General features: G+C 38.0%; 1 protein-coding gene and 4 long non-coding RNA genes across 5 annotated transcripts; 3 read left to right on the top strand and 2 right to left on the bottom strand.

Annotated features, from left to right (window-relative positions):
* Positions 1-8,263: 8,263 nt before the first annotated feature.
* Positions 8,264-11,446, bottom strand: LOC131012046 (uncharacterized). The gene is made up of 2 exons (XR_009097173.1): positions 10,923-11,446; positions 8,264-8,575 (listed from the first exon to the last, which is right to left on the bottom strand). It is a non-coding gene; the product is annotated as an uncharacterized LOC131012046 (long non-coding RNA).
* On the top strand, positions 8,586-11,620 carry LOC131012047 (uncharacterized). The gene is made up of 2 exons (XR_009097174.1): positions 8,586-10,259; positions 10,434-11,620. It is a non-coding gene; the product is annotated as an uncharacterized LOC131012047 (long non-coding RNA).
* A 37,276-nt stretch (positions 11,621-48,896) lies between these two features.
* On the bottom strand, positions 48,897-49,751 carry LOC131012045 (uncharacterized). The gene is made up of 2 exons (XR_009097172.1): positions 49,514-49,751; positions 48,897-49,188 (listed from the first exon to the last, which is right to left on the bottom strand). It is a non-coding gene; the product is annotated as an uncharacterized LOC131012045 (long non-coding RNA).
* Positions 49,752-53,991: 4,240 nt separating this feature from the next.
* LOC131012044 (uncharacterized) lies at positions 53,992-56,929 on the top strand. The gene is made up of 3 exons (XR_009097171.1): positions 53,992-54,138; positions 55,992-56,058; positions 56,662-56,929. It is a non-coding gene; the product is annotated as an uncharacterized LOC131012044 (long non-coding RNA).
* A 2,307-nt stretch (positions 56,930-59,236) lies between these two features.
* On the top strand, positions 59,237-60,055 carry LOC131008320 (uncharacterized). The gene has a single exon (XM_057935206.1). The coding sequence runs from the start codon at positions 59,237-59,239 to the stop codon at positions 60,053-60,055; it is 819 nt and encodes a 272-aa protein (XP_057791189.1).
* Positions 60,056-72,089: the final 12,034 nt, after the last annotated feature.

Below are 72,089 nucleotides of genomic sequence, written 5' to 3'. Positions count from 1 at the left end.
TTAGTTCGGATAGATTGTGTAATCTGTGTGATTCGAACAACACAAGTGTAGGTAGTCTTATTTAGATTATTCCTAGAATGATCTTATGTTTGATTTGAAAATTCCTTAGGCAAATTTACGTCTGTAAAGTTTGTTCTCATTTCTGTATGTTGTTATACTAGTCTAAACTTAGATTAGTTGTTATTGTATATTCTCTGAGACTAGGTTATAGGATCTAGAAGGTAGAATATGTTTGTTTGAGAATTCCTTAGGCAGATTTACGTCTGTAAAGTTTGTTCTCTTTGTTGTTTGTTAAGTTCAACTACTCTAGGCTTAGATTAAGTGATATTTTATATTCTTCGAGACTAGGTTGTAGAATCTAGGAGGTAGAATATGTTTGTTCTACTATGTTGTAATTTGTATTGATTCATCATAGTAATTTACAGTCATTATGATAATCGCAGATTTATCAATGTTGATAAATCTGCACTAAGTAATTCTGGTGTCATTTTATTTTCCATTGTTTGTTATTTATCGTGTTAGTAACACTCGTGGTGACACATGAACTTTCAACTTATATTTATAAGTTTATTTTTACGAAATTCATATGTTTTGTACAAAACATGGTTTTTGTAGTAAATTTAGGCACCAAATTTATTTCAAAAATCATCAGAAAATATTGTGAAGTGTGTGTATCCGAATGTCCCGCATGTGTTGTGTTATTACCATTTGTAAAAAAATCTTGCGCATTATGGATTGCATGTAGCTGCAATTTTCAAACCAGCGGCATATTCATATCGAATCAGAGGATATTCATAAGAGTTTTTCAGCGCTTGAAGTCCTCAAAGTCAATGCGCACAGACATTTGGATACTATTGGGGTCGAGCGATGGGCTAGGTCGAAGTTCCATGTACGGCGTACAAGCTACATGACTTCGAATGCCGCTGAGATGATGAACACTAGATTGTTATGGGCACGACGCCTCCCTATTTTCTCACTATCGAGTCTTATCGAGCTATTTAGGAGAAGTGGTTCGATGAACAACGAGCAAATGATGCATTAAGATCACATGAGTTGACGAAGGAGATCGCGTCAAAGTTGCAAGTGACTGTTGAAGCGGGTAGCCAATTGATTATCTGTGGGACGACGACGCATATGTTTATAGTTGAAGAGAAACATGCATCCTACGCTGTCGATCTTGAAAATTAGATATGTGAGTGTTGTCAGTTCAATCTGAACGAGATTCCACGCCGTCATGTTTATGTAGTTATTCGTTAATTATGAATATTTGAATTTTTTATGTTTATCTCATACTATAAGTGGTCTTATAAGGTATGTTTTTATTTATTTTATTAGGTGTGAAGGTTTACAAGTCACTGATTTTGTTGGGCTATATTTCAACAATTTGATGTTAGCCACTTACATGCCTCGGATTGTGCCCGTGCCACATCCGATGTATTAGAATGTGCCAGAGTCGATAGCATCATATGTTGTGAAACCCTCCATTATCACACGTCAGGTAGGTCGCCCGAGGACAAGCAAAACTCGCTCGTTTGTTGAGAGTTCATCTAGGTCACGTCGCCAAGTATGCTCATGTTGTAAAGGACAAGGCCACAACAGACGGGGTTGCACATCGTTGCTACCGTAAGACTTTAATGTGCCAGTGGCTGAGAACGAGGATGTCAAACAACCACATGTTGGACGAAGGAGATATAAGAAAATATGTGGTATTTGTAGGAGTGAAGGACACACTAGGAATGCATATCCTATGCGGGCGAATGAATGAATAGAACTATTGTTGTTTGATGAGGATTTTGGTAGTTGTTGTTGTTTGAGACTTATTTATGTTGATAATGTTGTTTGATGTTGTTTCGTTTGATTGTTTGTTGTTGATATATGTTGACTTTGGTATGAATTTCGAAATACAGGTGTTATTGGGTGAAAAAATGGCAAACAGTGGGCTATACATGGTTAGTACTCAAAATCGTGCACGAAAGAACTAGCAACCATGCACGGAAGAATCGAAAATCGTGCACGGTTCTCAATTTCGTGCACGATGCACAGACGCGTGGTTTGAAGAAACTCCTCCTACATCCACGACCCTAATCCTCAGGGTAATCCCTTGACTTAGCAATTTTCACGATTGCAATCCCATTTCTTAACAATTTACATGATTGCAGTCCCATTGGTAATTTACGCGGTTGCAATCCCGTACTTGGCAAGTTTCGCGATTGCGATCCCGTTCTTTGCCTACTTTCAGACTTCTCACTAAAAACTTACTCGTCGACTTCTCCTTACTTTTTCACTTCGTCTTTACAATTTGGTGAGAGGTTACAGAGGGTGGGTGATCAAACTAAGTGAACACACTGCTACAATAAAGAATAGTTTCTAAAGATCGGTGTGTTTCAATGCTAGGCTTAGGATGTTTACATTGAAAACGCGTAGTCTAGGAACTACAAATGTATTCACAAGTTATCAACTTGGAGTACAATGAAGATCTAGTTCCTATTATGATAGATTGTTGGTTACTAAGGATGTATCTAATAATACACAACAACTTCATGTTTTCCACCACCAACCACGCGTTTGGTTCTTCCGATTTTTATATAGACCGAATAATGAATCTAGTCATTGGACAGAGCCTTCTTCAAATTTCAATCTATTGTTCTGTTTGAGTTCTTCCCGTAGCAGCAAGGAATGGCTGAGTTGAGAGATCTGCACATTCGTACTTGATGTTGACGTCCAACTGTCATCTTTGTACTTCCTTCTGAAAAGTGGGATTCATATTTAATGCATATTCAGAAGCATTTTATGCTTAGAAGAGTATACGCTTTTAAGGGTTGCCTTTGCTTTAAACTTATTGACCAAATGACTGACATGACATAAGTGAATCTGAGTACGAGTCAACATATTGTCCTTTAGTCAGTCTGGAAGGTTAAATTGATGCTTCTATCAGCTTAGCATTGAGCACAACAAAGTCTTCGTGCTAGAATTTTCCCATTAGCCTCAGACTCCAGCTAGATCTTCAGTTGGATCAAGGAGCCTTTGACTTCTTTAGTAAACTTCATCAGCTTAGAATACTTGTGATATTCATAAGTTATGCTTTGGTTATCAGCAAGGTTTCATCGTTGAGTTTTGGCATTCCATCAAAACAGAGAATTTTTCCAACAATACAATACTTATTAAATTTAATATTATACTCATTAAGTTAATAATATTGTTATTATACACTATTTTAAATCAAATACTAATATTTAAATTAACTTATATTTTTGTTACCAATTAATCTAACTAATGAATAATGACATTTTGATATTTTTATATAACTTAAAATTTTAAAAATAATAAAATATATCGTGGATTGTGCATCACACGGGTGTGCTTACTAGTTATTCAAAAGATATGTATATATTAGCAATAGATCTTTAGAGTGAGATTACAATAAAAATAAAATTATAAATTATTTGTGTATAATCGGATTCGATGGTCAGATCAAAACCAGATTTGGATCTCAAAACTCTTACATCAAATCCGAAATCCAAAAAATTTAGGAGTAGCCCAAATTCGATCCAGATTCATTGGGTTCGATTTTTGTAAAGTCCAAAAATAAATTTGGATCCGTGCATTTGGACCGAATCTAAAAGTCACTGTCATCCCTAATGATCTCTCTATGAGAGTCGACTGATGGATATTTTCCAGTCACCTGGTAAACTATTGAAGTCAAGCAAGGGTGGTTTTTAGACAACAAATGTGCAACTCAGTTGGTAAAACTCTTTTCCTCCAACCATGAGGTCGGAGTTCGAGTCACAACAGGGAAAAAATGGAGAGCCATTATTGATCCTCTTTTAAAAGAAAAAGAAAAAAGAAAAAAAAAAAAGGCCAAGGTTGTCTGTATTTTGGATGATTGCTAACTTGTTTATATAGATAAATATAGGTATGTCAATCCAACCCAACACTTGTCGGTTGGCCTAAATAGACCGACAACTTGAGATAGTTAAGTCAGTCTGAATAACCCGTAATCGGATAGCTCGACAACCCAACATGATTGACCCGAAAATAGTCCGAACTCTATAGGGTCGACCCAAAAACAATGTGTTTTGTTGATTATATGAAACTTTTCTCGTTATTTAGTTTTTCAACTTAATTAGGTTTCTTTTGAAAATTAGTATATTAAGATTTTGTTTCCAAAGATTTGAATAAAGTATTTTCATTCAAGGTTTGAAAGTTATAAACATCATTTCACTACTTTGTGTTTTTTTTTTCTAATACTTAACATAAAATGTTTAGATGTAAAAATAAAAAAATGATAATCATTTAAGAAAAATGTGTGTATTTGTTTGTTACAAGTAAATAATTGCAAATATATACTCCCTCCGTCCCACGAATCTTGAGTCATTTCCTTATATGGCAAATTTTTTTCCCTTTATTCACCTTTTCATCTACCACACTTAACACACTAAATACTATTCTCTTAATTCTCGTGCCGAAAAGAATTGACTCAAGATTCGCGAGACGGAGGGATTACATATATATATTATTTAATTTTTTTCCAGTTCCACTAGCCAGATAGGTTAGTCCAACCCGAAGCTTAGAGTTAATGTAAAGAATTTATATTTCAAACAAATTTGAACCTGAATAACCCACAATCCGATAGAACTTGATTGAAGTCCCTAGGTAAATATATATGACGAGTTCAATTATTACACCCGTTGATTAAGAAGAGGATGGTTCACCTGTAGTGTGCGATGAATCGAGAGAATAACAAAAATAATGGAAACAAAAGAGAAGGTTGTAGTATTGTTGATTGCGTGTGTTTACAATGGTGAACATATCTCCTATTTATAGAGGTTTACAATGAGGGAAAATAGGTAAATTCCCAGCTAATAACGACCCCTAAGTTAGTTAGGAAGATTCTTTGATAAGAGGTGTCAGTGGTTCACACGCCTTCAGCCCATTTTCCAGCGCAGCCGTCAGCTCTGGACTTTTCTTCGTGGATATGTCAACCTTGTTCAATGGAGTGAATTATCTCTGCCCTGTTCTCATACAGGTCTATCTGTCTTTCCGTGTTTCTCCTTTGGTCGTATCAGCGCTGACTCTCTATGTGGTAGAATTCCTTTATAGTGGCTCCGGGGCTTCTGACTTACGTGCTTTTCACGAGGGATATTATTCAGACTTTTCTTCGCTCCGTCCTTGCTAGGGCTGGAACCATCGCTGCTGCTAAGTTCGCCCTATACATATTTTACTCTTCATCAATATAATACTCCATTTATCCCCAAAAAAATAGTCCTAAAAGGAGACGACACACGTTCTAATAAAAATGGTTATTGTATTGTGAATGGAGAAAGAATTCCACTTAAAAAATAGTATTAATAATTATAATAAATTGTATTGTTAGTGGATAAATGAGTTCACAATATGATAAAAAAAATTCAAAAATGAAAAAGAACTAATTTTTGTGGACGTTCTAAAAAAACAAAAAATGACTGTAACGCCCTCATTTTCCCAAGCCAAAAAGAAATTGAAAAATAATGGAAAAACTTAATTGAGCTGAATAAACATGGCATTTTTTACTCTTTTAAATTGGTTATTCATAATCTGAAGAGATAAATTGAAAGGAATTTAGTGATTTCAAGCAATTAACAATATTCAAACTCTCAGGATCACATAAGTTTAGTTTCGTAACTCTGATCAAGCTTCATTAAGGTAAATATGATTCAAAAGTTTAAGCTCAATACGATACCATTGCATCATATAGTAGGAGTCTTGAGTGTTGGGTCCCTTGAGGTTTGAAAGGACTGGTGTATGGGGAGGGGAATACACCTGTAGGTTATTTTTGAAAATAAGATTACTTAAAACCAACACCTTTGTTCTCAAAGACAGTTTGACTGATTTGAAAATGCACGCTTCAGATGACAAGGGGTGGCGTTTGATACTGAAACGAAGGTTCCGTGGGTGACTTCAATTAATTGATATGGTCAATTAACTTCAGTCCAAGAAAGGCTTTAGTCGTAAGTAAAATAGAGTAGAATTACTTGTTTAACTGACTATCAAAAGATTAATCAGTTAAACCTATAACTCTAGCAACAGAATATTAAACTTAGTGAAATAGGCTTGAAATATTTTCTTCATAGAGAATACCTTAGGTACTCTTTTCAGTTAATCAGTATTAGAGAAACACAGTTCTGCGCAAGTACTGAATATAAAGCAAGTAAGAACATAAGGGATTTTTACGTGGTTCGGAAAACAACGTTCCTACATCCACGACCAGATGATTAGTCTGACAATTACTCGCTAGTGCTTACGAGTGCACAACAAACCTGACCGCAATGCTTACGGGTGCAAAGCAAACCTGAACAACTGAAACAACTGTTCCAGTACCAACACACCGAGTTGGATTCCTCTTTCTCCTCTTAGTGCGATAACACACATTAAGAACTTTGAGTCAGAACACTGGTATGAACTCGCTCTAACTTCAAACGCTTAACTCTAAACAAAGAGTGGTTTGAACTTGTTTTCCAACTAGGATTACTTGAGAACAGACTCTCGCGTAATCAAAATCTAGGCTTAGGATGTATATGAGATATATGCCTAGAAATCTAATAGAGCTTTGATGATCAGATATTCTGATGGCTTAAGCTTTGATGACTCTCTTTTTCGATTCAATCTGTCGTAGATGGTTGAGCTTGGGTAGTAATTTCTGCAGATCTTCGGCTATGTAATTGAATCGGTAAAGATTTGCGGTTGATCCTCAACACTATTTATAGATCGAGTTCCGAATAGTTCCGTTGGAGAGAAGGTCTTCTAAATTCCTGCCGTTGTGAGATGTAGTCACTTCATGGGCTGAGGTGGCAATCTTTGCAAGCTCATTCACACTTGAATTTGAATCGGTGTTGTCTTGGAGCTTGTTACTTCTGCAGCTTTACACGAAAAGAGGAAGTTTGGTCCTTGCAAGGAAGGTCGTCAAATCCTCTGCATTTAATGCTTCGTACATGGCATTTAATGTTACGTGTCTGATACTCCTTGGTTCAGTCGAGAGTAGAAAGGTTGTTGGCTCTTCTCACTTTGTTTCAGTTCTACGATGACATGAATCATTTGAGTAGCTTCTGATTGGAACTTGCATTCAATCTTCAGTCAGGAAATATCTCATGATGCTTCAGTTGAAATGACTTCAGTTGCGCTGTCCTTATTCATCAGTCAGCAAGCTAGAGTCCTATTCTAAGCACTTTGAACTCTAACACTTGAGTTCAACCAAAAAGAATAATGCTGTAGAAAGAACCTAAGAGATTTTGGTATCATCAAAACAAGGGCAAGGATATTTCATTCATTTTCCTGCATTGAGTTTTAGAGGATTGAAAGACATGATAGCAGGCTAGTCATTAGCGGAAGCAAAAGAGAGCGGGGAACCCTGACCTCAGCTCAACCTCGTCTGCACCAACAGATCAACTTGAAAACATTTAAAAATATTTTGGGCTAAGTACTAATATACTCAGTGAGCATTTTATGAAATAATCGAGACATTTTATCCTATATCACAATCATAACTCACAAGATTTTAAAACATAAATCAACTTCTAAGCTTGACAAAACTTTTCTCATTAAGTGGTGTGCCATGTAACGTTCGATTGTTGCTTACTACTTATGATCTCGGACTTCTAGCCACCATCAGATCGCTTTCTTTTTCCCATTTATTGATCTCAGGATGCATACGGTCAGATCAATAATCTTAACTATGCTTCGGAACACATCCAGACAAGCACCCTTATAATGCATGCTTGTTAGTGCATGATGGCGATCAACCCATCGAGTCACTAACCTTGTGTACACAATTCTCATTTAACGTGTTAGTTCAAATGATAATCTCGATCGATTCTTATGCGAGCATTAAACAATACAAATCGCACATAAAAAAAATATTTATATTGGATAAACAAATAATTTTCATGAAATGTATGAGCTTATATAACTCAAGATATATTTTTGTAAAATAAAGTCCACCTTGATAGGACAAAGCCTGAAGTTCAAACGTAACTGGACAAGCAATGTTAATCCTCTTGGTCAACTGAGCCTACAAGATAACTTAATCTTAATAGGTTTCGTGATACTAGTCTTAGTTAATTGCAAGGCAAGGCTACTAAGTTCTGATTCACTATGCTCGGGTTTTAAAACTCACTTTATAATCTGAAAAATCAATTTTCAGCTAAGGGCACCAACAATACTCTTTGCTTGGCTTTTCATAAAACTCTTAAGCCAAAAATAAATTGCAATGCTTAAATAATTTCTCTTTCAAAAGCATAATATAACTTATTATCATTATACTCTAATCACATAGCATATAATTCACATAATTATATGCACACAAAAATTTAAGATGCAACAGATTAGATCTATTGATAAATCAAGTAAATATTTTCTGAAATAAAATGTGGGAGAGCGGCAGATAAAGCCCTAGGCGGTTGGCGGCGAGAGGGAACGGTAGCGATTCGTTGGCCGGCTAGAGGTGCGAACGATCTCGACATGTGTAGGAGGCGCGAACAACAGTTTCATGGCGTCAAACGGCGACGAACGGCGGCAAAGAGTTGCAAATCAGAGGAGTGAACTGTAGCAGATTAGGGTTTCAAAAACTGATTTAGGCGTGAGCTATAGCATATTAGGTTTCAATAATTGAATTTTGGAGAGATAAATAATCTATTGTGTTTTTAAAATTAAATTAAAATGAAATAAGCCACATAGGATATATATTTTAAAGCTAGAAGCTCTAGAGTTGCAGGGATTTAAAATAAAGATATGTCATGATACCACGTATGACCTATGATTAAGGAGAGGCCATGAATCCCAAACTGTATTATATAACGATTTTATACGATTATATTTGAAGTTATTTGTGCAAAATTCGCCGTTAGTAGAAATAGGATTATAAAGCTAGAAATTGAAGAAAATGAGTAGAGGACTGAATATGGCGTTGATATCTTGTTAATGAAATTGAAGTTGTATTTTTGTATATTCATTATTTGCTTCTTCATCGTCTCCAATCTTTTTTTTCGTTAATTAGGGGCTATTCTAATGGTGAAGGGATATATTTTTAGGGTTTATTTTAGAGTAGATTTTGAAAATAGCCACTTTGGAATAGTAAATTTAAAAAACTACCCACTGAGATAATTTTTTTTAAAAAATACCCACAATTATCATTTTACCCTTGCATATAAATTTTTTAAAAATACCCACGAATTCACAACCAGTCGAATTCACAACCAGGATTTATTTTGTTTGTGAATTCAAGCTTTAAAACTCGAATTCACAACTGAATAACAAGTATTAGTTGTGAATTCAAGTTTTAAAGTTTGAATTGACAACTACAAATAGTGTTAGTTGTGAATTCACAACTATAAATAGTGTTAGTTATGAATTTGCATGAATTCACAACCAATAAAACTTGAATTCACGACCAACACTATTTTTAGTTGTGAATTTACAATCAATAAAACTTGAATTCACAACCAACACTATTTCTAATTGTGAATTCACAACCAACGCTGGTAATTCAATTGTGAATTCATAAAATTCAGTTGTGAATTTATCGAGTTAGTTGTGAATTCAAGAACATTAACCAGACAAATTAATTCAATTTTCATATCCCCTATTGCTAAATAAATCAGCATGTATATCTCCCAAAATGATATTAGTATATTTTTATGGGTTAAGTATCAAATAAGCCCCTAACATAGAAGTCCTTATCACGTATAAATCCCTATAGTCGAAGTTGGTCCAATCGAAGTCCTTAATTTCGAGCAATTAGCCCCTCCGCCCTAACGGCTGTTTAACGCAGTTAACTATTTTCATTTTTTTAATATTTCTTTGGCGGTGGAAACACGCCGGAAAGTGCAGAGCAGCAACTTCGACCCCATCTGTAATCTCCTTAGCAGATACCCTCCATTCCCATCTGCAATCTCAATCTTCTAGCCCTAATTTTTTTTCTTTTCTTGTTTCTCATGAAAATTGAAATCTTCGCCATCAATTTCATATATATATATAAGGTGAAAGTTGACTGATTTTCACTGGGTGATGAATTTCGCGACTATTTCTTTAATTTCTAGATTTGTTTGTTGCTAAACCAACCCGGAGTTGAGAAGTGAAGCTCATTCCCGCCATATGTCGTTGACGTATTTCAATGACCATGATATTTTCTCTCCTCCAAATTCTCGCAAGTAGGATTGTTTTCTCACGAACTAATTAATGGAGTCCGCCGCCTCGCGCCCTGGTGTGGTAATCGACAGTGGCACTGGGTAAGTTGATGGATTTCAGTTGCTCTTTCTTTCCCCTTCTTGAAATTGCAGTGCACTTGTTTGATGAAATGCGTCATCATGTCCAATTGTGCTGATTTGAGTTTTTGATCTAGTTTTTGCTAAAGCTTGAATCTTTTCTCTCACTCGCCTCTGCTGGGTTTTGATTGATTGCAGGTATACTAAAATGGGATTTTCCGGAAATGTGGAGTTGTGCTTCATAGTTCCGACTGTAGTTGCATTAAGCAACTCGTTCTTGAACCAGTCGCGGCCGAGTTCGAGCAAGAGCAACAATTAGCTAGGGAAGCACAATGCAGGGGTGATGGCGGATCTCGATTTCTATATAGGAGAATAGGCGTTGTCTAGATCTAAGGAGATTGCAGATGGGGTCGAAGCTGTTTCTCCTTCTTTGCACTTTCCGACGTGTTACCGACATGCTTCCATCGCAAAAGAAATTAAAAATAAAAATAGTTAACGGTGTTAAACGGCCGTTAAGACGAAGGGGCTAATTACTCGAAATTAAGGACTTCGAGGGTTTAGTTGGACCAACTTCGACTATAGGAATCTATAGTCGATATGGACCTCTATGTTAGGGACTTATTTGATACTTAACCCAATTTTTATATATTCACAACATGAAAGTCACAAAAGGGGAGATCAACGCACATCTTCAAGCTTATTGCAGAATGTCACCATTTCACACCTGCTCACCTTCTCATCCCTCAATTTGTGGGTTTATACCCACGCTTTCCCTCAAAAGCGAAATTGCAGCCACCACTATTTTCACAGAGTTCTGGCAGGGCTAAAATCAGATCATGAATCCTAAATCGTCAAATCAGATCGTGAATCCTGCTAGTAGCAATTAACACAGACCTTGTTGTTGGATTTCGATTGGAGCTCTCAGAGCCGTCGTGACGCCGCCATACAAGGTCGGATCGGTCCTGGATTGGCTACATCGTCGTCATCTCCGACGCTCTCTATCGCCGCGAGATTTACATCGTCTGGTGCGGCACCTCCTGCCACCGCCGCGGTCCAGTCCGCCGCGCAGCTATAGCCGGATGAGAGAAAGAAAAATGGGAGGGAGAGAGAGTGGAAAGAGAGAGAAAGAGAGCGCTAGAGAGAAAGAGAGAGAGAGGTAGAGTGAGAAAGAGTGAGAGATGGTTAAGAGTGAGTAATTTTTTAATTTAATTTTAGGGGTAATTTAGTCATTTAACACAAAAAATGGGTATTTTTTAAAGCTTTTATTTGAATAGGTAAATTTTAAAATTACTAAAAAAATGTGGCTACTTTCATATATTGACTCTTTATTTTATTGTATTAGAAAAAGTTATTAGTGAATTATTGATTATAATTTTAAATTTCAATTACAAGGCCAAAATAGTATACTTAGTATAATTATTAATATCTATATATTATATAAAAGAGCAGTTTAACGGTTATTTTTTCCCGCCATATTTTAAAATTATAGTTACTTTTTAAATTTCAGTTATTAAAATATATATCCACTTACTTTAACTACATAGTCGGCAGTTTTTTAGTTTCCAATTCAAACTTTTGTTATTCTTTTCTTTTCTTTTATCTTATACATTTTCCTTTCTTTTTTTTTTGAAAATTATTAATATGAGTAATAATAAAATATTTAATATGCATATCAAATTAAAGACCATAAAATTAGCTTTAATTTGATATATAATAACTGTAAAATAGATTTAATAACAATAATAATTATGATAATATTAATAATAATAAATAATAATAATAATTTTATCAAATAATTTTCAATTGTTTAATAACTATAATTATCATTACACTTTATATAAAGTTGAAAATTTAATGTTTTCAAATTTGAGTTATTAGATTAATTGATGTTGATTATTTTATTTTATTTTTGAAACATATTTGGTATTTGTTTATATTTTTTTTATATTTATATTTATTTATTTAAACATATCGTTTAATTTCGATGTTCGGGGCATACTAGTTCTTTTTAAATAAGGGGTAATAGTGAGTAAAATGAGGATTATGAATAAAATTATCCTAAAAAAATCAGAGGGACATACTTTTAAGAAAATTGCAGCCCAATATTTAAATAGGCAGCCCATACTTCAAAATAATTAAAGCCTAAAACCTTGAATAAATCAAGGTCAGGTCAATAAAAGGGCCCAACATAAGCCCTAAGCCCAAATCCTCTGTTCTTCTTCTTCAAAACACACACACAGTACATGCACGCATCAGATTCAGCGTACACACGCACACGCCTCGCCGCATTCTCCTTCTTAAGCGGCGAGGGCGCTGCCCTCAACCGCGCCGCCTCCGATGTTTCACCTCTCTCCCTTTGGCGCTCACCCTCCCTCTCTATCTCTCTCCTTCACGCCTGACACTATGAAATTTATTTTTCCCTCCATGTTATATGCATGCATGTATGATGCACATGCATGTAACACGTAGCTGTCACCATCTGAGTTTGTTAGCATCGTTTATCTTTTTCATTTCTTTTGCTGCAAGTTTGTTAGGTGCTCGTGTGAGTTTGTGGCCACTCGCTTTTGTCACGTACTAGAGTAATATAAAGAGATGCAACCTTGTTGTTTTCTTCATCAAGTGAAATAAAATATCTCCCGTTTTCCTTTCGTTTCCAGTTTATCTTCTTTTCCAATATGTTATCCAGAGCATAATTTGCTTCCGCTGATCTTTCATGGCTCCTCCCAAACCACAAAATCCACCTCTCCCTCCTCATGAGGATCCTTCCAATCTGTTAGTAATAATCCCGGAGTGCAGCTTGTTACGCAGCAACTCACCGGATCTAACTATTCTAGATGGTATCGCTCCATGACCATGGCGCTTATGGCGAAAAATAAGCTAGCATTCGTCGATGGATCTATTAAGCGGCCTCATTCAAATGAAAGTATTTACACGCAGTGGATGCGTTGTAACAGTATGGTGGTTTCATGCATTCGCAACTCGGTGATTCCAGAAATAAGTTCCAACATCATGTACATCGATGATGCTCATCTTATTTGAAATGATCGGTTTTCTCAAGGGAATTTAGCTCGGATCTATCAGCTGAAACAACAATTACTCAATTTGAAGCAAGGATCAGATGATGTGGGATCCTACTTCACCAAACTACGGATCTTATGGGATGAGTATAGAGATTTTCAACCAACGCGATGGGGCACTTGTGATACCTGCGGTTGTCACAGCTCTAAGAAGTGAAGTGAGTTCCAAATGCAGGAGTGCTCTATGCAGTTTTTAATTGGTTTGAATCCTTCCTTTTCTCAGATAATATCTATGACTCATTTTCCCTCTTTATCAAGAATTTTTTCTCTAGTTCTACAAGAGGAAAGACAAAGAGCCATTGAATCTATCCATCAGGTGCCACAGTATAGCTCTGAATCAGATTAATGCCACTGGTTACACTAAAGGCAGAGGCAACAAAGGAAAATTCCTCTGCACCGAGTGTGGAAAAACAAATCATACTATTGATAAATGTTTTGAGATTATTGGCTACCCCCCAGGTTATGGAAGAGGCAGGGGAAAATTTCAGAACAATGCACAGGAGAATGGTAGATCTGTGAATCAATTCAGTGCAGCTGAGTCTACTGATGTTTCTAAGAGTAACAATGTCATGACATCAGCAGAGATGACACAGATGTTGTCACTTTAGCAGATCAAATGCAAGCTCTTAAGAATACTAACTCAGTTTCATGTTTCCGAACAGGTTACTGGAGAGTCTTCCTCAACTGCTCCTGCTACTACTCCATTCAATAGTACTATTTCATTTGTTCAACTACTGCCTCTTCTCTGTGGTTACTTGATACAGGAGCCACTCATCACGTGTGTACTACTCTTTTAATTGTCAAAATCATGACTCATGACACACATGCCAATCTACCAAATGGAAGTAGTGCTATAGTTTCCTACATAGGCACTATCATTCTCACACCTTCCCTCCACCTAAAATCTGTTCTGTGTGTTCCATCTTTCTCATACAATTTGATCTCTGTGAGTGCCCTTACTGCCATGAACAAGTGATTTGTGTTATTTACACATGATTCTTTTATAATTCAGGGAGCTTTACAGGGGACACTGATTGGGAAGGGTAGCAAGCTTGGAAACCTTTATGTCTTAGAAACTACATCAACTCCTCATCTCAACACTCAAGTACCTAGAGTTCTAGCAGTAGTTTCAGCCGATTTGTGGCACAATAGATTAGGGCATCCTTCATCCAATAAATTGCAACTTCTAGCTCAAACTCTGTCACTTGATTCTTGTAAACAATCATTGTGTGAAATCTGTCCTTTAGCAAAACAGAAGAGATTGTCTTTTCCTGAGTCACAACATGTATCCAATGAGATTTTTGAGCTAATTCATTGTGATATATGGGGTCCTTACCAAACACCCACTGTTGAAGGCTATTCTTATTTTTTGACCATTGTTGATGATTATTCAAGATTTATGTGGACCTTCTTAATGAAACACAAGTCTGATGCCAGGAGCATACTTACTCAGTTCTTTAACACTGTTAAAACACAATTTGGGAAATATATAAAGACTATTAGATGTGATAATGGGCCAGAGTTTAACTTGGGAGAGTTATACACTTCAATATGGAACTGTCATACACCATTCCTGTGTCTCTACACCTCAACAAAACGCAAGGGTAGAACGCAAACACCAACACCTATTAAATGTTGCTAGAAGCTCCTTTTCCAGTCCCATTTACCTATATGATATTGGGGAAATTGTGTTCATACAACCTCTTATTTGATTAACAGAACTCCATCCTCAGTCTTGCCTCATAACTCCACACTTTTTGAAATGTTGTTTGGCAAATCACCTTCATACTCTCACTTAAAAGTTTTTGGGTGTCTGTGTTTTGTTTCTACTTTAGATAGAAACCGGTCCAAGTTTTCACCTAGAGCCATGAAGTGTGTTTTCTTGGGATATCCTTCAGGCTTTAAAGGTACAAAGTTTTGAATATAGACACCAATCAAGTCCACATCAGTAGAGGTGTTATTTTTCATGAAACTGTTTTCCCTTTTTCACACATCACTCTTTCCTCTTTTCCAGAACCTATGTCCACCTTTCCTACTGAGATTCATACCTCTACTGATACAACTTCTAGCTCATCCTCCACTGCAGATAATACTTCATCTGCTCTTCCAGCACAAGTCACTAAGTTTGGAAGAACAGTTAAACCTCATTCTCTCCTTTTAGATTACATTTGCAACTCTATCACTGGTCCTTCTTTTCCTCTTCACAAATATATCTCATATTCCAAAATTTATTCTGCCTATTTTAGGCTTATCTGCTCCATATCATCTATTCCTGAACCTGCCTCCTACCATCAAGCCTCACAGTATGCTGAATGGAGGAAAGCAATGCAGGCAGAATTGGAAGCTCTCATCAAGAATGGCACTTGGTTCATTACTTTGCTAACTCCCAATAAATTTGCTATTGGTTGTAAATGGATTTTCGAGTTAAGTTTTTTGCAGATGGCTCATTGGATAGGTATAAAGCACGGTTGGTTGCTAAAGGCAACACTCAACAAGTTGGGGTTGACTTTCTTGACACTTTTTCCCCAGTCACTAAGCTTGTTACAGTCAAAATTATGCTCTCTCTTGCAGCAGTAAAGGGTTGGTCTTTGTGTCACCTTGATATCAATAATGCTTTCTTGCATGGAGAATTGAGTGAGGATATTTATATGGAGCTTCCTCCAGGTTTCTTGGATGAAAATGGAAATCCTTATCCCCCTGGATCAGTTTGCAAATTAAAGAGATCTCTGTATGGTCTTAAGCAGGCTTCTAGACAGTGGTTTCTTAAATTCTTAGTGGTTTTGAGCAAGTATGGACTAGTTTAGTCTGCTTGTGACCATTCCTTCTTCTATAAACAAGAGAATGGAAAATTTCTTGGTCTTGTGGTGTATGTGGATGATATACTTCTCACCAGCAATGATGATGATATGGTTCATTCCTTCAAGGTTTTCTTGGGACAGAATTTCAAATATAAGGATTTGGGCAGACCATCTTATTTTCTTGGTCTAGAAATCGCTCAGAGTGCTACTAGCATTTATCTTTGCCAAAGAAAGTATGTCTAATTAGATTTGCTCAAAGACACTGCTCTGCTCAATTGCAGACCAGCCTCTACACCAATGGAGTCTGGAATTCACCTTAAGTTGCAGGAAGGACCTCATTTAGCTGATTCTTCCCAGTACAGACGGCTCATTGGGCGATTGTTATACTTGTGCTTAACAAGACCTGACATCACTTTTGCTGTACACAATCTTAGTCAGTTTTATCTCAGCCATGTGAAGGGCATATGGCCTCTGCTGAGCGCGTGTTACGCTATTTGAAAGGCACCATTGGCCACGGTCTCTTCTTTGAATCTCTCTGCCTTTTGTGATGCAGATGTCCTACTACCCATCAATCAGTTACAGGCTCTGCCGTTTTTCTCGGATCTTGTTTAGTTTCTTGGCGGTCTAAGAAGCAAAACACTGTATCCGGATCATTAGCAGAAGCTGAGTATCGTGCCATGGCATAAGTTAGCTGCGAGCTCACTTGGATTCGCAACTTGCTTTCTGATTTTGGGATTACAAATTTACCAGCTTCCCTATATATTGTGACAATCAAGCGGCTGTTGCAATCCGGTCTTCCATGAGCGTACCAAGCACATTGAAATCGACTACCATACGGTACGCGATAAGTTCCTTCAAGGTGTTGTTAAACCTATCCACATCGCTCACTAAGTATTCTGGTCAAGATGGGTTTTACCACCATTTATGCTCCATCTTGAGAGGGCCTATGAAATTTATTTTTCCTCCATGTTATATGCATGCATGTAACACGTAGCTGTCACCATCTGAGTTCTGAGTTGTTAGCATCTTTTATCTTTTTCATTTTCTTTGCCGCAAGTTTGTTAGGTGCTCGAGTGAGTAGTATAAAGAGATGCAGCCTTGTTTTCTTCATCAAGTGAAATAAAACATCTCCCAGTTTTCCTTTCGTTTCCAGTTTATCTTCTTTTTCTACCTTGACTCTCCACGCCTCCTCTTTCTCCCTCTTTTCTCACTCACGCCGCCTGCCGCCACCGTCGGCCGTCTTCTCTCCTATCTCTTTCTCCACATTGCCAACTCCCACTTCCCTTTCTCCGGCCAACAGCCTCAAGAGGAGTCGCCAAGCCCGCTGTCAGCGCCGCCCGTCAACAACCTCCTTCTCTCACTCCCACTGACAGACGGCCAACGGCGAGAAAGTAGTCGCAGCAATTCTCACCGTGGGCCCCATTTCCCTCACCAGCACTTCACTGGACTCAGGCCACACACACCAACACTCACAACAAAAAGTTTGAAGATTTAACAAGATTAAAAGGTTTCGTAATTCCTTCACAAGATTAGATTCCAGTTCAAAGCGTAAAGTTTCAAACTTTATCAATTCTGAAAATGTATTCTGAATCGAAGAGTATATGTATACATATATGAGCTATGAAATCCTTGTTTTGGTGTGTGATTTCTGTTCAAAAGTCAAGTCACGAGTTGGATGGATTTGTTATGTCTTAGTAGATGAGTGTGTGTGAATGTTTCACATTTTGGGTTTCTGCATAGAAATAGTTGTCAACTTTCTAGCCTGAATCTGAGTTGAATTGCTTGTAGTAATAAATATGGTAGATGATTTTGAGTTGTTAGAGGAAATGGAAGAAATAGAAGCAAACCTTTTTGTACTTGCTGTGTGATTGTGATTATGATTAGGAGTTAACGTGAAAAGAAAATGAATTGAGAAGAAGGCAAGGGGATTTTTACCGATTGAAATCTTTTAATCTTTTGTAAAAATCTGGGAATTATTGATGTAAAGCTGCTATTTTTATCAAACGTTGTTATTGGGCTCCTGGAAAAGAATACAGATGGGCTAAAATTTCGGCCCAGTAACTAAAACTCCAAATCTCTTATTCTTAGTGGGCTTAAAACAATAAAGAAATAGAGAAAAGACCCATTAAAAATAGATGGGCTTTATTCAAAATAAAAATAAAAATAAAAATAAAAAAATGCTTTTGATTTTTAGCAAATCAAAAATTCTAAAATAAATAAAAGTTCCGCGTCAATATTTTCTCAATAACACAACCACTTATTATTAATACTCAAAGCAGGGGCGGAGCCAGGCCCCTAAAGATTAGGGGGCAAAAACTCTCCCTTTTTTTTCAAAATTTTGGTGGGGCAAGAATTTTTTTTATATATAATTATACAGATATATATGAATATATTAGCTATATTAAAAAAAAAAATTGAGGGGGGCAATTGCCCCACTTGCTTAAGCTGTAGCTCCGCCACTGACTCAAAGCATATAATCTCATGAAAATTCAACTTATAAACTTTTTGAAATATTTTGTTGGATTTTTTTTCTTCTTCGGGCATAGTTACTTAATAATTTAAGTTCAAAATCTCTTTCTCTCTCTTTCTAAATTCAAGATTTCTATTAAAGTATTCTATTAAAAAACATTAGGATATTGTAATGACTATTTTTTATGAACGAATAAAATATGAGCTAATTCAACACATGTTTTAATGGATTGAAAGAACATAATTCGGAAAGTGTCAATTAATACTCCCTCCGTCCCCAAAATAAGTTTCTCTTTGGGGACGGCACGAGTTTTAAGGAAAATTGGTAAAGTATATTGATAGTGGAGAAAAATATGTTATAATTAGTATTGAGAGTGGTAAAAAGGTGAAAAGTGTTATACTCCCTCCGTCCACGAATCATCTTCCTATTTGGTGTTCGGCACGGGTTTTAAGAAAGCTGAAAAAGGTGGTGTAAAGGTGGTGTAAAAGACTAAAAGGGTAGTGTTAATGTATTGTGGTTACTTTTACTAATCTTGCATTAACTATTTGACATTATTTTATTAGGTGAATTAAATGAAAGCATTTAAATGAATAAATTAGAAATAAATTTTTAAAAAAATAAATAAACTTGAAATTCAGAAAATAAATAAATAAATAAACTGAAAATTCAGAAAATACATAAATAAACTGGAAAATAAATAAATTAGAAATATAATTTTCAAAAAATAAATAAACTGAAAATTCGAAAATAAATAAATAAATAAACTGAAAATTGAGAAAATAAATAAATAAACTGGAAATAAATAAATAAATAAGTAAACAAACTGGAAATAAATAAACTGGAAAATAAATAAACTGAAAATTCAAAAATAAATAAATAAATAAACTTGAAATTCGGAAAATAAATAAATAAACTGGAAATAAATAAATAAATAAACTGGAAATAAATAAATAAATAAATAAATTGGAAATAAATAAACTGAAAATTCAAAAATAAATAAATAAATAAACTTGAAATTCAGAAAATAAATAAATAAATAAACTGGAAATAAATTTTTCAGAAAATAAATAAACTGAAAATTCGAAAATAAATAAATAAATAAACTGAAAATTAAGAAAATAAATAAATTAACTGGAAATAATTAAATAAATAAATAAACTGGAAATAAATAAACTGAAAATTCAAAAATAAATAAATAAACTGGAAATCAGGAAATTCGAAAATAAATAAATAAATAAATAAACTGAAAATTCAGAAAATAAATAAATTAACTGGAAATAAATAAACTGAAAATTCAAAAATAAATAAATAAATAAATAAACTGGAAATCAGGAAAATAAATAAATAAACTGGAAATAAATAAATAAATAAACTGAAAATACAAAAATAAATAAATAAATAAACTTGAAATTCAGAAAATAAATAAATAAATAAACTGAAAATTCAAAAAATAAATAAATAATTAAACTGGAAATAAATTTTCAGAAAATAAATAAATTGAAAATTCGAAAATAAATAAATAAATAAACTGAAAATTCAGAAAATAAATAAATTAACTGGAAATAATTAAATAAATAAATAAATATACTGGAAATAAATAAACTGAAAATTCAAAAATAAATAAATAAATAAACTGGAAATCAGGAAAATAAATAAATAAACTGGAAATAAATAAATAAATAAACAAACTGGAAATAAATAAACTGAAAATTCAAAAATAAATAAATAAATAGACTTGAAAATTCAGAAAATAAATAAATAAATAAACTGAAAATTCAGAAAATAAAAAAATAAACTGGAAATAAATAATCTGGAAAATAATTAAACTAAAAATTCGAAAATAAATAAATAAATAAATAAACTGGAAATAAATAAATAAATAAACTGGAAATAAATAAACTAAAAATTCAAAAATAAATAAATAAATAGACTTGAAAATTCAGAAAATAAATAAATAAACTGGAAATAAAATTTTCAGAAAATAAATAAATTGAAAATTCAGAAAATAAATAAATAAACTGGAAAATTCGAAATATCCTACTCCATTTAATTAACTTTAAAATTGGATTAATTAGACAAGTAATGGTAAAGTGTGGTGGGTTCAATTGGTTAAGTGTAGTAATTTAAAAAGTAAGGGAGGGTATATATGTCCAAAAAGCAGAGTAGGAAGTTAATTGGTGGACAAAATTTTAGAGGCAAACAGGAAGATGATTCGTGGACGGAGGGAGTAATTAATATTGAGAGTGGTGAAAAAGTGAAAAGTAAGAATAAATAAAGTATTATTAGTAGTGGAGTAGTTGTCCAAAAATAGAAAGAAAGAAAGAGAAACTTATTTCAGGGACGGAGGGAGTAATAATTTCTAAGTAATATCTAATTAACTAATAACTAATGATTAATTAATACTTATAAGGTACTCAAACACTCTCTGTGAGATGTCTTGGATTCAATCTAGCTTGCGTGTGTGTAGTTTTTTCACCTTTGTGTGAGTAGTTTTTCATTTTTGTGTGAGTAGTGGTTTCGCCTGCGTGGATAGTTTTTCTACCTTTACGTGGGTAATTTTTCCACTTTTGTATGCATAGTCTTTCCACCTTTGTGTGGATAGTGCTTCTGTCCGTATACAATTATTTTTTCATTTTTGTGTGGGGTGTAGAAGGTTACGCCTTCATACAGATTATTTATTTAATTATATAATAGATACTTCTTATAATTTTAAAAGAAAAATGATTAATTAAAACTTATGGTCGCGGTTGTAATTCTAAGAAGAGAATGATTAATTAAAACTGATGGTGGCGGTTTTGACTGCATGCATATGATATTATATACAAGGACGTATGTCAAATATCAAATGGATTTTAATGTGAAGCTAACTCCTAATCTAATATGTTCGAATCCAATTGGATAGCAGCATAATATCTAGTGGATCAAGAATAATTTGGAAAATTCATCAATTAGTGGGAACACAAATGCACAATTCACAGGATCTGGAAACAGCCAATCATGATTGGACACAGTCATTTTAAACTGTCAGCATCGAATATTTTCAATTTATTTATCAAATCTTGAAGGATTGAGTTTGACGTTAAATTAAAGGTTTTTTTTTTTTTTTTTTTTTTTTTTTTTTTTTGAGAGGTAAATTCAGGTTGTTTGGGTAAGCACTGACCTCATCTACTTTTTTGGCTTCCATGGAGATATTTTCCTTTAAATTTTCTAGAGATATTTTTAATTTTAAGGGACACCAAACAGTGCGAACTTCAGTCTACGAACAATGAGATTTAGAGTTCAAATCTTATCACTCTCCCTCTCCCAAATCAAAAAATATACTCCATCCGTCCCACTTCAATTGACACTTTTACTTTGGGCACGGAGATTAAGAATAAAGGGTTGAGTGTGTAAAGTGGGTGGGGACCATTTGTTTAATGTGTGTAGAGAAGGTAGGGACCACATGCTATTTTTGGAAAGTGTCAATTGAAGTGGGACAAACAAAAAAGGCAAGTGTGCCAATTGAAGTGGGACGGAGGGAGTATATTTTTATGATTAGGGATGTAAGTCAAGTCATCAATTGACTTCGGGTTTAAAAAATTGGCCTCCATATTTTCTCGACTCGTTTATATATAGTTGGATTGATTTTTTCCCTGTAAGAGTTTCATTCTAACTTTAACCTTCCATTGTTTGAGCTAGTTCGTCGGGTTAAAATTATTTAATATGTATAAAATTCCTTGTCAACTATATTATTTTTAATAAAACTTAAAATAAATCAAGATACTTGACATTGTATTAGATTAAAAATTATGTCATTGTAAAACCAACTTATGTAATAACCAATAAATAATTCAGTAAAAGATAAAGATTATAAACATCTTTTTTCCAAAATAAAATACTCTTTTCGTTCACGATATCGTCTTTACTTTGTGGACTACATAGATTTTAAGAAAATATTGATAGATAATAGTTGATAATAGTAATATTATTGTGAATGGAATTTTGATCTCATTATTATTGTAAGTGGAAATTTGTGGATTCTATTACTATAAATAAAAGTGAAAATAATATAACGAAGGAACAAAAAATAATAAAAATAAAAATAATATTGTGGACAACGGAAGTATCCTTTTTTTTTCTTTTTCTTGTTTTCTGCCGCACACTTCTCCATTAAGAGCCTGTTTTGGTTGACATGAAGTAATGTTATCAGAAAAAAATGATTCATGGGAATATGTTTCCTAGCGTATTACTTATCACGTGTTCGAAAGGTACAAGAAAATTGTTAGAATTGTGAATTTCGTGTTTGGCTAATTTATCAATTCAAAAAATAATAATTTAATTATTACTAATACATATATTCCCTCCATTCATGATCAATGGTCTCATATCTGTTTTCTAATATAAATAATGTTTACTATTGTTAAGCTACATACATTATAATTCATAATATTAAAATTTACTTCTAGTTTTAGCATAAATTAGTAATAGCATAAGTAGTTAATAGTATAAGTAAAAAATAATTTTTTTTTATAAATTTACAATATTATATAGAGAATTTAAAAGGTCGCGCCACAGGGGAGTCGAACCCAAGACCTTTGCCCTTTGACATTAACCATTTACAGCTTGACCAACACAAGGACACAATAAAGAATAATTTTTAAGCAGTTAATAAGTAAGCAATTCATGTTAAGAGTCGGTGGCAGTTGTTTGCAACTCTCAACGACGGGCTAAAATTCATGAACGTTGACACAAGGTAAGGATTGGATACGAGCATATCTTCCAACACGTCGAATTTGTAGCCCCTTCTCCAACATGAGGAACGATGTCGCTTGGATGGATTAGACGTTGAAATTAAATTCACACGAGTTGACATAATAATAATAATAATAATAATAATAATAATAATAATAATAATAATAATAATAATAATAATAATAATAATAATACTCCATCCGTTCACAATATATTTGCCACATTTTAGATGGCACAGATTTTAATAAAATGTAAGGAAAGTTGTTAATAGAGTAAGGGTCCCACTTTAAATGTGAGTAGAGGTGTGTGGACCCTACTACTATAAATGGAAGTGGAAAATTTTTTGTGGACGGACCAAAAAAGAATTGTGGCAAATTTATTTTGGACGGAGCGAGTAATAATAATAATAATAATAATAATAATAATAATAATAATAATAATAATAATAATAATAATAATAATAATAATAATAATAATAATAATAATAATATAAAACACAAAGTGTGATTAATAGATCTAAAAATTGAAATAAGATTTTCTTAAAATAAATTAATAATAATACTCTCTCCATCCACGAAATTTATATCACATTGCTTTTGGTACGAGTTTTAATATAATGTGAGTGAAGTTAATAGTGTAGTAAAGGTCTAACTTTAAATATGAGTGTAGTGGTGTGGACCCTCTTACTAAAAATAAATGTGGCATATTTTTTTTGCGGACGGACGAAAAAGAAAATTGTAGCATAAATTTCGTGGACGGAGAGATTAATAAATATATAAGATACAATACAAAGCATTATTGATTAAAAATTATCACTGTATTTCAAATAAAATAATATAAATAATTATTATTACGCAAATAGTTAAGAATCTAAGAGTAAGAAAAAAAAGAAAAAAAAAGGAAACCTTAAAAAAGTTGAGGAATAAGAATCTGGAAAAATACGAAGATTCTTATTACTTTAATTGCTTGATACAAGAATCGCCAAAGAGGTCTAACTGAAGTGGTAAAGTTGAGACACTCAAATACTCTTCTCTGTGAGAGGTCTTTGGTTCAATTCCGCCTACGTGCGAGTAGTTTTCTCATTTTTGTGTGGGTAGTCGCTCCGCCCGTGTGCGTAGTTTTTTCACTTTTGTGTGAGTAGTGGTTTCGCTTGTGTGCGTAGTTTTCTCATTTTTGTGTGGATAATGATTCCCGCCTCCGTGCGATAATTCTTATGTGGTGTAGAGCTTTCACCTACGTGCGAATTGTTTATTTAAATATATAATAGATACCTCTTAAAATTCTTTTTTAAAAAAATATCTGATACAAAAATTAACCAAACGCAAGAATATAAAATTATAAAATCATAATACATTTTCGAGATAAAACCCATACCATACAAACAGAACCTAAGAATTTACGTAAAAATACAGACAAATAAAATGATATGTAAACCTTTTTAGATTGAAATCTAAACTCTTTCCAAAATCATATGAAGCAACCCCTTAGAGCATCTCCAGCCCTTGGCGCTTAGGTGGCGCTAATTGGTGGTCTTCACCTTAGCGTCATCCATGTCCAATGCATTGGTGCTTACAATGACGCAAAAATATTTATTTCCAATTAATCTCATTTTTTACTCTTCTATTTAAAAATTTAACATTTCATTAAAAATAAAAATTCAACATTACAATAATTAAATTAAAATAAAATACTTAACTAAAATACAATAATAAAAATAAACCACTTTAAAACGCTGGCGCAAACACAGTGAGTCGAGCTGTCCCCATGCCTCGACCTAGCATCACTCCAACCCATAAGATTCGTGCAAAAGATACTCAAACCTTCAAGAAGAAAAGAAATGCATGCCCAATGTATGATAAAATGGCGCCCAAGATAAACCCAGCTATGTCTCCTATCAAGAAGCAAACGCTCGCCCACAAGAAGCAAATACCAAACCATAAGTCAAAAAAACCCAGCAACATATCAACCTCTAATTCTAATGTGGCTGTGAACAGTAGAGATGTCAATCAAGCCAATTCATCGGATTTTGAGCTAGTTATATTGGGTTACGGGTTATTCGGGTGCGGGTTATTTGGGTTGAAAACAAATTCAGGTTAGAAACTTCCAACCCTAACCCTAAATATTCGGGTTTCGGGCTAGCCCATCGGGGTTAGTCGCGCTCAAAATTTTATTTTTTTTAAAAATTAATTAATATATTTCTCTTATCAATATTATATTTGTAATAAATAAATACACACATAAATAAGTAAAATTTCAATATTGACTTACATAATAAAAACACAATGATGATGCAATATTTTGGGCAACATCATGTATGAGATACTAGTTTATTTGATTTATTTACTGGTTGGGGTCTACCTAACCCCTCACCCCTGGTGTTTTGTTTTTTTAATATATATATATATATATATATGTGTGTGTGTGTGTGTGTGTGTGTGTGTGTATAAGAAGTATCATTTTTTAATTTTTATATCTAAATATTTTATGTTAAGTATTGTATTAAAAATACAAAGAAGTGAAATAATGAGACTTTATGATATTTTATCATTTTTTAAATTTTTATATCTAAATATTTTATGTTAAGTATCCGGGTTTCGGGCTTGCCCATCAGGTTAATCGGGTCGACCCTATCGGGTGCCCGGCTATTCGGTTACGGGCTAATCGGGTTGTAATTTTTATCGGGTTGAAAATTTTCAACCCTAACCCTCTCGGATTGACGGGTTAATCGGGCCAGCCCACGGGTTTGGGGCTGGATATTGACATCCCTAGTGAACAACCATGTCTACTCTCACCGCCTCAATTTCAAAAATAGCCTATAGGTGTATTTCCCCCCCCCCATACACCTATTCGAGACCCTCCGGACCCAACACCTGTTATTTCTATTATACCAATCAAAAGTTAATGTTTAATTGACGAAAGTAATTGAGACAATATCATTTGAAATGTACTACCAATTTAATTTTGTCAAATTAAATTAATTAATTTATATAATAACTATTCTATGCTCCCTCCGTCCACAATATCGTTTCCACTTTTGCCATTTTGGTTCGTCCACGATATCGTTTCCACTTCCATTTATAGTAGTAAGGTCCACAAATTTTCACTTACAACAATAGAGGGACTCAAACTTCACTCACAACAATATCACTGTTATAAACTATTATCCACCACTTTCTTAAAATCAATGTCGTCCACAAAGTGAAAACAATATCGTGGACATGGAAAGTATGTTATAACTTCATAAATAATAAAGCGATCATAAATCACAGCGTAAAGTGATACTTATCGAATTTTGATGAATTACACGCTAATCTGACAATCAAACAATGATGAAAATTTGACCAATCAAGCCAAGTCACTATGTTTTTAGGCCATTCCTAGGACTACGTTTTTAGGCAAATTTTATCATGCTCTAGTTATTTTTTTGATATAAATTAACAGTATTAAATAAAAAATTAAAAGGCGGCGTCATAGGGGACTCGAATTCAAGAACTTTATCATGCTCTAGCTATTTTGAATTTAGGGCAATTGGTTGGATTGAATTTTTTATAAGTATAATTATTTTATTATAAATCTTCTTTATTTCTTTTTATCTATATTTATTCGGATGAAATAGGGGAGAGTTCGGATTTTGAATTGGATTTTGCCTAATTCGATCAGATTCGAAAATATAATTTTTTCTTAAAATTCAAATTGACCCGAATTATATTACTTGAAAATTCAAATCTGAAAATTCAAATAAAACTCGATTCGAATAAAAAAAATATGAAATAGGAAATAAAAATCGAAAAAAAAAATGGAAACATATCAACTTAACCAATTAGAAAATTTAGATCCAAACAAACAAACCATTAATATAGCATGTTTGATAGTCCTGGATAAAGTAAAATAAATAAATAATCATGTCTTATCTAAGTGTTTGATACCAATATTGATTAACAAGAAGGCCCACATTAAGCGAGATGCCCGATCTTATATCATTGTTCCACTAGAAAATTTAATATCTCCTCCCCCCTGATATTATTTATCTAAGTTTTATTTATCACCATTTATCCCAATTTATATATCATAGGGTTTGAAGTTAGAAATATTTAATTATTTGAAAACTATTATATATATATAAGAGCAATTTTAATGTATGAATTTTATATAAAACACGTATGAATTCGTTGTATAAAGGTATGAATTGTGAAAAATAAATTTTTGCTACCTTTGGGATTCGAACTCAGGACCATAAATCTATCCAACAGGATTACGAATCAACCGTAGATCTTGATGATCTAAGGGCTGAAAATGATTCTTATTTTATATCTTAAGAAATACTCTTATTTTAGCCCTTCCCTATATATATATATATATATAGGGTTGGGTTCATGTGGATCCCTATGCTTATAATAGATTCGTAGATCCAAATCTAGACCACACATTTATGACATGTGGCGCATCAAGATGGTGACACGTGGCAAGGAGTTTCCAAGCATTTCAAGGCAAAATATGGAGAGGGGTAAAATTGGAATGTAATTTTCGGATTTAATAATTAAAAAAATATATATATTTTTTAGATTTTCTCAAAATAGATTTATTTTAGATGCATATAGTTTCACACGAAGATGCATAAAGTTTTCACATGAAATGCATAACTTTGAACAGAAAAATGCATTTTTTTACAGTTTTGGTATTTTCACCACCCCACCCCGCACCACCCCCCAACCCATCCCACACCACCCCCCAACCCTCCCCATTACCACCCCCAAAATAGTCATGTTTCACATGCATATAAAATCAAACAAAAGTGCATAAAGTTTTTACATAAAAATACATTAAATTATACAAAAAATGCATTTCATTTTAATAAATCTGTTATTTTCGCCACCCCACCCCTGCCCCACCCCCCCTACCCCCCACCCCCCACCCAATTTTTTTTTTAAACTGATTTTCTGACCACTTTTTAAAACTGATTTTCTGACCACTGACCCCCCACCCCCCCAATTTTTTTTTTCAAAACTGATTTTCTGATTGTTGAGTCGTTGACCCACCCACCGCCCACCCCCACCCCCAAAATTTTTTTTCAAAACTGATTTTCTGATTGTTGAGTCGCTGACACACCCACCCACCCCCCCCCCCCCAAAAAAAAAATTTTATATATTTTTTTATGCATGTAAAAATTAGTTTTTCAAAAAAAAAATTTGGGGGGTGGGTGGGTGGGGGGGGTCAGTGGTCAGAAAATCAGTTTTTAAGAAAATAAAAAAATAAAAAAATAAAATTTGGGGGGTGGTGGGGGGTGGGTGAGGGGTGGGTGGGGGGTGGGGGGTAGGGGTGGGTCAGTGGTCAGAAAATCAGTTTTTAAAAAAATAAATTTTTTTTTTGGTGGGGGGTGGGGGGTAGGGGGTGGGTGGGGGTGGGGTTCAGGGGTGTGGGGGGTGGGGTTGGGGGGGTGAAATCTTATGCATTTTTATATGAAACTTTATGCATTTTTATATGAAAGTTCATGCATTCTCGTATGAAACTTTATGCATCTAAAATATACCTATTTTGAGAAAATCTATTGTTTTTTTAGTTTCAAAAATTACATTCCAATTTTACCCCTCTCCAAATTTTGCCTTGAATGCCTTGCCACGTGTCACCATCTTGATGCGCCACATGTCATAAATGTGTGGTCTAGATTTGGATCTACGGATCTATTATAAGCTTGGATACTACCGGAACCCAACCCTATATATATATATATATATATATATATATATATATATAACTATATATATATAATTCTATAATATTAATTATAGTATTAATATAATTCGGATTGGACATTTTTGAATTTTAAAAATATCAATTCGATAAAAAAAAAATCAAAATTGACCTAAAATTGTGATCCAATCCGAAAATCTAAAAAAAGTCGAATCAAATTTTAAATATCGGTTTCGTTCTGATTAAATATTCGAATTTCGGATATTTTGCTCACTCGATGAACCCATCAATTTCGAATTGGACTAACATCTCTAATTATTATCCTCGGAGTGAAAATCTTACACAAAAAATTTAACAAGGAAAAATTAAATTAAATTGTACGTTAAAAGGGTTTCACGAGCATGATTAATTTGGACCTTAATTGATTCAAATCGAGGCTATCAAACAAGTTGAACGACTTTTGTTTCACAAGTTGGCGAGTCTGTTTCATGGTATAATCGTAAGATATGTTTGAAAAATTATATGACATTGGTTGATCTGATTCATTATTGATCGAATAATTGAAATAAGACTATTGACCGAAACGGTCAAAGGAGCAAACTTGTCTTGATCGTCGAATCAAAATCTCTTGATCATGCGAGAAAAGTTGCGCAATCTATCACTATCTATTGTTATTATAAATGGGTTCATTCTTACAAAATTTATACCCTCCATCTTCACGTTAAATTTGCAACAATATGAACGGAATGAATTTTGATAAAATAATTAATAATGTTATAAATAATAAATTCTTATAAATATAATTTTAGTTATATATTTATAAATTGAATGGTAGTAAAGCAGAGACTCCAAGGTTTCATCTAAGAATGTTAATCGATTCGACCCACTCAATTTTAGATCAATTCATCTAATTTCAGACTATTTTCGATTCAAGTTAATTGATTTATTTTTTTTTCAGACTAAAATATTTCGATCTTAACTCCTAACCTCCCCAGTTTCAGGCTAGCCCATAGGGTTCACAAGTTTATAATTTTTTTATATGTATGAATTTTTGTTGTACAATCATATCCTTGTAATTAAGAAAAAATGAGTCTAATATTTTTAATTAAGACACTTCGTCTCATTTTAAATACAAAAATCAATGTCATTTCAACATAAATTCACATAATAACTAATAAATAACTTCATTACCGATAAAAATTAAAGATATATCTAACATAAATGACTACATTTTTCTGATTTCTATGTTATATAGTTCTTTTATTAGCAATTGGAGAAAACCAAAACACATTCCACAATTATCAAATTTTTATTATTAAATTTAGAAGTAAAGTGACAAAGTATGAAAATCAAGTAATGATAAAAAATTCGGTTAGTCGGGCTAACTCTATTTCGGGCCAACCCTATTAGGCCCGGGCTAAAAAAATTCATCCCCAACTCTTCTATTTTATCGGTCTATTTGGGTCGACCTGTTAGTTTCGGGCTTTATTATCTATACTCATTAATGACAAAATTTGAAAATAATGAGGAATTAAAGATTAATAAGATGGTGAGTTGTGTGGATTTTACTACCATTAATGCAGGTGGCGAATTTTCACAAATAGATCGAAAAGGAAATTGTAGCAAATTTTTCATGGACGGAGAGAGTAATATTTTATGCTCCCTCCGTCCCATTTAATATGGCCCCCTTGCCATTTTAGGTTGTTCTATTACAAATGATCCTTTCAAAAAAGGAAATTCCTTTATCTAACAAAAAGTTGTGGGCTCCACCACTTTCTATCACTTTTCTCTTTTAACTCTTCTTCTTAATAACTGTACCAAAAGTAAGGAGTCATGTTTAGTGGGACAGAGGGAGTATATTTTAATTTGGATATATAACTTAGTAGTTTATATATAGTGAGTAAAATTTTGAAGTAGCCAAAATGAAGCATAAAACACAATTTATGGCCACACATTAAAAAAACACAAAATTTGGCCATTTTTATTGATTTGGACGTTTTTACCCTTAATGAGGCGGACCGGGTAGGATCAGGCACGCGGGTCGCATACCGGGTCGGATTAGGCACTTATGGCACTATTAGTTCCATAAGTGCCCACGGAAATTCAAAATAAAACTAAGTAAAATGGTCATTTTGGCACTTATGGAATTAAGAGCACCTCCAACGCTGGGTGCGAAGGCCGGATCGAACCTGGCCTATCGCACCCGCCGGCGTTGCTGCACCCGGGTGCAATGGGGGTGGGGCGATGGAACGCACCAGCAGCGTGTGGGAGCGAAGGAGGGGGCGTGTTTACACGCGCCCCTTTTCAAACAAAAAAATAAATAAATTAATTTTCGTATTTTTTTTTTCCTTTTTTCGTATTATTGGTTTTTTTAGTATATTTCTAAAATATAATTTTAATTAAAATTTATTTATTGTTAGTTAGAATTTTCTAATTAGAACTGATCAATTAATTTAATGATTTTTAGGATTTTTTATTTTATGTTTGTTTTAATTTAAGTAATTTAGGATTTTAATTTCTTGTATTGCAACTTTAATTCAATCAATGTAGGATTTGAATTTGAATTCAATGAAATTTTAATTTATCAATTATTGTAAATTTAAAATGGAAACTAGAATAAAACTATATCAAAAATAAAATAAAATCCATTGCACCCAAGTGAGTGCAATACCATTGCTGGAGTGGGTGCAAGGGTTGTTGATGCTCTATTAGTGCCATACGCTCAGCACAAATACAGAAACAACATCATTTAAACCCTAAATGGAACATCTACACCATAAATGGATAATCTAAACTCTAAATGGAACATCTAAACCCCATATAGATAATCTAAACCCTAAATGGAATATCAAAACCCTAGGGGGAAGTGTGCACTTATGGCACTAATAGTGCCATAAGTGCCATACGTGCATCACAAATACAAATCAGATCAGATCTGCCGATGGCTGAAATCGAAGGAGGCGGAGGAGGCGGCGCAACGATCAGATCAAATCCACCGCCGCCGCCTCATCCTCCTCCACGCCGCCGATTTCAAAGGACCGGATCTCCTCCACCACCACCGCCTCATCCTCTACTCCGACGAATTCTGCCCAAGCGGCGCGCTGGAGAGAGAGAGAGGGAGATGAAAAAGAGAGAGGAGAGAGCGGCAACTGCTGGAGAGAGAGAGGGAGGATCTCCTCCACCGCCGCCGCCTCATCCTCTAGTCCGACGAATTCTGCCCAAGCGGCGCGCTGGAAAGAGAAAGAGGGAGATGAGAAAGAGAGAGGAGAGAGCGGCAGCCTCTGCCCGCTGGAGAGAGAGAGGGGGAGATGAGAAAGAGAGAGGAGAGAGAGAGAAGGGTAGAATAGTCATGACATAAAAAATGGCCAAAATTTATATTTTTTCAAATGGTGGACAAAATTTGATGTTGTATGTTGAATAGGGCCATCCGGCCCTATTGTTTCTTATATATATACCTAGAGTTGGGATTTGGTAAAAATCTTTCCTTAGTATATAGATCCAAATCTGAACCATACATTTTATTTATGTGAACACATAAAAGTACAAATGTGGTAGAGGCCTTCCAAGTAAAAAAACATAGAGAAATATTACCACCTTTAAAAATATGATGGTTTGGAAGTTTTCGCATTTTTAAATTTTTTTAACGAGTTTTTAATATGTATAATGTTGAACATGAATATAGATGATGTTACATACAAATATGTATAATATTGCACACAAATATTGAATGAATATTAAACTGAATTAACGTTCCGCTTTGCCCGATGATCGTTTCTTGGTTATTATTAATTTATCATACAACGATTAATCCTAACATGCTCCTATGAATTTAACAGCTGCACATAGGTGTTAGGAATTACTTACTTGTGAATCGGATGCACAGGTTGTTGATGATTGTGTCGAAAGACTCCAGTTCTGATCTTCTCGACTGTATCCCGCTCAAGTCTCACCGTTGGATGGACAACGAACTGTGAGAAATCCCAAGCTAGAAATCCCTAACGTGTTTCTGCGCCCCTTCTCAGTTCTCAAACTCTAATAATTATCAGTGTGTATTTCCTGAGAGCTGACAGCTGTATTATATAATACAGAAAAGGGAGGAGGCGCCAGTTTTAGGGTATGGGACGTTTTCTAGCTCTTTCTGGGCTAGGAGACTTTGGGCCAGTTCAGGGACCAGATACAAGGAATAAAGATGGGCCTCAAATAAATTAATTTATCTATGGCCAGCCCAGACCATAATTAATTTATAAATATTAGTTCATTCCACTAGAGAACCAATATTGACTTACCCCTTTATTGCCGGTGATGAGTCGGGGCTTGTATTTAGACTTATTAAATCCTCGTATTTAAAATATCCGACATCCATTAATTAATTAGAGCTCTGACAGCCTAAATTAATTAATCTCTTTGTAATCCCTAAGCAGTACCACTCAAACCTTATTATTGCGCCTGAACTTAATCAACCTGCAGGGTTTAGCGCAATAAACATTATTGAGCTCCTTAAGGGGATGTCATTATCCTATATGGATACGAGTACCAATACAGATAATCAGATATCATATATTAACCGCTATCACCCAAGATACAGAGTACTCAAGTTACTATATAACTCTCGCTCATAGTAAGTCAAAGTGATAGACGAATCAACATATATATCTGACATCTTATTAGTATTAAGATCTTATAAGTCACCGAGATCTCTAATTCTTCACTTAAGTCAGATAGAAGAATATATCTCACTGTGGTCCTATCAATACGTATTACGTACCAGTATAGATAAGTAGTCAAGACAAACTACTTCCATCTATACCGCAACCTAAACCAATAACTTGTCCTAGAGTTATTTCGGTTGTGATCATATTATATCTCTTAAGGTTAATCCAATTATATGGTCTTCTGTGATCTACAACACACCATATAATCTACTTATATAGAGATAAAGAACATACATATGCAATCATGAACCCAATCAGATAGGATATTAAATAGTGAAAACAGGAATCATTGTATACAAGCGTAAAACGTTCTTGCTTTCAGTATACAAATCCAACAATCTCCCACTTATACTAAAGCAAAACTTTTAGTATACAATGTGTCTAAATACTAGCTATTACAACATCCACTTCACTCTTTACTTCTTCTCTCACTTATACTGAAAGTTTTTCTCTAAGTGGGTGGCATCAACCGCAGCCCCATCCCTCGAGCATGCTTCTCGTAGGCCTTTTGCGGTAAGCTCTTCGTGAAAGGATAAGCTAAGTTCTCCAAAGTATCAATTTTCTCAACTAGCACATCTCCTCTGCTTACGATTTCTCGTATGATGTGGTACTTTCTCTCTATATGTTTGGTCGCCTTGTGGCTCCTGGGTTCCTTAGAATTTGCCACTGCACCCGAGTTATCACAATAAATTATGATACTCTTAGGCAAATTAGGTACCACTCCTAGATCCAAGAGGTAGTTCCGGAACCATACAGCCTCTTTAGCAGCTTCGGAAGCAGCTACATACTCGGCTTCCATGGTGGAGTCTGCAATGCACTTCTGCTTTGCACTCCCTCATGATACGGCTCCACCTCCCAAGGTAAACACATATCCAGAGGTAGATCTCTTCTCATCCCGGTCAGTCTGGAAATCCGAATCGGTGTAACCCAAATGAGATAGACTGTCTGACTGGTAAACTAGCCTATAATCTCGAGTCCTCTTCAGGTACTTGAGAATATGCTTTACCGCAGTCCAGTGTCCTGGTCCAGGGTTCGACTGATATCTTGCAACCATGCCAACGACATAGCAAATATCAGGTCTCGTGCAAAGCATTGCATACATGAGGCTACCTACGGCGGAAGCATAGGGTATCTTCCTCATCTCCTCAACCTCACTAGGCGTCTTAGGACACATGTCCTTAGACAGAGGAATGCCATGTCTAAAAGGTAGCAAGCCTTTCTTGGCATTTTGCATGCTAAAACGAGCAATCACAGTATCAATGTAGGTCGCTTGAGATAAGCTCAACATCCTTTTCTGGCGATCACGGACAACCTTGATCCCCAGGATGTACGCTGCATCTCCTAAGTCCTTCATTTGAAACTATTCAGATAACCACTTCTTTATGTCCGATAATAGCTCAACATTGTTGCCAATGAGGAGGATATCATCTACATAAAGTGCAAGAAAAACCACGTCGCCATCGGCATCCAAACGGTACACGCAACTTTCGTTTTCACAGCGAGTAAATCCATAGGATTTAATCACCTCGTCAAAACGCTTGTTCCATGACCTCGAAGCTTGCTTAAGTCCATAAATGGACTTCTTCAACTTCCAAACAAGATGCTCTTCGCCCTTCTTCACAAACCCTTCGGGTTGCTGCATATAGATGTCCCTTCCTTCTTCAAGGAAATCGTTTAGAAAAGCGGTTTTGACATCCATTTGCCAAATCTCAAGGTTCATGTGGGCTGCTATGGCAAGGAGTATTCGGATAGACTTAAGCATGGCAACCGGTGAAAAAGTTTCATCATAATCTATACCCTGTTCCTGGGTATAGCCTTTCGCCACCAGTCTAGCTTTAAAAGCTGCGACTTCGCCATCCGAATCTCGCTTTCTTTTGTATACCCACCTACTACCTATAGCTTCAAAACCATCAGGCAGTTCAGTTTTCTCGTATACACCCATAGCAGTCATGGATTCTATTTCAGAAACCATGGCGTCGTACCAAGAATCTGCATCCAGATCTTTCATCGCTTGTCTATAGTTATCAGGGTCGACATCCTTTTGTTCATCAACAAGAAGAAGATCCAAAGATTCTCCCAAGAACATAAATCGATCGGGTTGAATAACAACCCTCCCACTACGACGAAGCGGTGGTGGTACAGCCGTGACAATGGTGTGTGCAGTATCTTGTGGTGCATTTACTTGCACACTTGGCTGGGGTGATGGAATCGCCCGTCCATTGCCTTCGATTTCTTGAAGAACAATCTCGGACTTAGACTTGTGCTTATCTATATAATCCTGTTCCAAGAATCGTGCGTTGGCGCTAACAACCACTTTCTGATCCTTAGGATTATAAAAATAACCACCTCTCGTTCCTTTAGGATATCCTACAAACAACATTAACTCGCATCTAGGCTCCAATTTCTTCGCTTCCTTGTCTAGCACGTATGCAGGACAACCCCATATCTTTATATGGTTCAAGCTGGGCTGACGCCCTGACCATAATTCAATAGGAGTTTTAGGAACCGATTTGGACGGTACCCGATTCAGCAAATAAACCGCTGTTTCCAAGGCATATCTCCAAAACGAAATTGGCAATGATGCATAGCTCATCATAGATCGTACTATTTCCATAAGAGTTCTGTTTCTTCTCTCCGCTACACCGTTCTGTTGGGGAGTACCCGGTGCAGTCAATTGGGATGTAATCCCTGAATCTGATAAGTATTGTAAGAACTCGTTCCCGAGGTATTCGCCACCGCGATCAGACCGCAATGACTTGATAGATTTACCCAATCTCTTCTTCACCTCCGCTTTGAATTCTTTGAATTTCTCAAAGCATTCAGACTTGCGTTGAAGTAGGTAAATATACCCATATCTTGAGTAATCGTCAATGAAAGTGACGAAATACTCATACCCTCCACGAGCCTTTGTGGACATCGGTCCACACAGGTCAGAGTGAATCAATTCTAACACATGCGAGGCCCTATTCCCCTTGGCCTTAAAAGGCCTTGCCGTCATCTTTCCTTCAATACAGGATTCGCAGGTTCTAAATGGAACAGCTTGAAAGTCTTTCAAGACTCCATTTGAAACGAGCCTTTGGATCCTATTTAGATTGATGTGGCCTAACCTTAGGTGCCACACATGCGTATATTGTTCATGAGAATAATACTTCCTCTTATTAGGATTAGGACAGATTTGTGATGTAGATGCAACATGGACATAATTTTTAATTGGACATGTAATAGTATAGAGAGAGTTGTTCAAAATTCTAGAACAAATAGTCATGTTATTTTTCATGATAGAGACGCCTCTATCAAAAGTAACAGAATATCCATCCAAAAACAATTTTGAAACAGAAATTATGTTCCGCCGAAAATCCGGCACATATAAAATATCTCTCAAAACTAAAATGTCATCACCAAAACATAAAGATAAATCTCCAATAGCAACAGCTACGACCTTCGACGCATTGCCCATGGAGATGGTGATCTCATTACTTTCCAGCTCCCTTGTCGGCTTGAAGCCCTGCAAGGTGTAACAAACATGATCAGTTGCCCCCGTATCCACTACCCATGAATGAGTAGAAAACGAAGCCAAACATGTCTCAATTACTAAAACTTGTGACGTACCTTGTCCCTTTGCTTTGAGCATCGGACAATCTTTCTTCCAATGCCCAGTCTTGCCGCACTTGAAGCACTTCCCTTTTTCCGTCGGCTTCTTCACGCCGCCGCTAGGGCCGTCACCTTTGGCTTTGCCACTCCCACTAGCTTCGTTGTCATTCTTGCCCTTTGGACCCTTCCACTTCTTTTTCCCGCCTTTCGACGAAGAAGTAGATCTCTTGGCAGCGACAAGAACCTCTTTCCCTTTTCGCGTGCCCATGACTCCCTCTGCCGTAACTCGAGCATTCAACAACTCATTGAGAGTATAGTTGGCCTTGCTCATAACGACGTTGAGACGGAAGTTCTCATAGGATTTGGGGAGAGTGTTGAGGATGATATCGACTTTAGCTTCGCCTTCGATACCCCCTCCTAGCAGATCAAGCCTGTCAAACAAATTTATCATATGCATGACATGATCGTGCACAGAACTGTCGTCGCTCATCTTACATGCCAAGATTTCTCTCATCATGTTAAAGCGGGCAGATCTTTCGGACTCCCCATAAACCTCAGAGAGATTTAACATGATCGTAGTCGCATCGTCCATGCCCTGATGCTGGAGTTGCAAAGTTTGCGACATAGTCATCATAATATAGCACTTGGCCATATTATTCGACTTGTGCCACCTTCTATGCGCCTCACGTTCCGCATCAGTCGACTGATCAGTTAAGGCCGCGGGACGTGGAGTAGTAAGCACAAAACTGTGCTCATCAGCGTCAAGAATATACATTATGTGGCGTTTTCATTCGGTATAATTAGGACCGGTGAGAGGATTATTGGCTAGAATATTAATAATCGGAGACATAGACATATCTGAAAGTAAACAATTTAAACATGTAAGAAACATGAAACGCATATAGTTCGTAACAATAATATTGTAACCTTTTGATAAAAACAATATTAGTGAAACCTCCAACAGCTCAAAGAGTTCCATGTGCAAGCCACGAAAGGTGGACGTTTACACACAAACTCCTCAACCAGACTATTTACTTAGTCATTTAATTTCCATCCATGTCAATTTTACCTTTTGACAAAAGAAATTAATAGTTGGCACCTTAACTAGACCATATCATATTCAAGAAGGGACTCCGTTGGGGAGTTGTACATTGTACTTGAAACGATATCTAAGCAATGACCACATTTTAACCTTGAAAATTAAATTCTTGAAATTAGCATACTCACTCGGACCATGCCGTTTTCTATTTAATTTTCTTGGTTATCTTATTTAATTCCATTCTCCAAAGTACTTGTGAAAAATTATACAAGTAAGCCACGATGGGTGGACGTTTACTGCATAACTCCCACTACTTTAATGGTTTAAATATTTTTTATAGAAACCTCTTCTGACAAACTTATGAAAAGCAAAAATGAAGTAAGCCACGATGGGTGGACGTTTACTCATATTGCTAATCACTTTGTCTAGAGACCGCATGTGGAGGTCTAGAAATAATTTTAAATATTTAAAATTATTAAAACTGCTTAGTCTTTTTAACTTCAAAAGGTTTGTACATGCTCAAGCACATAATCCTAATCATGCTTTTCTAGAACGCAACATGTAAAACATGCTCGCAGAATTCTAAAACATGCTTAAGAAAACGATAAACCTACTATCATGCTTGTCTAAGCGCAGTTAATAAAGCATATTAACAAGCAAAGACGAACAAAAGCAAGTTAAGAGCATAAGGGATTAACACCACGGCATGCAAAGAACAATAATAAAAGAATTAAAATTCTTCGTGACCCATTCGTGGAATCCCAACATCTATTCTATTTTTTTAAAAAATAAAATAAATAAAACAAGCCCAAAACTAAATTTGGCCCGAACACATAGGCCCGTCTTTGGAAGAACTAGGGTTTGGAAGACTCGGCCACCTAGGGTTTGGGACCCCCTAGGCGCCGCCGCCTCCCTTGGCAGCCCGCCTTCCGCCGCACAGCCACCACCAGGCGCTGCAGCAGCCCGCCGGCAGCGCACAGCGCTTCCAGCAGCAGCAACAGTCGGCAGCAGCCCTCGGCGGCAGCCTCCTGTGCGAGCAGTAGTTGCCCGACGCGGCAGCCCTCGCCTGGCTCGGCCTCGGCGTCTCTAGCAGCAGCAACAGACGGCGACAGCAGCGCGGCAGCGGCTCCAGCGTGCGGCAACAGCAGCAACAGCGCGCCGCCCGCCGGGCGCGCAGCACGCAGAGCGCGCAGGTGCAGCCCCGGGCGCGCACCACCCTTGCCCGCTGCTTCCCGTCGCACACCTCGCCATATCCCGCCTCGCCTCGCCATAGTACACGTGCAGAACCAGAAGCAACAGCGGCCGCGCGGCGCCGGCCTGGGCGCGCTGCGCACGGCGTGCTTGCACCCGCGCGCGCGCTGCCCTTCGGCGCCCGCAGCCCCTCGTGCCCGGTTCCGTACGCTTCCTCCTTACACCGTTCATCGTCATTGATTCGTCGTCGTGCTCGTCTCGTTCATCAGTTTTACAGATTACAGCGGAAAAACAAATACAAAAGAAATCCTAATCTAACCACGGATTTTCTCGTGGTGAAAAACGATTACAACGTCAAACGACGTATCCCACGAATCAATAGATCACGAAGAACAACAGTAGTAAAAACAACGCACATTATTAATCGTACATAAATTAATAATAGAGCCAAGAAATTAATCCTGGGATCTGATACCAATTGAAGGAATATTAAACTGAATTAACGTTTCGCTTTGCCCGATGATCGTTTCTTGGTTATTATTAATTTATCATACAACGATTAATCCTAACATGCTCCTATGAATTTAACAGCTGCACATAGGTGTTAGGAATTACTTACTTGTGAATCGGATGCACAGGTTGTTGATGATTGTGTCGAAAGACTCTAGTTTTGATCTTCTCGACTGTATCCCGCTCAAGTCTCACCGTTGGATGGACAACGAACTGTGAGAAATCCCAAGCTAGAAATCCCCAACGTGTTTCTAATTCTGCGCCCCTTCTCAGTTCCCAAACTCTAATAATTATCAGTGTGTATTTCTTGAGAGCTGACAGCTGTATTATATAATACAGAAAAGGGAGGAGGCGCCAGTTTTAGGGTATGGGACGTTTTCTAGCTCTTTCTGGGCTAGGAGACTTTGGGCCAGTCCAGGGACCAGATACAAGGAATAAAGATGGGCCTCAAATAAATTAATTTATCTATGGTCAGCCCAGACCATAATTAATTTATAAATATTAGTTCATTCCACTAGAGAACCAATATTGACTTACCCCTTTATTGCCGGTAATGAGTCGGGGCTTGTATTTAGACTTATTAAATCCTCGTATTTAAAATATCCGACATCCATTAATTAATTAGAGCTCTGACAGCCTAAATTAATTAATCTCTTTGTAATCCTTAAGCAGTACCACTCAAACCTTATTATTGCGCCTGAACTTAATCAACCTGCAGGGTTTAGCGCAATAAACATTATTGAGCTCCATAAGGGGATGTCATTATCCTATACGGATACGAGTACCAATACAGATAATCAGATATCATATATTAACCGCTATCACCCAAGATACAGTGTACTCAAGTTACTATATAACTCTCGCTCATAGTAAGTCAAAGTGATAGACGAATCAACATATATATCTGACATCTTATTAGTATTAAGATCTTATAAGTCACCGAGATCTCTAATTCTTCACTTAAGTCAGATAGAAGAATATATCTCACTGTGGTCCTATCAATACGTATTACGTACCAGTATAGATAAGTAGTCAAGACAAACTACTTCCATCTATACCGCAACCTAAACCAATAACTTGTCCTAGAGTTATTTCGGTTGTGATCATATTATATCTCTTAAGGTTAATCCAATTATATGGTCTTTTGTGATCTACAACACACCATATAATCTACTTATATAGAGATAAAGAACATACATATGCAATCATGAACCCAATCAGATAGGAGATTAAATAGTGAAAACAGGAATCATTGTATACAAGCATAAAACGTTCTTGCTTTCAGTATACAAATCCAACAAATATGTTGGATAATTATTAATCTATTACCCTAATTTACTATTTATCATCTTTCTTTCTCCTACGATCTGTTAATCTATTGTGAATATTGATGTGTTGTTATTGCGTTTGAGTGCAGAGGGTATAAGGCGGCGATGGTGGCAATGTTGTTGTTGCGTGGTGCTGCTAAAGGCAGCCAAAACGAGCATTTTCTTAATTATATACCACATACTTGCACGAATTTAAGTTGTACAATCATAAAACCTAGATCTAGATTTTCTCTTTCTCTATCTCTCCTACGAAAACCGTTGTCGTCCTTTCTCTTTCGCTATCACCAAATCAGCATCGTGTGACTAAGTCAGCCATTGGGCGCAAGCTATTCGGTGGGGAATAGAGACGAGGAGTAGGTGTCATCGACTTTTGATCAAAAATATTATTTCTATCGCTTTCTCCCAAATTGGCGTTGTGCGACTAAGTTAGTCGTTGATGCGAGCTGTTCAGTGGAGAATAGAGACGAGGAACAGGTGCCAGCTGTCGCGCAGGTGGCGAGCACACCTGACTCGTTCATCCCGTGCTGGTGGTTATCTTAAAAAATAAAATGTATATTATGTAAAGTTGTTTGAATATAATATACATATAATTAAACAAATGCATAAGTCTGGGATTCTTATGAATTTAATGATACACCATGCACATTTTTTTTCTTCTGAAATTGCTCTATTATGTGTCGTATTTTTAGTGCATTGGATGAACAAAATATGTGGTCCAAAATTAAATATATATAAAAGAAAAATGAATGTACACAATCCCCTTTCTATATATGTATGTGTATGTGTATGTGTATTTAACATAATTAACATACCATTCTTTTTTTGTATTTAAAATTCTGTAAGATTGCCTCTCAAAAAAAAAAAACTTTAAAATTGATTGGGATAATATTCATCTACAATTTACTATTTAAGTTAGTTTTGTGTACATGCGTCGACATTTTATGGATACATTTAACATAATGAAGATACGAATATTTGTATTTAAAATTCTTTTGTCACACTTCAACATACATATATATTTTTTTTCCTTTTGGCACGCATCTAAATACTAGAACTGGTTAGATAATTTTGGTCGACCAACTTCTCGTGAAATGTTATATTCTCCAATATTATAGTTAATGTAAATTCATTTTGGCATCTGTACAAACTAATTCGAGAAAATAAAAAATGTAGTACTTTTTGATCATGAGAAAGTGAAAAAACAATATGGTTTCTAAAAAATAAGTTCAGATATTTGAAAATTGAAGAAAACACAGTTAAGAAAAATGGAATATATATGCAATACATTACTTTATATTATATTTAAAAAAATAAAAATGTGAAGACGATATTCTACATCCGTATCTTCCTAACAGCCGACCAAGAATATTGACAAAGGCATCTCTCTCTCACCGGTGTCACCGCCCTCCCTCTCTCTTTCACACACACACATACATATATTTACTTATTTATTGTGTGTGATTGAGTTGAATTAAAGAGGAGAAACGCAGAGGGAGTGGGAGCATGTGTGCGTTGGAATGCATATGTATGAGTCGATGCATGTCATTATCCGAGGAGAGAAAAAGGAGGGGCCATCAGCCATGCCATCACACTCACACACACACACATGTGTGAAGATGACTACTCACAAGCATGCCCTTCTAAAACAAGCACTCATCAAATTCCAAAAAAGCTACCTTCTATTATTGCATGCCTACATGCTTCCACATTCACCTCACTTCCAAAATAATTTCATCTTTATCTTAATTTACACAATTTTTCAAATATTCCTATTATTATTAAAAACACTACATTTGTTCTATTTTTTTTTCATAAAGCAAACTTTTGATGACAAAATTGAGATGTTGTAATCGTAAGAAATTAAGTAGGTGGTGGTGTGAGGACAATGTTTTAAAAATCGCGTCAAAGCTGCAAATTTGAGGAATATTGCATTATTTTCGATATTTAACATTTAATTTTATTTAGAAAAAGAGAAAAAGAAAATCTAAAGAAACCATTGAGAGCACCAGAGAGACAAGTATTTTTAGAAATATACATGCCAAGTATTTTATCGAGTTCTATCCAAACAATAGTATTTTTAGAAATATACATGCAAAGTATTTTATCGAGTTCTTTTGAGCCAACACGATTGAAGAATTGATCTAATAATAGAGATGGGGATTTCTTTCTCCTACGTTGTTTTCAATTCATTAATGCTTCAATATGTGAGTTAATCGTGACCTTTTATGAATGAGTGATTGGGTTCTGATAATACCGTGTCTTTAGATGGTATATAGTATCAAATTTGGACCACACATTGTGTACATGTAGAGCACTAAAAATGTGACATATGATAGAGGGATTTCAAGGCAAAATACACGCATGGGTAAAATGAGAATAAAAATTTCGAATACTAAAGAAAAAAATCACTCGGCGGCCGCCTTTGTTATGTATATAATTGAAAACAAATATACATAACGTTGCACACAAAAATGGATTGTACTAGGCGGCCCATCAGATACTTCTTGTCTCTGCTCATCGCTCGCCGTCTTAATTATGCATATAATTAAACACAAAAATGCATATATATATATAATAATAATAATAATAATAATAATAATAATAATAATAATAATGATACAAAACATTAAATACCTACTAAATAAAATATAATTTGCATTTTATTAAATAATACAAATAATATTGAATATATATATATATATATATATATATATATATATATATGTATATGTATGTATGTATGTAAGTAAGAATCCTGGGAAATGAGGAAAAAGAATAACTAAGAAAAGTTAGCGAATAAGAATCCTAGAAAGTTGCACTATTTTCCTTGTTTTTAAGTTTCTTTTTACGTTCCATGTATGATAAAAATCTATACTATATTAAAAAGGCAGTTTCCAATTTGAAATCAATTTCAAAATTGAGTGGTAATTTTGTAGTTATAATAAAATTCAAGGTTTATGTTTAAACTATATTTTTCTTTTTATTTTCCATTTCTTTAACTTCTTATTTGTTGTTTTATTTATTTTCACAATTGTGAAATTCGATTAATTATAAAATATTTAATATGCATATCAAATTAAAGATCACGATAAGAGCTTTAATTTGATATATTTTATACAAATATTTGATTTAAAATGTACAAATTAAATTTTTTTTAATATTAAAATTTTATAAATTTCTCTTTCCTCTCTCATCTTTTTGAAAAAAAAATGTATTTTTTATTTTTATAACTTTTTTCTTTTTGCTTTTCATAATATCAAATTTTAGAATTGTAAATTCTTTTTTATTTTTTAATATTCAATTCAAATATATATAGTTAAAATTAATTTTTATTGTATTTATGAGTATGATAATTGAATTAGTATTAATTTTATATAAATATAAAAAATAAAAAATATTTTCCCATGCATTGCACGGGATGCAAATGCTAGTTTAACCAAACACATGAATTTAATATTTTGGAATTAGATTACTTTCCCAGGACAGAATCTGTGCCAGAGAAATGGCCCTATTATTTTTTGCATTTACTTATATTTGGAGTTACTTACAAAGTATGCTTTATATTAATATTTATTTAATTAATTTTTTATTGAATTATAATATAGATCGTACATCGCATAGGTGGAAGTAGTAGTTCAGTTTAAAAAATAAGTCATTTGAATTGCCTCAACATAAAATTCTGACAAAAATAACCTAATAAATCATGTGATAAAATTTTTGAAGAGAAACCATCCCAAAATAAGCCTTAAAAAATATTCTAATAGGGGTATTTGCAACTAAATACATAAATTTTCATCGAATTTTATTTTGTGCATAAATTAAATTTTTTAGGACATTTAATTGTTGAAACGGTTGTCAATTGGCCCCCAAATTAATGTTGAGGTAGTCGTCTAGAATATCTATCCATCTTAAACGGATGATGTACATGTACTAAACAACGTAATTGTATATCTACGCTACTTTAGTTGATCATGATGATGTTAATTTGTCACTTCAACTAGTCGTATTGACATTAATTCGTCAGAAAAATTGACAATCGTGCAAAAAATCAAAATACTTGAAAGCTTGTATATATGGAAACGATAATTTTTAGTTTATGAGCAAAATTATAATTGCGTGAAAGATTGTGCATTTAAGCGCCCCTTTCAAAAAAAGAAATATATGTGGTGTATGTAAATACTACTTTAAACTCTTGATCTTAAATATGTACATGTTCAATTTATTTTTCTATTATTTTAGACTTGTAGATAGGGATTATATATGGTTAACAATGCATTTATTTTTTAATTGTAACTATTTTTTCTCGTTTAGGTTAAGGATTTAGGGTTAAGTACCAAATACCCCCCCAACGTTGGGGCCCCTATCGCGTATAGGACCCTATAGTCAGGGTCCGCGCTGTTTACTACCTCAACGTGGCTAAACCTAAGCAAATCCCCCCCCCCCCCCAACGTTGGGCCCCTATCGCATATAGGACCCTATAGTCAGGTATTAAGTACCAAATACCCCCCCAACGGTGACTTAATGCAGGGGGGTATTTGGTATTTGAGGGGGGGATTTGCTTAGGTTTAACCACGTTGAGGTAGTAAACAGCGCGGACCCTGACTATAGGGTCCTATACGCGATAGGGGCCCCAACGTTGGGGGGGTATTTGGTACTTAACCCTAGGATTTAAAATTGTACTTCCTCCATTACACTTTGGTTGTCCCTTATTTCTTTTTAAAATGTATCAAGATATGGTTCACTTTCAAAATCTAAATTGTATTAAATGTTATTTTATTATAATAACCTTATTTAATATGTGTGAAGATAATGGAAAAATAAAATAAATTATATTTTTCAAAAAATATTATATTTTCTTAATACGTGCAGTGGTGAAAAAATAATGTTGACTATCAAAGTGGAACAAATGGAGTACTACTTTAAAACATCATTATCGAAATATACTGTTGGGAACTCAATGAAATATCCTGGCCCTAGTTTTGATGATACCAAAACTCTTAGAATTTCTTTTTATAGACTAGATTTTATCGAACTCAAGTGTTAGAGTTCATGTTCTCTAGTCTAACTGAAGACTGAAGACTGAAGTTCAAAGAACTCACAACTGAAGTTAGTTGTGAAAAGACAAAGTCAAATACTGAAGATTTGACTGGACGAGAGTCTTACTGAAGGATCAGTTGAGACTAAAGTATTAATGTTGGCCACATGGATCTGGCGGACTGATACTCAAGTCAAGTATCAATTGACATTTTTCCTTGGACTGAAGCTCCAGAGTTAAAAGGAAGCCACGTACTTTCAAGTACAGCTGCATTAAATGCAGAGATATTGAAGATCGTCCTTTCTCTACAAAGCATTCCTTTTTTGTGATAACTTTCAGAAGCCCCTTACCTCCTGTATCTGAGACGCCGTTCTTCACCAATTTGGGAACCTCGAAGATTGAAGCCTCAGCCAAATTCAAATTACTCTAACAACGGACGAATTCTTGAAGACCATCTTGCCAACGAATCTATTCAAGACTTCGGCTATAAATAGTGCTCGAGGAACACCACAATCTTCACCGATTCAAATACACAAGTTGAACCTCTGCCAAAATTGCAACTCAGCCTACTCACTGCTCCAAAGCTTGAATCGAAGAAGAGAATACTCAAAGCTTAAATCAGTTTACTGATTAACTTCATTCTCTTAGTTACTTAGGCAAATACTCTGCAAAATTCAAAGCCTAAGTCCCCGATTACAGAGAGTCTGTTCTCTGTAATCTAGTTGGTAATTCGAACCCTTTTCAATTGAGCGAAAAGAGAGTTTAAGAGAGAGAGAGTTCTAGCCAGAGTCTGAACTCAAGATTTCTTAACCCCCCGCACGCAAGACAAGTGTAGTCTTTGCTTCTGCAAGTTAAGAATGAGACAAGAAGTTCAATCCAATGTATTGGCGCTGAAACCTTATTTCAGTTAAAGGTTTGTTGTGCATCCGCAAGCACTGGCCCAGAGTGATTGTCAGTGTGTTTAACTGACCGTGGATGTAGGAACTTGTTCCAAACCACGTAAAAATCCTTTGTTGTTTATCGCTTTCAGCCTTACTTTTCTATCTGTGCACAAACGCCTTTTTAACTGAAACTGATTAACTGCAAAGTGAAACTGTATCTTAACAACGTGTTAATCACAAAGGCTATTTCTTAAGTTTAGTTTTCTGCTGCTAGTATTATTAGTCTAACTGATAAATCTTCGGATAATCAGTAAGATTCATAAAACTCCTCTGTTTCAAAATCAGGCTGAAGCACTTTTGTGGATATCAGTTAAAGTACTGATTTTAACTGAAGTCAAAATACTGAAGTTACTTCAGTATCAGTCTCTCACCTTCGTTTAACTGAAGTTGTATTTAACTGCTCACATCAGTCAAACTCTTTCAGTATCAGTTGATACTATTTCAGTTAACTATAAAAGAATTTTGAAAAATAGCCTACAGGTGTATTGCCCCCCCCATACACCTGTTCAGTGACCCTCCGGGACCCAACATATACAAATATGTCCAAAATGTAATTATAAGATGTATTATCTTAAGGACATGTTTAATAGCCTTATTGAGATAAGCCAAGATAAATAAAATTTAGGATACGTATCATAAATAGATTTAGATTAGTATCATAACTCCTCCTTCCCTCAAAATTATGGACCAAAAGATATGGCACGAGTTTTAAGAAAAAGTATGGTATTTGTGTTTAAGTGGAGATTGGGTCACACACCTTTTTGTAAATAGTGAGAGAAAATTTGTGGGATCATTTCTAAATAAGAAAATATCACAATTTTCAGGGACGTCCCAACATAGTAATAAAGCCACAATGTTTTGGGACGGATGGAGTATTTGATAGATAAGATACTCCCCCGTCAACCAATTTATGTCCTAATTTGTCATTTTGGTTCGTCCACCAATTCGTGTCTTACTTATTTTTAGTAACTATTTCCTTAATTACTGTCATTAATCATTATATTTTACACTTTTTATTTACACATATGTCATTGAGGGACCCACCACTTTTAATCTCAAAAACTGTCATTAGTAAACTATACTTACTAATTGTGGGTCTCCTTCTCCACTCAACAAATAAACAATACATTTTTTCTTAAAATATGTAACCACCTCCTCTAGGACACGAATTAGTGGACGGAGTGAGTATAAAATATAGATATTATGAATTAGTTGGTTGGTAGCTTAGATTAAAACTTATATTAAGTAAGCAAATTACCATTTCAACCTTTTATAAAATTAAATAATGAGCTTAAATTAAAAAAAAAATCAATTGAGTTTTGATGCACCCCCAACCCCCTTCCCACCACCACCACTTTTGCCAAATTGAGTTTTGACGCACCGCCAGAACACCTCTCACCAAACTACAAAATCATATGGCCGATGTTCTTCGCCATGATACCCCCTTCATTCCCATCTCCCTCCCTCCTCCCCCTAAACTCAAATGACCGATGCACACCGCCGCGCCCCCTCCTAAAAAAAATGCAATGTCGCCGCCCAACATAACACCATTTTCTAATGTCCAAGTCTTGAATTCATTTGACATTTGACTGAGCAGAGAAGGTAAGGACAAATTGAAGTTCCAAATAAAGAGTTAAAAGAGACAATTAAACCAAAGAGGGGCCACCACAGACATAATCCAAATCCCTCGATCATGAATGCATCGCCGAACAAATCTCTGTTGCCCACGACGGTCGCGACAAAAGACTCAAGAAAACCCCCGTTGTATATCGTTGCAACTTAACGTACGTCGCTGCCGTCAGTGCCAACATATCCCTTTAGAACGCCATCGGCTGCAATCCCCTGCAAGAAACGCTATTGGTGAAGATATGAAGGATAATTTTGTCATTTTTAACCTTATCTATGTCATTGTTAGCTATCGCAGGGCATGGGGAAGATTTGTAATACAAAGAGGAACATTATTTAACAACAGACTTTAGTATATCTCGAGCCTCTTAGTTAACTTATCTTACATACCAAAATATTTAGATAACTCAAAATATGTTTTCTATCTAGGGGTTATATAGGCTATCAAACACACCCATAAACTCAGTTGGTAAGATACTTGCTAAGTCGAGTTTTTACCACAACAAATTTTTTATAAATATATAAGTAAAAGGATAAAAACCTTGTGAACACTGAAAGAAATACCGAAGAATATGAGGAATTCGGCGTGAATTTCAGACATCCAAATTTCTCTGAAAAACACTGACGATCACCACGTTAAACGAGTAAAAATTACGGGATGAGAAATAAAGGAATTGAAAAAATAAGAAGATAATTTTGTCAAAGAACTATAGATCCAAAACTTAAATTGTTGAAGAGTGAAAATTGGCAGAGTTTCTTTGAGTATTTCTATATTGCATACATTTACAATTAATTCTAGCACTATTTATAGACATTCAGATGCTAAGGGCACAAAACCTTCTTGGAAGAATTCTTCCCAGCAGCACGAGTGGAGCGGATGCGATGGGATATCCGCAGCATAAGGCAAGATGGGCTAGAATCCTTCTACAAATACTGGACGAGATTCAAGAGAATGTTAAGCAATTGCCCCCATCACCAAATCTCTCCGAAAGATCAGGTGGAGAGCTTTGTAAAGGGCATGCGGAGGAACGATCGCAGTCTAGTCCTAGCAGCTTGTAATGGATCGTTGATGAGCAAAACCCCGCTGGAAATCTTCCAACTGTTGGGCACCATGGCTGAGGAATCACGGGATGAAGGGCATGAAAGGAATCTGGAGAAACCAAGGAAAGCTGAAGAGAAGGAAGGGATGTCTAATCTGGACAAAACTATGGAGAAGAGCATGAACGAACTCAAGGAACTTCTTTCGGGCTTGACTATACCAAAGAAGATTCGCCAGTGTGGCCTTTGCGATGCCACTGGACACCAATCTGAAAATTGTCCAAATTATGGTGAAGATATTGTTGATGTCAATGCCATGGGAGGACATGATGGAAATCCACGGAAGTACGATCCTTATGCAAATACTTACAACCCTGGGTGGAGAGATCACCCCAACTTTCGGTGGAAGCAAGATGGTCAGCCCCAACAGCAGAACAATATGGGCGCACCAGTGCAACGTCCTCAGTATAATCAGAACCAGCATCAACAACAATACCAGTTAGGACCACCTCAACACCACAACCAGAATCAGCAACAACCTCCTTACCAACCACCACATCGGAGAGCACATTGGGAAGAAGCAATTGAAAGCATGGCTAAGGAGAGCGAGAAGTTTCGCAATGAAATTCGTGCCGGCATGAACCAAACTAACCAGCAAATTAGTCATTTGACTAAGGCAGTGGCCAAACTGGAGGAGAACGCTGGTAAACTCCCCGCCATGGGAATCAACCCCAGAGAGCATGCCCAAGTAGTGCTAACCAAGTTTCTTGAGGGGGAAGAAAAGGAGGAAGGGTTGTTAGCAGAAGCTGAATTGCTCCGAAGAGGCTGGGATAAGAACGGGAAGGGTCCAACCAATGAACAAGCTGGAGGTGGCAACCCAACCGAAGCACCCTACTCGGGACGCTTGAAACAGAAGGCTAGAGAGAAGGAAGCAAGTGAAATGATGAAGATGTTTCAGAAGGTTGAGTTAAGCATACCTTTACTCGATGCTATCAGGCAAATCCCCAAATATGCCAAGTTCTTGAAAGATCTTTGTTCAAGAAAAGTCAAAATGGAGGAAGAAGTCCGGTACGTGATGGGAGAAAGTGTTTCGGCAGTGATCCAACGGAAGCTACCCGCTAAGCGAAAGGATCCAGGGATGTTTACCATTCCATGCAACATAGGAGGAACCAACATGGATAAGGCAATGATGGATCTTGGAGCCTCCATTAATGTGATGCCGTTGGCTGTGTACAAGAGATTGAATATTGGCGAGATGAGGGACACCCGTGTGGTCATACAGTTAGCTGACAGATCCAACGCTTACCCTGAAGGAGTAGTGGAAGACGTGCTGATCAAGGTTAGGGATTTGATTTTCCCAGCAGACTTCTATGTTCTAGATACCGGACCTGAAACTGGAGAGAATGCCATACTATTGGGAAGGCCGTTCATGATGACCGCCGGAACCAAGATCGATATCAAAACCGGAATCTTGACATGTGAGTTAGACGGAGTTCAAGTGGAATTCAATATCTATGAGACCATGAAGAGGAAACAAGCAATGGAGACGGTGGACATGGTCGATGTATTTGAACCCTTAGTGCAGGAACAAGGAATTACTTTCGGTTCCAGGGATACCACGGAGAAGGTGATTCAATATGGTCTGACTGATCGGGATGCAGAACATATGGAGGACGATGAAATGAAGAAAGCTATCATGGAGCTCTACTCCCTCCGAGAAAGCACTTTAGAAGCCGAGGTGGAGGTAGACCAGAAGATCAAGGAATTAATCCAGGAAGTCTATCTAGCCGGGGGAGCAGAGGCAAGCAAACCGGAGTTATTGGCTCAGTATGGGCAGAACGAGAAGCTGTTACCTTCAATTCAGAAAGCACCCGTTTTGGAGCTCAAACAATTACCGAAGCATTTACAGTATGCTTATTTGGGACCAGAAGAGACGTTACCAGTTATCATCAGTTCTGATCTAACCGTCGTGCAGCAAGACCGATTGGTCAGAGTATTACGAGAGAACAGGGAAGCCATCGGTTGGACCTTAGCTGATATAAAAGGCATCAGTCCTACGGAGTGCATGCATCACATTTACCTTGAGGAGGGAGCCAGACCCGTTCGAGATTCTCAAAGGAAGATGAACCCGGTGATGAAAGAGGTAGTGCTGAAAGATATTCTCAAGCTGTTGGAGTTGGGAATCATCTATCCCATATCCGATAGCCAATGGGTGAGTCCAGTCCATGTCGTACCGAAGAAGTCAGGGATACAGGTTGTGGAGAATGATCAAGGCGAGCTTGTGCCCACCCGATTGCAAACTGGATGGAGAGTTTGCATTGATTATAGGAAGCTGAATGATGCAACCAGGAAGGACCACTTCCCACTGCCCTTTATCGACCAGATGTTGGAGAGATTGGCCGGTAATGCCTATTACTGTTTTCTAGACGGATATTCTGGATACATGCAAATTTTTGTGGCACATGAGGACCAGGAGAAAACCACTTTCACCTGCGTATTTGGGACATTTGCATACCGGAGAATGCCGTTCGGACTCTGCAACGCACCGGAAACTTTTCAACGGTGTATGATGAGCATCTTCTCCGACCTATTGGAGAATTGCATTGAAGTATTCATGGATGATTTCACCGTATATGGTAATTCTTTCGACACATGTTTGAAGCATCTAGAGCTTGTCCTGAAAAGATGTGTGGATAAAAGCCTAGTCCTTAATTATGAAAAATGCCATTTTATGGTAAGGGAAGGAATAGTGCTTGGGCACGTGATTTCAGAAAGGGGTATTGAAGTGGACAAGGCGAAAGTCGATTCCATCGCCAAATTGCCCTACCCGACGACCGTGAAGCACATACGGGCATTCCTAGGCCATGCAGGCTTCTACAGGCGATTTATCAAAGATTTTGCCAAGATTGCTCAGCCCATGACCAGACTTCTTCAACAAGATGTGCCGTTTGAGTTTGACGATGATTGTAAGGAGGCATTCACAATTTTAAGAAACAAGTTGGTGTCGGCCCCCATTATTCAACCACCAGTGTGGGACATACCGTTCGAGATCATGTGCGATGCCAGCAATCACGCCGTTGGAGCAGTACTGGGACAGAAGAAAGGCAAAGAGAGTTGCGTGATTTATTACGCATCCAAAACACTGAATCCAGCACAATGCAGCTATACCACTACTGAGAAAGAACTACTGGCGGTGGTATTTGCCATAGAAAAGTTTTGTTCCTATCTTTTGGGGACAAAGGCGGTGGTCTACACGGATTGTAATACCCGTGCTTTTGATGACGTGTTTAATTGCTTGAGTTTGAGTAATTAGGGTTTAGATCCCTTGTTTGATTTACTTTGTAAACAGATGAGGAGTTATATGAAGTTTTCTTATTATTTTTAAGATGTTGAGATGTTCTTTCGATGATGTAAGAATGATGTGAGATTTTATATTCGTATTTGAGTTTGAGTATTTGAATAATTCGAGATAATTATTTGAATGAGAACGGTGAACTCGGAAGTGAGATCTGAGTCCGTTAAGACGTTTTTGAAAATTTTGACTTTTTGACGATGAATAGTAAAATACCGCTATTTCGTCTTTTTGTCGACTTTCAAAATCTTACGTGCACGTCGTCGAGAAATATTCTTAGTTTTTCGATACGAGTCCAATAATGAAAGTTTTTATTTTTGGACGACGAGTGAATAGTGAACTAGATTTTCTCGATAAACGAACCGAGCTCGTTTATCAGAATTTCGAGAACGAGCTTGTGTTTTCTATATTTATATAGAATTACGAGTGCAATGAAAGTGAGTAGAGGTTGAGAGGGCGAGTAACGAAGAGTATGGGTAGTTAGTCGTTAAAACGAGACGAAACGAGATATTTAACGACTAACGGGTTAATATCCTAAATATCTAACCTACCCTACCCCTAACCACCCCCCCCAACTGCCCACTATCCCTCTATCTCACCTAACTCACGCTGCACACACAACACACACACTAATTTGTGCTGCACACACACTAAAACACATTAGAAACACACACACACTTCACGTTAACACCATTTCTTTGGTGTTCAAGCTTTTGACTTCCGATTTGAGCACCGAGACGAGCGCCGATCATCTTTTCGATCACGTATCTAAGTAGGTAAGATCTCTACCTACGTTTTGATGGTTTTCTTTTCGATTTTCGTCGACGTCGAAAAACGTCGATTCTCGACTTTATTTTGAAACGACGTCGGATCGTCGTGAAATTTTAGTATGTTGTTCTTGGGTAGATGTTGAGCATGTTTAATGAAGGGAGTAAGAACGGAACGGACCGTAGCTATGAAACCCATGAGGGCAGCCCCGTTTTTCACATATTAGCTTGTCTTTCGATTTTTGTTTGATCGTTTTGACTTGATATTTGTGCTTAGGGGTATGCTAGAATCGATATATATTAAATTCGTATTTTTCCAAGCACGAAAATTGTATAAGTTTTTAGAGTATGATTATTTAAATTCGTGAAGTTTGGGACGTTGCATAATGAATATTATTGCGTATATGTGTTCTACGATATCACATGAGCATGCTAATTGATTTACAATTTATGGATGATAATTGTTGAACGAAATTAAAACTGGAATTCTGTCAAAATTTTACAGCAGTTTCAAGCTTATGTTTCGATGAGTTTTCATTGCTTGATGGCTCTGAAATTTTAGTATGTTTATCTATGATATGTGTATTTCGTCGCTGCAAAATTTCATGTCTTTTGGATGATGTTTGCTATTTTAAAGATATTTTGAAAAATCCTTGACAGAATCTGTCAACTATTGGTAGACTTCACAAAAACGTTTATATCTATTAATCCATGAAGGATTTTGCATCACCGTTTTTTTTAAACAAAACTAGACTTCAATACTTTTCTAAAAACATAAGATTTCGATTTTTATGACCTCTGAAACAGAGCAGTTTATTATTTCAAAAATGCCCTGTTCTGCTGTCATATTTGTCCAACAGTAAAAGTGTATGAGTTTCATTGTTTATTTGGCAGATCATATGAACGTTTTCTCTTGTGAAATTTTAACCAAATCTTCAAGGATACCTTTAGTTTTGGATGATTAAATTTGATGGAATTTTATTAAGGTTTGCCTTGGTTTCTAATGGCCTAAACAAAATTGGCAGAAACTGTCAATCTTTGACAGCCTGCACTAAAAGAGCAATATCTCCAAAAATATTTAACCTTTTTGGTTAACTACCATTTTTAGAGTGAACTACACTTCATGAAGTTTTTGAGATCAATTGGTATGAGAGTTTATGATGATTGAGTTGGTTGTTATGAATTTTTAAAGATGACACAAAAACAGCAAAACTTTCTAGAAAACAACTTGATTATATTTGTTTTGATGGATGATACGATATGACTAAATGGTGTGAGTTGTGAGAGTTATGATTAACGCACATAAATGTTGGTATCTGACACTCGAACAATTGGTGTCGAGTATAAATGATAGTTTACTGATAAAGAGTTTTGATGATTTTGAATTGTTTGGGTTGCGTTGAAAAGATGTCAAGATGTTAAGTTTTGAGTCGAGAGACGAGTTCACGTAGTGAGATTCACGCGTTGAAATCTCGTGGCTGACATTATATATGAATAGGTCATGCCGAAATTTTTAGTGAAATTAGAATTTGAGCATAGTCAATTCTTGTTGACCCGTGACTCAAATACATGCCTAATGGAAAGTTTAACTTTCTAATCGGTTAATTAGACGAGATGAGAGCGAATAGATCTGCTAAGAAAGTGGACTTTTCGATGTGTTAAATATTTCTTTTAATTGAAGCGCTGCTAATTATAACATAAGGATGTTATAATTAATGAGTAATGACGAGAGATAATAATTGTTATATTGATTAACAATCAAGAGAGATGAACATTAGAGATACTAATGTTTCATAAAAGAGATTAGATTATTAATCGAGGTTTCTTTTATAACTTCTCACCAATTCTTCATAACGATGAAGGTCCTTTTGGGAAGTAACGACTTGAGGGAGAGAGTGACGTTACTCATTGATACAGAGACACAACGAGGTGGGCATTACTTTTACTATACGTATATAGAGATCCCCTGCGTGTCGTAGGCCTCTTATACGAATGAATGCATGAGATGATTTAACTGTTAATTTCAGTTTTATATATCTATCAAACGAGTTTAATGCTACCTTTGAACAAGTTATTTCGTTACAAATCTTTGAACTGGAAAATATTACAACTGTTGTCTTGCCATAAAATGTTTAAATTTTAGTATGATATCTATCTGCTTTGGCTTTGCCAATGATGCAATCGAATTCGGGTCCTGAGCAGTTGATAGCTATCCTGCCAGGACTAGTGTACACCAGTGACCGTGAGTCATCTAGCGGGTTGGCCGGTCAAGTGACCGTGAGAGGTGGCCACCTCTCCGGCACACAATTTCAGATATGATAGATTACAAAAGAACTTAGTCTGATCAGACGAACTTTAAGAATCACAAATGAACTTAGTAAGCTTGGGCCCTTTTAGCGAAAAACTCCCTTGCTGTACTGATTATGATGGCATGACAATTTATAGTTTTGAAGCATGTATTTTTATACCTAGGCATACGTGCCCACTGAGTGCTTTTGTACTCAGCCCTGCATATGTTTTCTAAATGTGCAGGTTGAGCTGATGTGATGATGGTGCTGCAATGAGCGGAGTCTCCAGGGTTGTTAATAAATAGTTAACCTATCTAGAATATGTCTTCATACATATGTCTAGCTATTTTCCGCTGCAAGATGTTGTTGATGTTATAGTATGTTATGTCATACTTTGAGTCTTAAGAGAATGGTTGCATATGATGTATAACTTGATTAATGATATTAATTAACTTTTATGCAGTCTTTCATAGATTGTTTTCAATTGAGTATTAATGAATAAAAATGACGAGTTTTATTAAGATGAGTAAGTTTTACGGCTATAAATGACGCCCCTTTTCTTCCCCTTCTTCTTTAACCCCATCCCTAGTCGTGGATCACTCGGCCTAACTATCCCTAGTTAGGGCGGGCTGTGACACGGATCATGCTGCGTTGAAATACTTGATGGCCAAGAAGGAATCCAAACCTCGACTCATCAGGTGGATTCTGCTATTGCAAGAGTTCAATATAGAGATAAGGGACAAGAAAGGAGCTGCGAACCTCGTAGCAGACCATTTGAGCAGGTTGCAACTGGAAGAAGATGACGGTATGCCCATTACCGATACCTTTTCAGACGAGAGACTATATTCCATGAGCGCCCTGGAAGAAGAAGAAGAGCTGTATACTCTAACCAGGCAGGAGCCCTGGTATGCGGATATAGCTAACTACCTGACTACCAAAGAGCTACCCTCAGGACTGACAAGATTCGAACAACAGAAGTTACTCGTACAAGCACGATATTATCACTGGGAGGATCCATATCTCTGGAAGACTGGAGCAGATCAAGTCATACGGAGATGCATACCTGAGGATGAGCATGCCCAAATTTTGGACATGTGTCATGGAACAGCAAATAGCGGACATTTTGGAGGAAAACGCACGGCCCACAGAATCTTGGAGAGTGGATTCTACTGGCCCACCATATTCGCGGATGCAAGGAAATGGGTACAGAGCTGCCTGAAGTGTCAGATGACTGGAGGTATTACCGCAAAGGATGAAATGCCACAAGTTCCGATCATGCCGGTCGAAATTTTCGACGTATGGGGAATTGACTTTATGGGACCCTTCCCAAAGTCAAGGAACTACGAATACATTTTGGTGGCAGTAGATTACGTGTCAAAGTGGATTGAAGCCAAGGCAACCGCAAGCAATGATGCCCATACCGTGGCAAGTTTCCTGAAGGAACAAGTGTTCAGGAGATATGGTATACCCAAAATTCTAATCAGTGACCAAGGGTCCCATTTCTGTAATGCCATCATCAGAGCACTAACCAAGAAGATGGGGGTGACACATAAGGTCACCACTGCATATCACCCCCAAGCAAATGGGCAAGCCGAGATTTCAAATAGGGAGATAAAGAGCATCCTGGAAAAGGTGGTGCACCCCAACCGTAAGGATTGGAGTGATCATTTGGGAGATGCGTTATGGGCATACAGAACTACCTTCAAGACACCGATTGGGATGTCCCCGTTCCGTTTACTCTATGGGAAAAGATGTCATTTGCCTGTGGAGATAGAACATAAGGCATACTGGGCTATCAAGCAAATCAATCTCAGTATGACCCTAGCTGGAGAAACAAGAAAGTTGCAGCTGAGTGAGTTGGAAGAACTTCGGTTGGAGGCTTACGATAATGCGGTGCTCTACAAAGAGCGAACCAGAAGGATCCATGATGCCAAGATCAGGAAGAAGGAATTCTTGGTGGGACAAAAAGTCCTACTTTTCAACTCACGCTTCAAGATGATGGCTGGAAAGCTTCGTTCAAAATGGTCGGGACCATTCGTGATCAAAGGAATCTTTTCAAATGGAAGCATTGAAGTATATGATCAAAACGGAGTTGATACGTTCGTGGTGAATGGGCATCGCCTAAAGCCCTATCATGAGCTTGCTGAAGTAGGAAAAGAGAAGGAGGAGTGCCACCTTCTCGACCCTGAATACGAATGAAGAGTGAAGGAAGGTCGAGCTCAAGACGAGAAACAAGAGCGCTTGCTGGGAGGCAACCCAGTGTGGTTACTTCGGTATGGTCTATACCGAATTTTCTTTTTCTTTAAAGTTGTTTTGTTTTTGTTTGGATGCACTAACATGCAGGAAAGTCGGACCGAGATAATTTAGAAAGAGGCCCAGAGGTTGATCCAAGCCCACTTTGCGTTGCAAAGTGTGTAGGTGGAGAGTTAGGGATTGGAACGGTCTGGAAAAGGGCTTACAGAGGGAGATGACGCGAGCGTGTCAGAGGCAGGCGGCGATGTGACTGCAACTCTTCGGTTTCCGCAGAAATTTGAATTTCAAATTTTGGCCAAGTTTTTATTTCCTTAAAAATTTCTTTTTCTGCCATAACTGTCACACTTACCATATTCAAAGCCTCAACCCACGATCTTCCTCCCCACAAACCCTAACCTCCAAAAAAACTGCTACACCACGATCACCACTCGCCTCAAACCCTAAATTCCCATAATTACCCCATAATTACCGATCACCCTTCTTAAAGACCAACCCTGCCTCCAAAAATCCCACAAAATCCGAAACTTCTGCACAAATCCTAAGTATTTTGATCTCTGCAAATCGCAATGGCCAAAACCAAAGGAGGAGCAGGCTCCGGAAGCAACCAACCGCCGAAGAAGAAAGGCGCCAAACTCCCACCTCCAAAGCGTACCACAAGGAGGACCGCTTCGGAGGAGACCTCCACTAAAATCACCGAAGACCCTTTGCTGGAGATCCAACCCGAGGACAAAGGGCGTGCCGAAGTCCTCCAACAAGAGGAACGAGAAGTAGCAAGAGCAGCCGCCGAGTCGACGCAACCGGAAGAATGGGAGCCCGAGCTCACCCCTCCTGTGAAGAAATCAAAGAAGGCTCAGGCGAACAAAGCAACTCCGGCGCAATCCACTGTCGCACCACCACCTATTCAAGCTCAACCGCAACCACAATTTCCGGAAACCTCCATGCAGGAGGAGAAAACAGCTTCCGAGGAAACGGAAGCGGAGGAGGAGAAGGGCGAAGAAGAGAAGGTGGACGAGGAAGAGGATGACGAAGCAGAGGAAGGTGGGGGCGTTCAGGAGAGGGAAGTAGAAATCCCGACACCCCAGAGCAAGAGGCCCGGAGTAAAAAGGAAGCTAGACGTTGCCAAACCCCCACTGCCAGTTAAGGCCAAACCGACATCGGCAGGCAGTAAGATCCGAACAAAAGCTGAGCAGAGTAAGAAACCAAGGAAACCCACTGCATCCGAAAAAGGGAAAGCCAAGGAGATGGAGGAACCGATGGAAGTAGACCCAGAGAGAACCGAGACAGTTGAAAGCTCCAACTCGGAGGATGTGGTCGCCCCTACTAAGCCAGTGACGAGCACAATCGCCTCAAAACCTAAGGGCGTCAAGCGCAGGGGAGTGGTATGACCCAGCACTATGGAGACGGCCATACCGAGGGACAGTCAGAGGTATGCCGTTTTACAGAATCGGGAGATAACTCCTTGGTATTTTCTGGTGACTGAAGTGTTAGAAAGTTTCGGGATAAAAGAACGTGTGGAGGGATATTTCGAGAGCATTGGTTGGGGGAAGATTCTGAAGTGGAATGTGTTGGCGTTCAAGAGTTTGTCGGAAGAATTCATGAGTACGGTAGAGTTCAAGCCAAAGGGAAATTACTCAATCGAAACACCAGGTACCCTCCGCTTCCAGTTGCGAGGGAAGGTGTTTCCACTCTCCATCAACGACTTGAACATCCACCTGGGAGTAATAGAGGACAAGGAAGTGTATGATGATGAGTATAAACAAGCTGAAACCATGGCTCCACCGGAGTGGCGCAGTCAGATTGACCAGTACTGGTCCCAACTCTCAACGGGGGCCAAATATGTGAAGAATATCAGCAAATCCAACGAACTCCGCGACCCAGCCCTGCAGATTTGCCATCGTTGGTTGGCTTATAACATCTATGGCCGAATTGAGGGATCCAACGTCGTCACGCAGCAAGAGCTCTTTGTGCTCTGGTGCATGGTGGAGAGAAAGAGGGTGAACTTTCGGTTCACCGCTGCACTGCAATTTCAGTATGGGGTAACCCATACCAACAATTATCTCTCCTTATGCCCACTGGTGACTCTCTTGGCGAAGAAGCTTGCAGGTTTCAACGAGGAAGCCCCGGATGAAGCAGCTGCAGCAGAAACCCGACTCTTTGATATCGGGCGGTTGGTACGTTGGCGGATTGTGGAGATGGATGAAGGTGGTAGCCACCGTTTGGTCCAACCAGAAGGCAGCTCAGTTCGACCTGAACCAAAGGTTGCACAGGAACAGGGAACTTCTCGCCCAATCAGTGGCGAGATTATCAAGCTGACGGCCGAACTGAAGGAAATCAAAGACGAGCTGGTGATGCTGGGAGGAGAAGTGGCCACGTTGAGGGATACTGTGGAAGAAGGATTCAAAGTGATGGAAGCTGGCTTTAAAGAAATCAAGGAGATGCTGACTGCGGAGGCGAGATCCTCCGGCCAAAACGACTAAGTACCTTTCCCCTGAACTCGTAGATTAGGTTCTATTTTATCTTTTGCTTTTCTTGTTTTAGTGTGTGTTTAATCTGTTTTTGAGTCGAGTCTACTTGCATTGTTTGATGGTGAAGGATTGTGCATGCTGATTTCTGTTTTGGTATGATTGGTGGATTGAGTATGAAAAGCATGATGGTAGTTGTGAGAATACAGAGAATACCCCACCGGTGAGATCATGACCAAATTGAAAAAATGCATGTTTATGGTGAGAATTTGCTGTGACTAGGAAATCTTGACTTTGTTTGAGGACTCATTTTTGCTAGTACATGATTTATGTGATTTGGGCACGATTCTTTGACTTAGGGCCCCAGATTTTTCTTTGATGTTTAATGTGAAAAACAATCCCTTGTATGCCAACTTGAGCCGAATTCATTCTTTCTTGAGCTTTGTCAATGTTATATCTAGGAGAAAGAATTTATGAAGTGAATAAAATGGTGGACAAGGAATTACAGGAGAAAAAGAAAATCTGGGCACAAAAAAATTGTATAAAAATTATTGCCCACAAAAGAATCCAAGGAAAGATGAGCCCTATTGAGAATGGAGGAATAAAGGGTTGGTTGTAGCCATACTGAATGTGTATACTGAGTAAGGGTGATACTGAAATTAGCCACTGAACCATATATACCTCACCTTAGCTCCCTATGCCCCATTACAACCCAACAAAGACCCTTTGATGAGTCATACTAGTATGCTTAACGTGTAGTCATCAATCAAACTCTTAGAGGAACTAGCACAGCAAATTATGAATGTAAACACTTAACCCGGTGCTTGAGCGAAAAGAGAGACTACCATCACACTTTATGCATGATCATTACTCTGGTTTGTGGTCTGTTCGAACTGAATGATGCATGTTGGTATGATCTGATCCTGAAATCTGTGCAAGTTTCGTGTCTTTTAGTTTTATTCATTTTCTTCCAACCTTTTCGTCCGTGTCTTCTGTGAATCCACCTACATACTTGAGGACAAGTATGCTTTAAGTGTGTAGGTGTGATGCGTCTTCGACTTTTGGGCCATTTGGCCCTATTTTTCCCTTTATTTGCGTCGGTACAGGTCTGTCAGGGGGAAAAACGAAGTTGTAAAAGAAGAAAGGTCAGTGGAGCGGAAACGGAAGAAATGCGGTCGGAATGGGCATTACCGAGCCTGGATTGCTAAGTCATGTTTACCAGCATGGAGCTTCGGCCAACAAGTACCTCTCCAATTCAACTTGGGGCATGGGAACCTGGAGCAACCCACCTGGTATAAGTCAAACCGAAGAGAGCAATCCGTCTGATCGTTACCATGAGAAGCAGACAGCCAGAGCCATAAAAGGAAGGTCAATCTCGGAGGTCTTGAAGAAACAAGTAGAAGGTGGAAGAAGAAACTGGAAGGATCGAAGGAATGGGAAAGGTTGACTAAGCTTGCAGCTGGACGCCACCTTCAATCAGGATCAATCAAAGATCAAGCTAATTAAGAAGATCCCGGCGAAGATTTGGAACCGGCGCAGCTAGGGTTAGGCCTCTACCATCCGGCAGTATAAAAGACTAATGTGGTGCAGCGTGAAGAACTTCTTGGCACCTTGAAACTCTTATTTTTACTTTTAGTATTCAATTAAGTTCGCCGTGTGTGGCATCCAAAACAATTTACATTTTTGTGCTTTTCCATTTCCCGTTGTGTTTCTACTTTTGAACAAGTTCGAAGGCTTGAAGCCTAGGTACTATTTATCTATTCCAGTATTTCTTTTCGTTCTATAATGTGTTTAATCCCTTTTGCATTTATGAATTGCGTCATGTGTGAGTAATTCCCTTGGTGAGGTTTTAGGGGTGGAAATAATTGTTGTTAACATGTAAACATTCGTGAGGCACTTGTTCTTTCGGTTGAGTCTCGTGGTTCCAGACGGATTTGTGCCAAACCATGGACAGTAGGGGCCTAACGGGTGATCTCCGTTCGGTAAAACGCTGTTCGTGTTAAGCAAAGGCCAGGGCATACCAGGGTGTGACAACCGGTATACCCACGACCGAGTAGCTGAGCAGCGTCAACAAAAGGCGTTGTAGATCCGGAAGGTGGGGAAATGATTGATGGGATACACTGTCCTTCCTCAGTCTTGGGCTTCTCTAGAGACTATCCATCAACTGTGACGAGGCATAAAGCCATGGTTATCAAACGAGGAAAGCAATCTCGGCGCCGTAGCATGTCTATGACTGGTCGGCTGACAAAGCCGGAAATAGTTGAGTCCAGGAGGCATGTGTCACTAAAAGCGTGGAGTTGGGGACCTCGGGAGAGAAGGTTGTTGAGGGTCATACTTGGTGAGTAACAGGTATGACTACTATCTACGGAGGAGTGAAGCACTGCCTTGTGACCGGGGATTGTGTGACCTTCGGACCAAGTGACCACAATGAGAATCAACCATCCTATATGTGAAGTATAACCCCTTGAAACGCCCCAATGTCTTTGGGCCACGCCTTGGGCTTGTATGGATCATAGAAGGATCATCAGTGTGCCTATGACCGAAACGAATGTTAACAACAGTTATGACCTAACCGAATAACCTCACCCCTTTGTTATTATTGATCTTGTTTATTTCTTGTGCAGAGTATACAGATTGAGAATTGTGACACCTCAGTTTGTCGTAGGAGAACAAAGTGGTTCCTCACTCCCTGTGGGATTCGACCCTACACTTACCGCTAAGGCTAAGTTCTTATTGCGAGAAGTAGGAGCGTGTATTGTCTGTACTGGGCATACACAGGTATTTTGTCCGCACCGCACGACGGGTGTGTGTCAAGTGTATTGAGAGTAGAGAAAAAATCATTGAGTGTATTGGGAGTGCTAAAAATGTATTGTAATTTTTTTTTTTTTTTTTTGAGGGTGTATTGTAATTAGTATTGAAAGTATTAAAAAGATGAAAAGTAAGGTAAATAAAGAATTATATGTGGTGCAGTACAAATCCAAAAATATATATAAAAAATTTTTGTGGGCATTCCAAAAAAAAGAAAAAGTCAGAATTTCTTTTATGTATGGAGAAAGTATAACTTACTAATAATGGTTGACTTCTTCTATAATTATTTTACAAATTTTTCAAGGCCACTCATGTATTTTAACACATTGTTCACAAAAAAAAATGAAGTCTTTGACTCATCCAAAAACACCTAACGGATGGACTCGAATTTATACGAGGTCGTCCTAGGGTGGTAAGGTGACTCAAGTCGTCTCACAAGGAAGACTTAGCAGGGCTCTAACCGTATTGCTCACAAGAAACTTAAAAGAAATCTAAACACTCTAATCGGGTAATTGGGTCTGGCACTCTCTCCGATTAACTAGCGCGTAATTAAATAAGCTTGTAATTATCTAATGCAGAATCAACAGAAAGCATATAAATCTATCTAGGCGGAATGAGAAGGAAGCAGATTAAGAACGCAGGAAACTAAGAAACCTAGGGTTTTAACTAGCAATCTAGAAAGCATTAGATAAATCAATCAATCATAAACAACGATTATCTAGGCGAGATTAAAGAACAACGATTCATCAATTGAACATGGAATAACGATTATCTAAGCAATGCAATAACGAGAAAGCTTGTAAAGATTAACTAATCAAAATGAAGAACTTACAATCGATCCAATGAAATCAACGATCTAGCGGAATCCACAAGTATCTAGAATGTTTCTATCTATCTAAACTATGGGAAAAAGCATAAAATCGCAGGTGGAGGCTGCTGGAGTCGGAAGTGTGAAATAAAACCCTCAAAATCGGATTTTATAGCAATTTCCGTAACTGCCAGATCTGCACAGGGGCGGCGGCCGCCGTGAGACGGCGGCGCCGTGGACGGCGGCCGCCGTGGGACGGCGCCGCCGTGATGCCCCTTCGCGGTTTCCTCCAAAAATTGTACGGCCCGCGCCGTGGGGCCGCGGCCGGCGTCTGGACGGCGGCCGCCGTGAGACGGCGGCGCCGTGGATAGCGGCCGCCGTGACACGGCGGCGCCGTGGTCCGTCTTCGCAGATTGCTCCCAAGGTTGCACGGCCTGCGCCGTGGGGCCGCGGCCCCCAAAACGCTCGGCAATTCGCGAATCCTGCACGCGACAATAGTACATCCAAAAAGATCATCAAGCACGTGAAAAATAGAGCAAAAAGGTACGAAACGAGCTCGAATGCACAGCAGGAAAACTCATAAAATCATCACGAAATAGGGCTAAACAACCCCCCCACACTTAAATCCTTGCTTGTCCTCAAGCAACAATCACAACATTGACAGAAAATCCACAAGCGATTCTCCTCACCAAGCAAACACAACCCAATCCAAGTCCTTCAAGAAATCAATGTCCCCAATCAGATGTTCAAAGTTAAGGTTTAAAAATGCAACAACAAGGTGATACAACTCAATCCGATCAGACCCGATTCTCCGCTAGGGGTGAATTTCCTAATGCAATTTCCTTTACAATCATAACTCATTCCTTTTTCACATTCGTTCATTTTTTTTTTTTTTTTTTTTTTTTTGGGTCAAGTTATTTTCGCTCTTAATAGATGGGCCATAATTCACGAGATTGAACTTTTGGAGGTGATCCAAAATATTCTCATGTGGTTTCCCATGCTCATAATGAAACCATTAGAGGAGCAGAGACCCAGAGCTATCAGAACTCAACAACCAACCAAACAATTCAGCACAGCAGAAAGATATAAGAAAATTGCACTGAAGACACTCCCCCTAGCATCTACCGGACAAATCACGTCAAGAGTTGCTCAGCAGGGTGTTGCATCAAAACCTTAAGCTAATTACACCATGTTGGGAACAAATCAATCATGACAGACAAGGACAACAAACAACACAAACACAATCCAGAATCGCCAATGAATCACTATCAACATGCGATGCACTTAAAAACAAGCAAGAAGACAAGATAAGGGGACCATTCGCCCCAACACAAGAAAGCCCAGGAATACAACAAGAAAAACACCCACAGGATTTACAAAAACCAACAAACACCCCCCCCCCACTTAAAATCTGGCACTGTCCTCAGTGCAAACAAAAAGAGAGGTGAAAGAGGAAACTTCCCTAAATACCGATCCAGTGGTGAGTCTGTAGTGTCCCACGATGTCTGCCTCTCTCTTATCCAAAGAACAAGCAGTCTCCAACGCAACAACCTGCACCAAACAGCAGAAGCAACAAAACACAACACAAACAAAACGAAAGAAAAACGAAACAAGAAAAAGCAAGAAAACATGGGTTGCCTCCCATGCAGCGCTAGTTTTTAAGTCGCCAGCCCGACTAAGAGAACCCCTTAACCAAAATCCGATTGAAGATCCAGCTGCCTTAGCGCCCTTGTAAACACATCTTCTTGAATTGCAGCTGCGGGTCCTCCAAATGAGTCCTCCATGCTCGTATCCTGGGATGGCCCTCTATCCACACATCCCACGAGATTGAATGACCCAACCTCATCAAGCTTCTCTTCTAGGAGCAAGGCACACAGAAAACCTTGCTCAATATCACCTTCCTCGTGCAGCTTATCCAGAGATTCCTGCTCAATGTCAGCTTCATCCTGCAAGGTAGCAAGGAATTCCTCCACAATCTCGTCCTCCTCCTGAAACTTATTAAGGAATTCCTGCACAATACAATCCTCATCCAAAGCATCAAATGTTTCAACATAAGAGCAGATTTGAATTAAGGAAGTGGGGGTAGTAGGTTTTTTATCAAAAACTGAGAATGTTACCGCTCTACCTACCCCTACCATACTTACAGTTCCCGTACCCACATCGATGCGAGTATGGGTGGTAGCCATAAAGGGTCGGCCAAGTAGCACGAGATGCCCATTCTCGCCTCTAATCCCTTTTCCCACATCAAGTACAACAAAGTCAGCTAAAACACTAATCCCCCTCACGACTACCTCAACATCCTCGACAAGGCCTCGTGGGCTGCTAATGGAGCCGTCAGCTAGTTCTATCTTAATGTTCGTGCATTTCAGCTCTTTATTTCCCAACCTCTCAAAAATATCAAGCGGCATCAAATTGACTGCCGCGCCCAAATCAAGCATTCCCAAGACCTTTTCAACCCCTCCTAAGCTAATATCAACGATAAAGCTACCTGGATCTCCTTGCTTGGGTGGTGGTTGGTCTGGTGCAACAGTGACAGGTGGCAGTGGCTCACTAGGGCATTGGGTTGCCTTGATTGCTTGCACGGTTCTGCTTCTCCATTTCCCCGTGGTTATTGGGGTAGTTTCCTTGATTACCGCCACGGCATGAGCTTGACGCGGCTGTTTGTCCTGGTTTAGGAACTTCCCAGATGGCTGTTCTTGCTGCAGCTGATTTAGGGCTCCTGTAAGTTGCCCAACTGTAGTCTCGAGGCGCTTGATGGTAGCACTCTGAGACTCCATGTTCTGTTTGGTCATCTCCATGAAGGACTGCATGGTGTCCTCGAGAGACGGCTTCTGCGGTTGAGCTTGTTTCTGACACTGTTGGGAGGCATTCTGGTATTGCTGCTGCTGCTGAAAATTCCCTTGTTGCATAGGGAACTGTTGATACTGCTGATACTGCGGGGGCTGCTGCTGCTGATAAGCTTGAGTGTAGTTCTGCTGCTGAGCTCTCCAACCCGAATTGGAGCTTTGTTGCCCTTGATTAAAGATAGGCCTCTGTTCAAATTGAGGCCTCCCCGGATAGCTCTGAGCAGCAAAGACCTCTGCTTCTCCTTCAGGTGTGAATCCCCCCATGCGATGGCACGCGTTGGTTCCATGACCAAAATCGCCACAAATTCCACATCCTTCTGCTGGTGGCGCGTGAACTGGTGGGGCTTCTGCCTGGTTCATCTTGAGGTGCTGAACTTGCCTCATCAATTCTGCTACTTGCTTCTGAAGCTCATTGTTGGGAGCTACTGCATTGGCTTCAACCCTCCTTCCTCTAGCTGATTTCTGTTGAGAACTCGCTGCAAGTGTGTTGAAAATCTCCTTGAGCTCATCAGCTGTCTTCCGGGCAATGTTGCCCCCTGCTGTACTGTCCACCATAAACTGTGCCGTCTGAATCAATCCGTCATAGAAGAACTGCATCAACATGACAGGTGATAACTGGTGCTGTGGGCACTGGCGGAGGAGCTCTTGGAATCTCTCCCAAGCCTCGTGGAGAGGCTCGTCAGCTCCTTGCATGAAGTTCATTATTTGGCTCCTAATCTCTTGAGTCTTGTGATTAGGGTAGTACTTGAGCATGAACTTCTCACACGCCTCTCCCCATGTAGTGATGGAGTTCGGCGGTAGGGACAGCAACCACGTTCTCGCCCGGTCTTTGAGTGCGTAGGGTAAGCACTTGAGTCTCAACTGATCCTCGGTGAGTTCCAGCAGTGGGAAGGTCTGCACTTGGGTGCAAAAATCACGGATGAACTGCAAGGCGTCCTCACTGGGCATCCCATAAAAGAGCGTCAACAGGTTTGAATCATTGGGCTTCAGATTATAATTCCGGACCGCCGTGGGAAGCACTATCGCAGAAGTGCTAGTGGTCCCAATAACTGGCCTGGAAAAATCTCCCATGTACTGAACATTCTGCTCCGCCATTGCTTCTTGGTCAGGATTGGGCCAAGCTTCTTCTTCTTTTTCAGAATGCACTGAAAGTGTCTCCTCAAAAGCTTCCAGAATGGGATTGGAAGCAATTCTCTCTTCACAATTTTTCTCTCGAAACTATGATTCCACAAAACTTCTCGAACTGGACTTGGACTCCTTCTCCAGGCTTGAAAGAACCTCCCGAGGTCGATGAATGTTGTCGTAGTAAGGTGCAAGCTTTCTCTTCAAGCTTCTACGTCCTTGCATACACAACACGAACAAACAAATCAAATGCACCGGAGGGAGAAAATAACCGAGTCAAAAGAAATAAACAAAAATAAACACGGAAAACAATGCAACACAATCAAATGCCTAAAGCCTTCCCCGGCAACGGCGCCAAAATTTGACTCATCCAAAAACACCTAACGGATGGACTCGAATTTATACGAGGTCGTCCTAGGGTGGTAAGGTGACTCAAGTCGTCTCACAAGGAAGACTTAGCAGGGCTCTAACCGTATTGCTCACAAGAAACTTAAAAGAAATCTAAACACTCTAATCGGGTAATTGGGTCTGGCACTCTCTCCGATTAACTAGCGCGTAATTAAATAAGCTTGTAATTATCTAATGCAGAATCAACAGAAAGCATATAAATCTATCTAGGCGGAATGAGAAGGAAGCAGATTAAGAACGCAGGAAACTAAGAAACCTAGGGTTTTAACTAGCAATCTAGAAAGCATTAGATAAATCAATCAATCATAAACAACGATTATCTAGGCGAGATTAAAGAACAACGATTCATCAATTGAACATGGAATAACGATTATCTAAGCAATGCAATAACGAGAAAGCTTGTAAAGATTAACTAATCAAAATGAAGAACTTACAATCGATCCAATGAAATCAACGATCTAGCGGAATCCACAAGTATCTAGAATGTTTCTATCTATCTAAACTATGGGAAAAAGCATAAAATCGCAGGTGGAGGCTGCTGGAGTCGGAAGTGTGAAATAAAACCCTCAAAATCGGATTTTATAGCAATTTCCGTAACTGCCAGATCTGCACAGGGGCGGCGGCCGCCGTGAGACGGCGGCGCCGTGGACGGCGGCCGCCGTGGGACGGCGCCGCCGTGATGCCCCTTCGCGGTTTCCTCCAAAAATTGTACGGCCCGCGCCGTGGGGCCGTGGCCGGCGTCTGGACGGCGGCCGCCGTGAGACGGCGGCGCCGTGGACAGCGGCCGCCGTGACACGGCGGCGCCGTGGTCCGTCTTCGCAGATTGCTCCCAAGGTTGCACGGCCTGCGCCGTGGGGCCGCGGCCGCCGTCTCCACGGCGGCCGCCGCCTGGCGGCGGCGGCCGTGAGCCTGACTCCAAAACATGCTCGAAACAATACCAAAACGCTCGGCAATTCGCGAATCCTGCACGCGACAATAGTACATCCAAAAAGATCATCAAGCACGTGAAAAATAGAGCAAAAAGGTACGAAACGAGCTCGAATGCACAGCAGGAAAACTCATAAAATCATCACGAAATAGGGCTAAACAGTCTTCCATACGGTCGTCCACATGGTGCGGACCACTTATATGTGGTTTGCACCGTTGTAATTGTTGAGTATGGAGCCTGATTGGATTTGGGCCGTGCTATTCTTGGGGCCCAAGCATGTCTTCTAGTTTGACTAGGGTTAGAGCTTCATTAATATTGCTATATATATAGCTGTTCTCCCATTATAATCTGTATCCGAAAAATCATATAGTGAAAACCCTAGCTTGTCATCACCCTCAGATGTAGTTACACAACGTAACATACTGGGTAAACAATTCTCGTGTGTGTTTCGTTCTTCTTTCGTGATTGCTATTGTGTTTATTTCCTAACAACTGTTATCAAGAGCATCGGGTTCGGTGGGAGCAGTCACGATGAACGACGGAAAGGTTGCAATTGAGAAGTTTGATGGATCAGATTTCGGCTTCTGGAAGATGCAGATCGAAGATTACCTCTATGGTAAAGATCTGTACTTGCCCCTCAGAAAAGATGTCCGCGGACGAGTGGAAGCTGCTGGACAGAAAAGCGATGAGCGCGATTCATTTGTCACTGTCCAAGAACGTGGCTTATCACACGACTGGAGCAAAGTCGACGAGGGAGATGCTGAAGATCCTGGAGGAGATGTATAAGAACCCGTCCACGACGAACAAGGTATATCTGATAAGGCATTTGTTTAATCTGAACATGTCATAGGGTACACCGGTGCAGCAACATCTGAACGAATTCAACATGATCACTATGCAGTTGGACTCGGTTGATATCAAGTTCGATGACGAACTTCGTTCCCTAGTTATGCTATCTTCTCCTCTAGACAGTTAGGTGAACTTAGTGACTGCAGTTAGCGCTGGAGATGTGAAACTGAAATTCGACAGAGTAAGGGATCTGATGATTGACGAAGAAATCCGCAGGAAACAATCTAGATCTTCTTCTTCATGATCAGCACTAAGCACGGAAAACATAGGCAGGTCAAAGGAAAAGCAGAATCGAGGAAGGTCAAAGTCCAGAGGAAAGAGCCAATCCAGAAATGATAAGGGTTCAATTCAGTGCTGGAATTGTGAGGAGTTCGAGCACTATAAGAGTCAGTGTAAAGTACCATCGAAGAAAAACAAGAATAAGGATCATGAAGACAAGAAGACAACAAACGCAATCGCATCAGACGATGAAGGTGATGCGTTGGTCTTGAGTGTGAGCAGTCCGATAGAATTATGGGTGCTAGATTCTGGAGCGTCATTCCATTCATGCAGTAATATCAGAATAATGGAAAACTATGTCTCTGGCGATTTTGGACAGGTGTATCTTGCTGATGATGAACCCCTGAAAATCGTGGAAAAGAGAGACGTGCGAGTTGTGACATCCAAGGGATCCGTGTTGAAGTTGAATCAAGTCAGACATATTCCCGGACTGAAAATGAATTTGCTTTCGATTGGGCAGCTTGATGTAGAGGGCTACACAGTGATGTTTGGCTGCAGTAATTGGAAGATAACCAAGGGAGCTATGACTGTAGCTCATGGAAAGAATGAGGGCACATTGTATATGACAACTAACTCCAAAGATTGCATTGATCTTGCAGGAGCAGTGAACAATGCAGATTTGTGGCTTTGTCGACTTGGCCACATGAGCGAAAAGGGGATAAAGATAATGTGTTCAAAGGGTAGGCTGTCTGGTCTGGAAACTGTTGAAGTTGGCCTATGCGAGGATTGCGTGTTCGGGAAGCAGAAGAGAGTAAGCTTCTCGAGAGGCGACAGAACCTTGAAGACGCAGAAGTTGGAGCTTTTCCATAGTGATCTATGGGGACCTGCGCCTGTAAAGTTCCTTGGTGGCTCGGAATACTACATGACCTTCATTGACTATTTCACTCGAAAGGTATGAGTTTATTTTCTT

The sequence above is a fragment of the Salvia miltiorrhiza genome, chromosome 2, assembly GCF_028751815.1.
Source record: "Salvia miltiorrhiza cultivar Shanhuang (shh) chromosome 2, IMPLAD_Smil_shh, whole genome shotgun sequence".
In the NCBI taxonomy this organism is placed as follows: Eukaryota; Viridiplantae; Streptophyta; class Magnoliopsida; order Lamiales; family Lamiaceae; genus Salvia; species Salvia miltiorrhiza.
The sequence above is the reverse complement of the archived record's forward strand: the minus strand, read 5'-3'. Positions and strand labels throughout refer to the sequence as shown.

What these genes read in the sequence shown, in the direction of transcription:
- LOC131008320 (XM_057935206.1), top strand. Translation starts at nt 59,237, where the DNA reads ATGGCCAAAACCAAAGGAGGAGCAGGCTCCGGAAGCAACCAACCGCCG.